At 35.3% G+C, this 72,089-nt stretch overlaps 1 protein-coding gene, 3 long non-coding RNA genes and 1 pseudogene across 4 annotated transcripts; 3 read left to right on the top strand and 2 right to left on the bottom strand.

Moving 5' to 3' along the window:
• Positions 1-4,507: 4,507 nt before the first annotated feature.
• Positions 4,508-5,750, top strand: LOC145090861 (uncharacterized). Its single transcript, XR_013701791.1, has 3 exons — positions 4,508-4,980; positions 5,115-5,210; positions 5,386-5,750. It is a non-coding gene; the product is annotated as an uncharacterized LOC145090861 (long non-coding RNA).
• A 40,913-nt stretch (positions 5,751-46,663) lies between these two features.
• On the top strand, positions 46,664-47,009 carry LOC145090163 (stamen-specific protein FIL1-like). The gene is made up of 2 exons (XM_079028492.1): positions 46,664-46,922; positions 47,002-47,009. Exons 1-2 carry the CDS (start codon positions 46,664-46,666, stop codon positions 47,007-47,009), a joined length of 267 nt encoding a protein of 88 aa, XP_078884618.1.
• A 1,427-nt stretch (positions 47,010-48,436) lies between these two features.
• On the bottom strand, positions 48,437-49,585 carry LOC145090860 (uncharacterized). Its single transcript, XR_013701790.1, has 2 exons — positions 48,883-49,585; positions 48,437-48,607 (listed from the first exon to the last, which is right to left on the bottom strand). It is a non-coding gene; the product is annotated as an uncharacterized LOC145090860 (long non-coding RNA).
• A 422-nt stretch (positions 49,586-50,007) lies between these two features.
• Positions 50,008-51,928, bottom strand: LOC145090859 (uncharacterized). Its single transcript, XR_013701789.1, has 3 exons — positions 51,440-51,928; positions 50,475-50,542; positions 50,008-50,366 (listed from the first exon to the last, which is right to left on the bottom strand). It is a non-coding gene; the product is annotated as an uncharacterized LOC145090859 (long non-coding RNA).
• A 14,715-nt stretch (positions 51,929-66,643) lies between these two features.
• LOC145090162 (putative polygalacturonase) lies at positions 66,644-68,236 on the top strand (annotated as a pseudogene).
• Positions 68,237-72,089: the final 3,853 nt, after the last annotated feature.

The raw sequence follows: 72,089 nt of genomic DNA, 5'->3' as shown, positions 1-72,089 counted from the left end.
AAAATCCTTCTAATTCATGTTTAATTATTTAGGTCACATCGAATGAAGAAGTAGTTGTGTAAAAATAAAGATCAATGGGCAACCAAGTAGCAAGTGCCTAAAGCCTTGATTCAGAAATCAAAGATGATGTTTCATGATTTATCCCAATATCCATAAAGTGCACAAAAAATGATGTTGATAAGTAAGAGGTTTTCCATAAGGTGAAAAATCATATCATTAAATCGCAATATCATTTTCATTTTCATTTTCTTATTCATGCATTTTACATAGAAAACCCACCCATTTATAACATTGTACTTTTACGTTTTTGGTAATTAGCACAATATACTTTAACTAGCAGTAAAAGATATACCCAAATTGCCCTTCGTGGGTCGTCCTTAGACATCACAAATCTTTTTTTTTTTTTTACTTTATATTATGAATTTTCGCAGCTTTTTCTTTATTTTCGCTGAAATTTTTTTTGAAAAAAAAACCATAAAAAAAATCGGTTATTTATTTTTCTTTTCAGTGATTTTTGTAAATAAACCTGCGATTTTTAGGTAAAAAATATCAAAAAAATATTTGTGATCTCTAAGTATTTTTTATGTATTTTTATGATTTGTAGGGTTTATATATATATATATATATATATATATATATATATATATATATATATATATAATCCCTGATAAATAAAAATAGTTTTATCATTTGTCATCTTCTAATACATTATGTCATATGACTTTTTCTTATTATTTTCATTTTTTTCTACATGTCATTTTATGTTTTCTTTTATTTTATTAAATTCCACATAGTATTTAATGTAATAAATAATAATAAATACTTTTCAATTTCATTAATGAACTTTCTTTCTAATTTCAAAATTAATAAATTAAAGTCTCATTAGTTTCATTTGTTTATTTATCTAAACTAGTTGTGAGACCCATGTACTACATGAGTTAATTTAAAATATATATATATATATATATATATATATATATATATATATATATATATATATATATATATATATAAAGGTCCAAATATTTGAGAACTTTGAATTTATAAGAAAATAAGCAAAAAGGGAAAACCTTAGAAATCCAATGTATTTTCACGAAATGCTTAAAAAAACGACTATATTATTTTTTAGTACACTAAAACCCTTACATTTTCTAAAATTCGTATTTAAGGTTTTCTGAGCTTAGAAAAACCTATTCTATTTTCATGAAAGGATTAAAAAAACCATTATATTATTTTTTTTAGTGCATTTAAACACTCATATATATATATATATATATATATATATATATATATATATATATATATATATATATATAAGGGATATATGCAGTAAAGTCCCAATATTTTCATCGATTTGACAAGAAAGTCCTAAACTTTATTTTTTTGACAGTAAAGTTCAAATTACCGGCAGTTTTTGACACTTTTACCCTTTTTCCCCGGTTAGCCAGTAATTAAGACTTTTTTTGTCAATAAAATAAAGTTCAGGACTTTCTTGTCAAATCGTCAATTAGGACTTTACTGTCCAAAAAATAAAGTTTAGGAGTTTTTTTTGTCAAATTGTTGAAAATATTGGGACTTTAGTGTATATATAATTTTTCTTTGTTATAAATTTAATGGTATGATACTCTTTAAGCATAAGAGTTATTGAAACCTTCTCTAATCAGCTAGATCCTATTGAAATCATTTACGTTTTGCTTCTTGTTAAATCGTTTTTTAATCTCAACAAACCGACATTGAAAAAAAATGAGATAATCAAGAAAGAAAGAAAGAACCAGGGTTGTGTTTACTTTTTGCAGTCTCAAAAATGGAGAAATAAGAAACAGAAAAAAACAAAATTGCCCTTCTTTCCCTTATCCACATTCACACCCTTTTTACTAGGCATGTGTTGTTTGTGTTTGTATAAAGTCAGGGCAATTTCGTTTTTTTAGGTTTCTAATTTCTCCATTTTTGAGACTGCAAAAAGCCAACACTACACTGGTTTTTTCTTTCTTTCTTGATTATCTCAATTTTTTTCAATGTCGGTTTGTTTAGATTTAAAAAACGATTTAACAAGAAGCACACGTAAAGGATTTCAATAGGATCTAACTTATTAGAGAATGTTTCAATAAATCTTATGCTTAAAGTGTATCATACCATTAAATTTCTAACCAAAAAAATTATATGTACACTAAAGTCCCAATATTTTCAACGATCTGACAAAAAAGTCCTAAACTTTATTTTTTGGACATTAAAGTCCTAATTGACGATTTGACAAGAAAGTCCTAAACTTTATTTTTTTCACAAAAAAAATCCTAATTACCGGTAAACCGGGAAAAAATGGTAAAAGTGTCAAAAACTACCGGTAATTTGGGCTTTACTGTAAAAAAACTAAAAGTTTAGGACTTTCTTGTTAAATCGATGAAAATATTGGAACTTTATTGTATATATCCCTTTTTTTAATCTAATGAATTGTAACAATAGAAACGTTGGGAATCGAGTACCTAACATTTTTTACTATCTAGGATTTACCGAGCTCAATGCCTTAAATGATACATTTTAAAAAGTATAAGGGTTTTAACGTACAAAAAAATAATATAGTGGCTTTTTTAAGACTTTAATGAATAATTATAATGAAAATATTTTTTATCTTTTAAATTTAAACAAATAATTGAAATAAATAAAAGAAACTAATAAGATTTAATTTTGAGAATTTTGAAATTAAAAGGTAAGTTCATTAATAAAATTGATATTCATTTATTACTACATTTATTATAATTATTATATTAAAGTATCAAGTTGAATTTAATAAAATAGAAAAACTCATAAAATGACATGTGAAAAAAAATTATTTCAAAATAACCACAAAATTACATTTGGCAAATTGAATAAAAGTGTGACAAGTGACAAAAAAACTTTCATTATTTGAGAAGATTATTTTTTAAGTAAATTACATGAATGGTCCCTATGGCGTGGGGTAATATACGCGTTTGGTCTCTAACTTATTTTTGAACTCGAAAGTTCCCTACTGTTTGTTTTTGTTCCGCGCTTGGTCCCTGTCTTATCTAAAACATATATTTTCCTTTGCTTTTTTAATTTATTTAGATAAACAACCCCAACCTCACCCCCACCTCACCTTATGTTACCTAAAAATATTATTTTAATTTATTAAAATAAGGACATAATAGTCCTTTTAGGTAAGATAGTGACCAAACACGTAACAAAAACAAACAGTATGAACATTTCGAGTTAAAAAATAAATTAGGGCTAAACGCGCAAATTACTCCAAACCATAGGGACCATTCATGTAATTTCTCTTCTTCTTATTATTTTTTTTAATTTAAAAGAGAAAAAATACTTTAATTTTAATAATTCAATAACTTTTTTACTTTTCTTATAAATTCAAACTTTTCATGTCATTAAAATTTAATATTTAAGTTTTCTTTTAAATAAACTCATGTAATACATGGTTTCACACCTAATATATATATATATATATATATATATATATATATATATATATATATATATATATATATATATATATATATATATATATATATCCCTACCTAATAAAAGAGTAGCACATTTGCCACGTGTCAATCAATTAGAGCTTCACATTAATTATTTGCCACTTGTCATTCTAAGGTTTTTCCTCATTAATTAAATTTCCACTAATTCACTCATCCATTTTACACATATCAAACATGTCAACAAAAAATTTATTTGTAATATATATTTTCTAATTTATTAAATTATTAATTTTTTTTATCATTGCTCAATAATTACCTTATAAATTAATTAAAATTATTTTTACCTTTCTAGTCCGTGGTGCCCACGGGTTATAAACTAGTATATATATATATATATATATATATATATATATATATATATATATATATATATATATATATATATATATATATATGGGAAAAGTGAATATACCCTTAAGGGTATATAAGCTTAGGTACCCGAACACACCATAATACGTCGTTTTGTTTGATATATTCATTATAATGTTCATAAACTTCAATCTTAAGTTGATTTACTTTCAAGATATTCGAAATTTCCGTATAATCTTTCTCTTACATCACATCTTTTTGCCGAACACTTATTAGACTATATATTGTAGATGAAAATGAAAATTATGTAAGAGAAAGATAAATGTGTAATTTATAAAAATCTTGGAAGTAAATCAAATTAGAAGTTAAATTATAAGAACATTAGACAATTAAAATGTATTATATGATACAAAACAACGTATTATGATGAGTTTGGGTACCTAAGCTTATATACCCTTAAGGGTATATTCACTTTTCCATATATATATATATATATATATATATATATATATATATATATATATATATATATATATATATATATATAAACCGTATGTACTAAAAATGGAGGAAAATGGGTCTTGAGATTTAATAGCGATTTTTTGGATGATTTATGCTGGAATTATGGTGATTTTTTTTTGGAGTTTTACCTCAGCATCAAGACAAAAGTGGATCCTTGTTCATTCGGGTCTTCGGTTACACGTTCCACCATGCCATTCTCCATGATACGATGGCAGCTTCTTGGAATCTACCGCAAACTATGTTGTCTTCCCAAGACCAGGCTTCTTCCCCCAGATATGTCACTACCAATTTCTCACATCTCCATTAAGTTAATCCACCACCGCTATCATATCTCTCTTTTTCATAGCACACAACGATTTCTTGCCTGCTTCAACCTCCCCTCATCCCTAACTCAGAGTGAAGTAAGACTAAGTTCCAACAAACGTAGTTGTTCACCGGCTGAGAGGTAGCTGTCTGCTTGCTTCCGGTCATCCTGACCTCATGCTGAAGCAGAAAACTTGATGATCGGTTTTCCTTCTTGTCGTCGGGGTTTCCCCCAAAGCTCCACTCTTGCATACCGCTGGAAACTATCGTCTGCTTCTCCTTCGGTTCCACCTTCTCATGATTTTTCTTGTGTATTTATCTCATCCCTAAAAAAAAGGTATCGAGTTCATCAAACACGAATGTTTTGAGCGGTTTTCTTCTCCTCTATTTTCTGTTATTTGTTGTAGATTCTGGATATTGTTCTTGTTTGGTAATGCGATCATTTTGGCTTGAATTTTCAATTACCAACAGGAATATTCTGGGTTTTTGGTGATTTGTAGAAATTGCTTCATGAATTGAAAGGGGTAGATTTCCTTATCGTAAGACCTGAAGCTGCTGAATCATCAGGTAACTATTTAGTATCTATAAGGCCTGCAACCCTCTCTTATTATTATTTTTTTCTCTACGCAAGTTAATGGGTTTCTTCTACGTTTAGGCACTAACAACTCAAGTTAGTTGTAAATTTAAATAGTGAAAGGCTCAAACTTTGATGATAATGTTAAATTTTTGGTTGATTTTGTAGATGGGTTTTCTTATGGCGTGGTCCAATGGTGATAACAAATATGTGAAGGAAGATTGATTTGAGGAAGTTAACGTATCAGTTACAGGTGTTGGATGAAAAGCTTTGATGTGTTTGTCCAGATGTTCCCTCTACAAGGTTCTTAAATTTTTATAACACCCTAATATCAAAAAAAGAAAATAATAAATAAAGAACACAGTTTGAAGCTTTTGAGGCATTTTACTTGACCCTGGTGAAATGGAGAAGAAAGTGTTGCTCACTTTGATTATTTTGATTTTGGGTGTTTCAAGTTTGTCTATGGTGAAAACATTGGATCCGAATAAGCTCTTTACTTGGACTGTTATGGAACTCTTTCTCTTCTTCGTGTCCCTCATCAGGTTCTTATTTATTTAAAACTCCAAATGTTTCTTACTTTTGATTTTTAGTTTCAACTAGCTTAAAATTAATTCTTAATCAATGGTCAAGTTCATGGTTCTAAGCTTGATAATGTCACAAATGACAATATTATCTTTTGTTAAACTTGGGAACGAGGCGTAAGGTTCTTGATAGAGGAGAGGCAAAGGCAATAGCTGGTGTCTTTTGGTCTTCTGCAAGAAAACTAAGCAAAATGCACATAATGGGCCATGTCATTTTTAAATTGTTCAGGTTTTCCCTTTAATGGGTGTGGATGCCTTGTCATATGATAAAAAATGGACATCTTCAAATGCACAACAATTTGTTTTCTGCACTAAATGAACTATTTGAAGGATCACTTTACCCTATATTTGGAGTACTACAATATCATAATTAAAAAACTAAAAATTGATTTAGTAACAAAAACTGCAAATCTTAGAAATACTTATTTCATACAGAAGGATAGAAAGAGCAGAACAAGGGCCACCTGTGAGATAAAAAATATGAGAGATAGTACTTTTACATGTAATAGATATGCAGGGGAAAACATACATCATGTTTAACCACGGAGAATAAGAAGACAAACCATCGATTATCCGAAGCTTGTAGATTTGTTTACAATACTGCTAAATATTTGATGAAAGAGATATAAATGACATATTCTTGCCTTTTTCCATAGTCAAATGTTAGGATTGTTTTTATAATTTACTCTTTTTTTGTTATGTAAACTTCTTGGTGCTATAAGCATTTGCTAACATGTTACACTAAAATGTCATTTGAAGAACTTTCAGTTCATTTTCTCATATTTTCATGATTTGTACTTGAATTTGCTTGCTTTTTGAGCATTAATTAAAGAAAACAAATAATTGCTTCCAATACAATCTTTTGCTATATTTTTAATGGCTGAAGCAATCGTGCAGACAATTCTTTCATGTACAATGCAAGTGAAACATTACAAAACAAAAGAAAATATGTAACAAATCATTGTTTTGTCCTTTTTAATGTACATATGGTTTAATAAAAGTTCCACTAAAGACCATTATAAATCTACATGTTCTTGCATAATCCTTTTCCATGGGTAGAATACATTCTGTAGTTTATGATTTTAATTACTCAAAAAACAGATTTAACTAAACAAGCTCCAACACTTCTTATCACCTTCATTTCCTCCTCCATCGCATCTGGGATTCCATACCCTCTCCTACGTCACTGGAGCATCTCACTAGGTTGCATTCTATCACTCATTGTCGGCGCCGCCAAAGGGGTCGCTAACGTGCTCGGTTTCTTCAAATTAGACGACGCCTCCGCCAAAGACGCCGTCTCTAAAATTATTGGCGTCATCGTTACAGCTCTCGTTCTTTGTCTTTGTAATGTCTTGTGTTTCCGCATCGATAGATCCATGAAACTGGGGCAAACACGAGGAATTTAAATAAGTACTCTATTTTACATGTCTTCCTTAGCTTCTTCAGTGTCGAGTTTCTCATCTCCGACCATCCAATCATAGTGATGGTTTCAAATTAAGGTTCCATTTCCAATTTGTCTTTTATGATTCATGTCTGTTGTTTCAAATTAGGGTTCCATTTCCAGAATTTGTGTATTTATTCACTTTTTCCTCTTTGTTGTGTTGTGATATAAAAGCCTAAATTTTTAACCTGTAATCGAAAAAAACCTAATATTTTTTTTTATTATTGCTATGGCCACAACTTTTTCAAAGAATTATTACTCTAGCCCACTTAACGAATTTTATGGTTAACTTGGTTACATTTTTTGCAAAATCAGTCCTAAAATGTTCAAATTTAGTCCCTGAGGTTTGTAAAAAATTACACCACATTGCTTTTTAACTTTATTTTTTGTTTTTTGTATATATTATTTATTTTCGGTTTTTTTTATAAATATATATACATTTTTTATTTTTTTCTTTTTTGTTTATATACTTTATTTATTTTTATTTTTTAACTTTATTTTTCATCAATTTGATTTTTTTACCTTTTATACCTTTTGTTTTCTATTATATAGTGTATATATATAGAGTATATTAGAGTTTTTTTTGGTTTTTTTCATATTTCTTTTCGTATTATATTTTATTTTTTTCATCTTTTTATTTTTTTCTTATTTGTTTTCCAATTATTTCTTTTTATTTTTTGTATTTCAAAACACGGATATATCATTGCAATGTAGATTCACCAGACAATGTTAGCTTGGATATCTTGGAAGAAAATAGTTGGAGTTGTGCTTTAATAATTTCAAAGGTGCTACTTGCTTTGAGATCAATCTTCACCAACCCTAACCCTTGTATGTATTTCATTCTTTTTGTTATAGTTTAATCCTTAAATTCCCTATTTGAATTGTTATATTATAATCTTTTAGCATCTTTAAAAATCTGAAATTTGGATAAAGTTGATAATTTTGTTTTTCAATTGTTGCAGATAAACCTCAAGTTCTAGGAATTGCTCATTTGTACTTGGTAGACCGAAGTAAACATGATGCATTAGCTGCATAATGCACTCAACGATTTGCAAAGTAAAAATTGAGCATTTAGGAAACCAAATAGTCATGTGTGTTTTTTCATATATTATGTAGGAATTATATTATATATTTCATATATAAGTATCGGTTTTTCTTGTATATTACATTGTAAAATGGCTTAGGAAGTGCATGCTTTTTAAATTTAGAAGATTTTCAAAATACTCGGTCCATATAAGTTAAAAATACAAAAATAATAATAATGATAATAATAACAAATAATTGGAAAACAAATAAGAAAAAAATAAAAAGATGAAAATATAAAATATAATACGAAAAGAAATATGAAAAAAACCAAAAAAAAACTCTAATATATTCTATATATACACTATAAAATAGAAAACAAAAGGTATAAAAGGTAAAAAAAATCAAATTGATGAAAAATAAAGTTAAAAAATGAAAATAAATAAAGTATATACAAAAAAGAAAATAAAAAATGTATATATATTTATAAAAAAAAAACCGAAAATAAATAAAGTATACAAAAAACGAAAAATAAAGTTAAAAAGCAATGTGGTGTAATTTTTTACAAACCTCAGGGACTAAATTTGAACATTTTAGGACTGATTTTGCAAAAAATTTAACCAAGTTAACCATAAAATTCGTTAAGTAGGCTAGAGTAATAATTCTGTGAAAAAGTTGTGGGCATAGCAATAATAAAAAAAATATTAGGGCTTTTTCCAATTACGGGTTAAAAATTTAGGATTTTTATAATATTAACCCTTAATATTTTTCTAATTCTTTCTATAAGAAAATCCAGAAACTATTGACATTTGTGAGTCAAGCACACCATCTCTCAAAATGCAAGGTACACTTGTGCCTTCAATGGGTGCGTTAATTTTCGATGTATTGTTAAAGCATTCGGATGTGGATGTTAAAGTTTTAGTAGCATCATGTAGCAAGAATAATTACACCAGAACCACCTTACAAGGATGAAATTATGAATGTACTACAAGAATCAAATCCTTTAAAAATTCGATATATCTAAATATTTTGTATCTCCATAACTATTTGTTACACAGGATATCTTCTAGCTAAATGTGATGGCTTTTGGGGAGCAACTTTTAAATGTTACGGGTCACAATTATTACAAATCCATTCGCATTCTTTAATTCGTTGCTAAATTCAAATCATGCTTGTTGATGTTGGTCCTTCAGTGTGATGCTTTGATCCTTGAGATGTTTGAGCAATTTTTAAGTAGAATTACATGAGAGCTTCTATTCCTCATTGTGAATCTTAATTCAAGTTAATATGATTATCACAATAAAGATAAGAACTCTGTTCTACATGTCTTTTTTGGTTTCTTCAAGTTAATATGATTAATGTCTGTTGTTTGGGGTATGGATGTACTTATGGTATGAATGTTAATATTAGGTTGAACATATGAAAGGTTTTGATATCAATAGTTTTAGATGTAAAATCTTGTTATTATATTCAAAACCAATGGTACGTACATATACAGTGAATAAGAGAAATAAGATAAATAACAGGAGAAAAATAATGCTCTACAACAAACTCTAATTGACCCATTATAACAATTTGAATTTAAATACAACAATTAATTTAGCGGTATCACTTAACATTCCCCCGCAAGATGGACGAGCGGGAAGCAAGACCAATCTTGGAGTTTAGCAACTGAAAGCGAGGTTTTAATAATGGTTTTGTAAGTACGTCCGCTAATTGATCGTCACCAGAAACATGTGTAACCTGCAGAGAACCAAGCTGCACTTTTTCACGTACGAAATGAAAGTCTAAAGCTAGATGTTTCATTCGAGAGTGAAAAACTGGATTTGCGGAGTATGTGGTAGCACTTAAATTATCACAATAGATGGTGGGAGCTGTAGATAGATGATAACGAAGCTCTTGAAGAAGATTTGCAAGCCATTGAACCTCGGTTGTGGCAGATGCGACCGCTCGAAATTCAGCCTCTGTTGTGCTTCGGGCTAAAGTACTTTGGCGCTTTGAGCTCCATGCTATAGGATTAGAACCAAGAAAAACTATATAACCAGTGGTGCTTCGATAAGTGTTTTTGTCACCCGCCCAGTCAGCGTCTGTGAAGGCATGCAGATTAAGAGCCGAACCTTTCTGTAGTAGAAGTCCCTTAGAGTTGGTACCTTGGAGGTACCGAAGTAAGCGTTTAAGAGCCGACCAGTGCTGAAAGGTAGGAGCATGCATGAATTGAGAGAGCTTGTTCACTGTAAAGGCAATATCCGGCCTAGTAAATGAGAGATACTGCAGAGCTCCAACAATGGCGCGATAATCCTTGGGAGAGGGATATGCAGGGGCGCCATTAAGAGTGAGATGTTCATAGCAGGTAATAGGAGTGGAAATAGGTCGACAATCACTCATTTGTGCCTTTTTGAGAACATCAGTTATATATTTTTGTTGAGAGAGAAGAAGACCATGAGAATGTGGAATGCATTCAACACCAAGAAAGTATGAAAGAGGACCTAGGTCTTTGAGAGAAAATTTTGTGGATAAAAGACTAATAAAACGTGTGATTAAAGGAGTAGAGGGACCGGTAACGATGATATCATCAACATAGACTAGGATGTAGATTGGGGAGGAACCAACCGTAAGGGTGAAAAGAGAGGAGTCGGAAATAGTAAGTTTGAAACCATGAGATAATAGATAAGTTTTTAGCTCGTCATACCAAGCTCGAGAAGCTTGTTTCAGACCATAAATGGCCTTATTTAATTTACAGACGTGGGAAGGGAAGGCAGGGTCAATGAAGCCGGGTGGTTGGGCCATATACACGTCATCATTAAGAGTGCCTTGCAAGAAGGCGTTGTTGATATCAAGTTGATGAAGAATCCAGTTCTGGGAAATAGCAAGAGTGAGGATTAAACGAAGAGTTGCCGGTTTGAGAACGGGACTGAAAGTTTCACAATAGTCAATGCCGAGGCGTTGGGTGAAGCCCTTAGCAACAAGGCGAGCTTTTAAACGATCGACTGAACCGTCGGGATTATACTTGGTTCGATATACCCATTTGCAACCGACAAGATTAGGAGCATGTGTGGAGGGAACTAGTGTCCATGTTTGGTTGTGTTGAAGTGCATCGAACTCAAGTTGCATGGCAGCACGCCAAGAGGGGTGTTTAAGAGCATGAGCAATGGTAGGAGGTTCAGTAGATGGATTTAAAGAGAGTGTAAAGTTTGTAATAAGAATTATGATATTTAGAGTTGGGTTTTGGATTTTGAGCGTGTGTTTGGTTTGGGTGGTGGAGTGGAGGTTCGTGAAGTGGTGGATGTAGGTGAGGTAGGTGAGGTATTTGATGATGGAGTAGGAGACATAGGTATTGTGAAATCAGTAGGAGTAGAATTAGATGTTGAGGAGATAGGTGGGGTCACGGCTGAGTTAGAGGGAGAGTTTGAGGAGTAATTGAAACAAAAAAAGGGGCCCAAACTTCTAAGTTTGGAGGTTCGGTTTCGTGTGTGGATTTTGTCATTTTAGAGAAAGGAAAAATATTTTCAATGAAGGTAACATGCCGAGAAGTGTATATTTTGTAAGAAGTGAGATCAAATGAGTAATAGGCACTTTGAGTGGGAGAATAACCAACGAAAATGCAAGGTGTGGAACGTTGATGGAGTTTGTGAGGAGAGTATGGTCGTAACCAAGGGTAGCATAGGCAGCCAAAAGAACGGAGTTTCCGATAGTTTGGATGTGTTTGAAATAAGGTGAAATAAGGAGATTGGTTGTTTAAGGTTGGGGTAGGAAGCCGGTTGATAAGATAGGCAGCGGTGGTGAATGCTAGCGGCCAAAATGTGAGTGGAAGTGTGGCATGAGAAAGCAAGGAAAGGCCGGTTTCAACAATATGTCGATGTCGTCTTTCGGCATAACCATTGTGTTGAGGAGTGTGAGGTGGACTAGTGAGATGAGAAATCCCACAAGAAGTGAAATGAGAGGCGAGTTTGAGAAATTCACCACCATTATCGGAGAAGAAACGTTTAATTTTGGTGTTGAAGAAATTTTCAACAAGCTTTTGGAATTTGATAAAGACATTGAAGGAGTCGGATTTATTTTTGAGAGGGTAAAGCCATATATATTTGGTGTGATGATCAACGAATATTATATAATATTTGTAGTTGTCAAAAGATGTTATAGGTGAACACCAAACATCTGAAAATATTAAGTCAAGAGGAGAAGTAGACGTAAGAGATGAATGTGCAAAAGGGAGTTGATGACTTTTATTAATATAGCATGCATTACAATAAAGAGGGCAACTGGAACTAAAAGAAATATGAGAAGATAAAAGCTTGAAAACTTTATTATGTGGGTGTCCAAGCCGATGGTGCCATGTAGTGGAATCGGATTTATGCATGGTATAGATTGTAGGTGAGGCTGGTGAGGATGGTACACGTCTTGAGCGAAGCTCATACATGCCCTTGGTTGCTGTTCCTTGGAGAAGTTTGAGTTTGGTTGCTCGATCCTTAAGAACAAAAACAGAAGAGTAGAATTTCATGAGAAGATTGTTATCAAGACAAAGACGTGAAATAGAGATTATATTTTTGGATAAGGAAGGAACACACAAAACATTTTTAAGAATAATAGATGTGTGTGTGGTGTGAAGTAAAAGACAACCAATATGAGTGATTTGAAGACCTGATCCGTCACCTATTACGAGCTCTTCCGTTCCATCATACGGTGCGTGAAAAGAGAGGTTGTTAAGGTCGGTGGTGACATGATGTGATGCGCCGCTGTCAAAGATCCAACTAGCCTGATCTGGAGCAAAAGCTAGTCCCATGGTGTTGACTTGAGCATGTTTTGTTTGTATGTTACGCTCATATGGTGGAGGAATGATCTTGGGATGCATCTTCTTGAACGATTAACAGTGTGTGAGAGAGTGCCCTTTTTGATGGCACCATTGGCACTTGCCAAGGAACGGTTTTGAACCTGCATTAGAATGGCCATTAGAATTCGGAGTGGGCAATATGCCTTGTCCATGATGAGGAGAACTGTTGTAATGGGCAGAAGACACATTTTGGTTCTTTGGCGGCCAAGAACGATGGCCGGAACCTTGCCGATGGTTCTGTTGCATGTGAAACACAGCTGCTGGTTGGTGAAGTCCAGTGACCTGAGTTTGTTGGGCCAGAGAAAGCTCGTGATTAATTAGTTTCTCATGTAATTCGTTGAATGAGATCAGGGTATCTCTAGCATGAATTGCATCAAGTATGGGTTTGTATTGAGATTGATCGAGACCATCAAGAATGATGTCAATGATTTCTTCATTATCCATCTTCTTTCCTAGGATTGCCAATTCATCAGTTATAGTTTTGATCTGTCGCATGTAGTCAGAAACATATTGGGTTGGAAGTTTTGTAGTTTGTTTCAGTCGATGTTTTAGCTGTTTTATGTGACCACGACTAGGAGAAGCATAGGTTTTCTCCAAGATTTCCCAAGCATCACGAGAAGAATCAGCACCTTGGATTATTGGGACTATCGCTTCAGAGAGACTGCCAACAAGAGCACCAAAAATCAGCCTGTCTTGCCGGAACCATTGTGGATAGTCGTCATGAGGAACTTGTTTTCCATCGGTAATAATAGTTGGTGACGGCTTAGGGTGAGAGCCATCGAGAAATTTAAAGAGATCAAGACCGTAGAGCAGCGCCTGAACTTGAGTTTTCCAGGCCAGGAAATTGGATGGGTTTAGTTTTAGGGTTGCAGGGAATGTTACAACTGTAAGGTTTTTCATGGATGGGTTAACCAAGAAAGACGAGTGGTCTGCCATTTTGATCGGAGATTTTGGATGAACTGGGGATGAAGACTGAGAAGAACTTGGCGAAGAAGGATTTGAGCCGAGCTCTGATACCATATGAAAGGTTTTGATATCAATAGTTTTAGATGTAAAATCTTGTTATTCTATTCAAAACCAATGGTACGTACATATACAGTGAATAAGAGAAATAACAGGAGAAAAATAATGCTCTACAACAAACTCTAATTGACCCAGTATAACAATTTGAATTTAAATACAACAATTAATTTGGCAGTATCACTTAACAGAACATTCCTCATTCAATCTGTCTTTTATTTTTATTTGCTTTCCTTCTGGTTTTAACAAATGGTAACTTTACTTTCTACGTTTATATCGTAAAAGAAAAGACATTTTTATTTGCTAGCTTTTATTTGCATACGTAGATTTGTTTGTGCATAATAAAAAGAAATTAAAACTCTATTATTTTGATGTTGTAGCATCATATGATACATTCCGGGCAGCTTCGGCATTTTACCATTTTACCGTTTTCATTTAATATTCATTCTTTAGTATTGTATTGTGAAAATTACACTTTTATCCCTACTTACATTTTCCTTTTTTAAAAAAAAAATGGTACAATATTCAGCAAAGTTGTTGAAGAAGCCAGATCAGTGTAAGGTTGTTTATGCTTATTCACATCTGTTTTGGGTTGATAATCAAGACAAAATCAAGGACGGGGACGAGTATGGTCCAACTTTTAGAAAATTTGTTTTTAACGTAATTTGAATGGTTTTAACAAATGCTAACTTTTATTTGCATTGCTATTGGTTTTAACAAATGCTTACTTTCTTATGTATATACTATATACATATACATATGTATATGCATATGTAGATTTGTCTATGCATATGATGTATACAGATGCATATGGTGTGTGTGTATATATATATATATATATATATATATATATATATATATATATATATATATATATATATATATATATTGATGCGACATCGACCCCCGGCGAGTTTTCTGGTCTTCTGCTGCGGCGGAGATCTGGACATCACAGAGCAAATTTGTTAGAGCTGACCCAGAGACTGTGCCCCGAGAGCGGACTCCGACGATCAAGTTAGATCATCTGGTAGATCTGAGATGGTTCTCCATAGCCGGAGAGAACCATCTTGGTGCTGGTGGTGGTGTATGGTGTCTGACAGCGACGGGTGGCGGCTGAGCCATGGGGAGAGGTCTAGAGGCGGCTGAGCCACTTGGGGAAGAGTCCCCTGGAAAGGTTCCCCATCATGGAGGAGGCACTATTCTATCTATAGTGGACAATTAGGTCAAAGGGAATTAGGTTAGGCCTTTGGGCCAGCCCAATTCTGACCCAACTAGCAAGCAGATGGGCAAGGCTGCCCAGAGGCGTCGAGCGGGGCTGGCGGGCACACCCTAGACAAGGCTGGCAGGCGCGCACCAGGAAAGGATGGCAGGGGAGCGCCAAGCCGGGCCGGTAGGAGAGTCCCCAACATGGCTGGAAAGGGAACGCCAGGCAAGGGTGGCAGGGGAAGGCCAGGCAGGGCTAGCAGGAGCGCGCCAGGCCAGGATGGCTCTCTAGATCAGTCTAGGCCATGCTAATGGACCATATATCATCAAGTCCCTTGCCCGCTGGATGGGAACTTTGAGTGACTGGTCAGCGGTGCACACTTCACAAGTCCCTTGTAAATGCTTTACAGACCGAGTTCTACTCCGCAATTTTGTTGTTGGAGCATTCCGAGTGTCGCGGCACCGGAGCGATCATCTGAAAGGACAACAACATCGATTTTGTGAGTTAGTATATTTTCTTTAAATCACAAGCTAATTGATTTTTTGTCGGGGTTCTGTTGAAATGCTTCACAAGTAGCAGTAGTAACGTACTACTCTTCTCCCTCCTTTTTTTTTTTGAAAATGTCGTGAGATTTCGGGTCGCAACTCATTCCGTTGAGCAGAGCTTGAGGCACATGAGCGCTAAATGGTTGATTTTGGTCTTGTAAAATTGGATCATCTTTGTATTGCGGAATAGTAATTTATATGAAGCCCAAATTGCTACAGCCCCAAAATCGCTATTATTTTTTTGTTAGAGTGTGATAACAGTCAATTTCTGGTCAAGTCAAAGTCAAATAAAGTCAACAAGTCAAATCGGTCAACTCATCTAACCCTAGTATACTAGGCTTTACGTTATGTAATTAATGTTCAAATTGCTATTTTAATAAGAAGCCATCGCTTGGAAAGTTCGTATGTTTAGGATTCTTAAACCCTAATCGGGGTAAGTGATGTAGCAAAACGATAAAACACTATTGCATACCCTTCGGGGTGTGTAAGATCCTTAAACATGGCTTAATGAGGTTTACAAACCTTGCATTTCGAAGTTAAACACTTACAAAGGTCACAAACTAAGTCTCTCTCGATCTCTCTCGCTCTATCTCTATCTATCTTAAATCTTTCCTAAATCTCTCCAAGTATGTGAAATCTCTCCCAAATCTCTTCAAGTACGTGCAATCTCTCCCAAATCTCTTCAAGTATGTGAAATCTCTCCCGAATCTCTCTAAGCATGTGAAATCTCTCCAAGTATGTGAAATCTCTCCCAAATCTCTCTCAAAATCTCTCTCAAACTTTTTATAATCACTCGGGGCATCCCGACCCTTAACTTGGTCAAAAATCACTCAAAAGGGGTACATTACAAAGTGTCGGGTTTATACAAAAAGGGGTACATTACAAAGTGTCGGGTTTTTCATTCAACTAAATGAGTTTATGTCGATTTGAACTTGCATGATTTATTTTAAGCATGGAAAATACTTGTACATTCTGGTTTTTGACATTTAAGACTACACATCACTTTTGTAAGGAAAATATTGGATTTTTCTTGGTAACACACAACTCATTACAAAGATCGGTTTTCAAACTCTTCATCTAAGAAGCTTATGAACTCACCAACTTAATTGTTGACACTTTTTCAAAATTACTTGTATTCTCAGGAAATCTACGAAATCAAGTAACCACAAGCTTTTGAGGATGGGACGCTACAATGTTGAACAACTATTTTTATATCATGTTGTAATCAATCATTGAAATATGTAACACTTGAAACCATGTAATTCTTTTTCGATTATATTTATGATTGGTTGTATTGCTTTGATCACTATTATACTTGTTGTTATGATTCTATACATGAAGTCCGCCACCCCCCGGACCTTTCCCCCATCCTTGGTTTGGGGGTGTGATAGATTGATATCAGAGCATTGTTTATTGTGAACTAAGTACATCGAACCACATAACATATACAAACTACAAATGCATTGGGACTAAAGTCTCTGATTTAAACATTTTCAAATAACTATACTTTTAGAAATGAAATAGTTTCTTGATTAGAAGTATGAGTACATGCATACATACTAGTATAGTATCATAGCTAGGACAATACAAAAGTAAAATGAGGAGTTGGAGACTACGAGTAGACCTTGGGATATGTAATCAGACTTGGGATGAATATAGCATGATCAACTATATTCATCCAAGGTGTGACTATTGTATGCCGGGGCATGGTCGTAGTGAGCAACAAGCCTAAAAACTTCCCATACAAGAAAGTTACTAAGAACCAAACATAACATTTAAAATACTATAGGAGTATTTTGTAAATATTATAACTTATGTGAAAACTAAACAGATCCTTAATAATAGGTCTATAGTCACTAAATGGATACTCTAAAATTATATATAACTTAGAGATCATAGACTTAGAATTTGTGGTCATTGTCTTACCTATTTTCCTTGTTTGGATATGGACCTAGGGTAGGATCTGTGACAACCCGAAATTTCCATTCTGTACAAACAATATCACTTCAATAGAAGTTATAACAGTCTCAGTAAATTTTCAGACTTTTTCGTGTAAGTTTGAGTAATTCAGGGTTTACACTTCAGGAGATATCAGGAGAGTGGATGTACTAGGGTTTAGTGCAACTCTGTTATTCCAACACTCTATTATATTAGAGATCATTTTGGGAATAAAATATTTTCTGCCAAAAATCTCAGGACTATAAATAGAATTCTGAAATAATTTCATTCATTATTTACATTTACAACTAGAGAAAAGTCATTTTCTCTCTCACAGATCTTCGGGTTTTCATCCCAAATCGTGAGTACCTCTCTCTAGTAGTGTTATATAGCTTATAATGTGTTAATAACATAGATTACATAGCTAAACAACTAGATTTAGGAGTTTACTCCCCAAGGTGTTCTTGGGCGGTAAACTCCCGAAACAATGCCTAGCCTTTCCCCATGATATGTTACTACCTTAGGCTTGTATATAGGTGTAATTGGGACAAAAAAACAACAAAGAAACACCAAAGTTTGGGTGTTCACGGCCCAAGAAGATCTTGGACCGTGAACTCCAAAAACTTGGACCAAAGTGTGTTTTTAAGGCACCTAAAGCCTTGGACATTTACTTAGAAATGTTTCCACTCAAATCAAGGACTTTAACACTTCAAAAACACTTCCCAAAGTGATTTTACGGTCCTAATAAGGTTCTTGGGTCGTGAACATCAAACTAAGGCACCAAAGTGTGCCTAAGGCCTTCATTTGCTTTAGGTAAAAGTCTAGAACCTATCCTACATGTGTATGAGACTTGAAAGCATCAAAAACACCCTTCCAGGTGAGTTTATGGCAGTAAACTCCAAAGGAATTGGCCTTGGGGCCGTAAACTCCTCAAAGGAGTGTATCTATGCCCTAAACCCTTCCAATAATTAATCCACCAAGTTGGAATACTTCTAGGAATCATTTAGAACTTCAAAACACAAAATGTCACCAAGATTGAGAGTTCACGGCCGTAAACTCAAGGGTTTACAACCGTGAACTCCTTGTGTGATGGCCATGGGAGAGTAAACTCATGTATAGGGTCCCTTGGAACCCTAAACCTAAGTGCCTTGTCCCACAATAACTTGGATGCAATCCATAGGGCTTATAACACTTATATAAAGTGTTTATTATGTTCTTGGATGTCTTAACATTATCAATTAGTAATTTAAGACTAATTGAGTGCATATATGTGTGATTATATGTTCATTAGGATCGTAGTGTGTGTACAAGTCCTCACTTGACACCTAACAATCCTACACCGTCCAGTTCATCCAAACCACCATCTACAGGTGAGTTCATATCCCTAAATCAATGTTTTAAATGAATTAAATGCTTTAATGGGGGGGGGGGGAATACAAGTAGAAAACAGTACGTTATTAAATCATTCATATGTATTTTATAACTGTGTTTTCATTCAACAAATTTCACATGCTACAAAATGTGATGCATGAAATGGTTTTAAATCTTAAAAATACTTTGTTATCAAATGTATTACTTTTGAAATGTTTATTAAAATGACATCAAGTCATTGTTAATTATTGTTCAAAACTCTTAGATGTCTTACAAAACCATTTTTACATTCTTGAACTAAACTATACATATACACTTATATTCTTATATATGTATTGATGTTATAGTTTTCATCTTTCATTTAGTTTCCCTCACTCTTGTGTAGTAAGAGTGTATAAACCTACTTGATCAACCAATTACCTTTCAGTTAACTATCATAGGGATAGTTAGAAGATATCAAACATTATTCCTATTACAAGGAATCACACAAGAGTCAGTTCATTCATGAGTCTATATCAGTTCATTATCTGATACATGGGTACGTTTACATATGCTTACATGATACATGAATACTTTACATGAGTACCTTTACGTAGATACATTTACCTGTGTATACTTACATGAATACTTGTATCTCGATTTGCGAGGATGATTTATTAGTACCTTCTGTGTAAATTATCCTGCCTATCCCCAGTACCTCGGGATATCTAGACGGGACTAACCATTCTGAATCCCAGTTGATTAGCACCAGTGGTTGATGAACATCTACGGATGCCTAAGGTTATTACTTATACTAGGAGTACCTTTACGGGACTTACCCTTCCTCCGCCCTGCTGCAGCTACAGAGGACAATTGGACAATCTTTGGATGTTCATTAGGTTATATATGTTGTGTTAGCCCTAGTACCTCGGGATAACCCTTACATATGTCGTGTTAGCCCCAGTACCTCGGGATAACACTTACTTTAGTACATTTTCCTATTTACTTTATTTTGTGATAGGTTATACATTTCGCTTATCGTGATGTCGTGTTAGCCCCCAGTACCTCGGGATAACACTTACATTAGTACATTTTCCTATTTACTTTATTTTGTGATACATTCACATAAACGAGGAGTTAGACTAAGTACTTTTAGTACTAGTCAATAGAAAGGAAAAACTATCATTTTACTTACAAAACATTCGGGTCTTGGTTGAAGACTACATTTTATACTAATAGAAAATAAGGGATTTTCTAGGGCTTTTCATACTTATATCAACATTTTCATTTAAAGGTTTACATAGCATTCATAACAGCTTTTCAAGGCAAAGCAATGACACTTAAATACTTATGAATTCACCAGCTTTAAAGCTGATACTCTCTTTCAAAATAACTTGTATTCTCAGGTCACCAGTAGACAGGTACGATGGCCAGGTTTTGAGAAGACGGAGCAGACAAGACTCGTCTTTTATTTTGATTATATATTTTTGGTGTCTTATTACAATGAAAGAACACACATGTATTAAAACCTTACTTATAATGCAATGGATGATGTTATTGCTTGTTTACTATTTTACACTGTTGTGATATTGTACATGACGTCCTCCACCTTGAAACATTTCCGCCGTTCTTGGTTTTTGGGTGTGACAGGATCACATATTCGAAGGTCTATCATATCTTGTTATATATAATTAGTATGCACTATGTCATGATAGAAGTAGCTAATAAGGATCAAACCCTATAAGTATTTCTCGGAATACGACTAATATATGCTTCTTACCCCTTCTATTCTCGCACGTATAACATGGAAAGATTCCACCTACTAGGCGACCCCTACTTTCCCAAGCAGGGAAATGGTGGATGGTAGGAGAAGATCCCAATGAAGAACCCGAGAAAAACAAGGAAGAAGAATATGAAGATGAGGAAATCGAAATAATGACGAGTGAAGATGAAGACGAGGAAGAGTCAGAAGAGGAACCGGAGGTGATCAACCCTCCATACATAGCCAGGGTTCCCGCAAATCGTTTTGACTACATCGGACCTGTGCCCCATTGGGCAACCGTGATCGAGGGTTGTAGTCGACAGCAATGACATCGATCACCACTTGGAGACCAACAAGGTTGCTATGACCTCAACCACGGGGGACTGACTGATAGAGCCCTCACGGAAAAGACCCGACAGATCGCGAACATCGGGGATCAAAACAAGGAGACTGTGAATCAAGTCTGGGAACTGCGTGCTACTACAGACACTACCATCTCACGTACCCGAGACTCGGAAGGAGACTGCTACTTCAGAGACCAACTTCATAAGGACCTTATCGCCGTTCAGGCAAAGGCAAAAGAGTAACAGGGTAGACATACGATACTCAAAGAGAGAATGGTTGTAGCCAAGCGTCGATTGGCAAAGCTGCAGGGTGCATCGACTTTGTCTCAGGCATCACAAGGGACAAATCGTCATGAGTAGAATTCATACTGCTCACAAGACCTTTTAAATTAGGTTCATGAGTATGCAATGGTGCTACTCTATTCTATGTGTGAGCTCAACCCTGCGATTTAAGTGGTTATACTAATTGGGGGATTTAATTGCTGTCAAAATTTTTCCTTACAATAATCTGGTGTAGATCTGCGTCGAGATCAAAATTTTCTATGAAACCAAAATTTCTAGAATCACATTAGCAAAATGCGCTTACGGCAGGCCCATTAGATTTGAGAGTCTATTAAGTTTTACTCATGCAACTAGGCAAACTTCAAGCGGTCGTAGGAAGGACCTAGCTTGGATCAAATTACAAGGTTTCACTTGGATACAGAACTACTAAAATACATGGGTTTATTATGGACTCTCAGTAGGAATTGTTTTCAGAACACCATAAAAATCGAAATACAATACACTTATAACTAAGATAAACTTAGTTAGATAACTCACGACGCATAGCCCTTCTAACGACTCATTATCGTTTCACCTTTAAACATTTTGGTTGAAAGGTGCCTCCTTTGTAGACCTATAGGGTGCGATCATACCAACACTAATACACCGGATCCCATCAGAACCCCTCAGCTAAGTGTGTTTAGGCAAAGATAGTAACTGTTAGGTTTTATACAAACAATCCTATGTGTGCATGCAACCCTAGTTGGATCTATGTTTTCACTATAAGACATACAACTTTATGAACACAAAATAAAACCCTGGCATGCTTCTATAATTTTCGAAAATTACATAGAAGTGTAGTAAACATACCTTTGTTGTTATATAGCAATAACAACTAGTTTCCTTGATCTCTTGAACTCTCTTGAACTCTTGAAAGCAAGCACCACAATTGTAGTGTCTCTAATGGCTCACAAACACCTTGAAGCAAGAAGGCAACAAAGAGAGAGAAGGGAATGATGCTAATTTCGGCCCTAGGGTTTCCTTGGAATCAAGTGGCCTTAAATTGAAGCATAGGGCATGTATTTATACTATAGGGTGCTAGGGTTTTAGTCAAAACCCTAATGGACAGCTTAGCCACCAAGCAGCCCAAGGAACCTTATGGAATGAGGCCTTTGGACGAAAATATGATGATCCTTCATCATAATTTCATTCCCCCTTAGTCCATTAGGTTTCCTAGCCCAAAACTCAACTATCACACATTTGACAGTTTATACCCTTTTATTTAATTAATCTCTTTTAGTCACCAAATTAATTCCTAATTAATTTATGACTAATACTAATTAAATAAATATGATTTCTCCTTTAATATATTATTCTTATAATATATTAATAAATCATAATATCTCCTCTCTCATATCAAATTACCTTGTCAAGTTGCTTTGGTGAAGGCAACCCAAAAGGACCATGCACACTCGGGTCAAGTATATACCAAATATGGTTACTGACTTAGACACTAATCCAACAGTCTCCCACTTGGATAAGTCTAGTAACTATATCTCACGTATAACTTCCGTACCCGATAGCAATCGTAGCTTTCAATAGCCGCTGTCAACTCTGACCAATAATCTGTCCTTCAGATAAGGGATCGTATAATCCTCTGTTCTAGATATCATGCTAACAATACTTATTGTCTAGCATTCTATTTCTTGATTTCTGATTTGTTCGACATAGAACTCAGTTGAACACATCAACTTTATCCTGACCGGGCCCGGCACATAAGTCAAACCAAATCATCAAGTGGCCGAGATATCGCTTTTATCCTCATAGAATAAAAGGAACAGAAAACGTTGACTAATATGCTTTTATCATTTACTAGTTAAACCATACACAATAATACGTTTTATAACATCAAGTTACTGATGCGTTTTCGCATTATCAATGTATAATCAACTAGTAAACAATAACCATATCTCTAGGTTTAAAGATTATATGATATTATCATCTTGCGATCACTTGTGATAACATTCATGAAGTAATACCAGCAAGTGTGGGTCTATTTCAATGCTCAATACAAATTTCATAAGCACTCATAAACTTTGCAGCAAACCTTTGCTATGTCTAAAACTTTTCAGACAATCTACAAACAAATTTATGACAATCTTCCTTCATATCTACTTCCAACATATGAGCGATTGTGAACTGTTCGAATAATCTTATTATTCAGGAAGTCAAAACATGCAAAATCGACACAATAGATAAATAATCAACACAAGATAGAAACTTTCTTATAAATAACACACCTTTATTTAATCATCATTTGTTGAATATGACATTATCTATTACAAGTTTTCTACCTATCTAATCTAAACTAATATCGTCCTTCAGCCCTACGCTCCTAGCGTGCTGCAAATGCTTGACCCTACTCAGTCCCTTTGTAAGGGGATCTGCTGGGTTATCTTCTGACGATACCCTCTTCACAACGAGGAGTCCCTCTTCTACCCGATGTCTAATAAAGTGGTATTTCCTGTCGATATGTCGAGATCTGCCATGATCCCTTGGTTCCTTGGTTAAGGCAACCGCTCCTTCATTATCACAGAAAATTTCCACGGGCTCTTTTATGGATGGCACAACTCCAAGGTCTCCAATGAAGTTCTTCAACCATATAGCCTCCTTTGACGCTTCGCTCGCCGCAATATACTCTGATTCGCACGTTGAATCAGCTACGGTCTCTTGCTTGGAACTTTTCCAAGTCACTGCTCCTCCATTTAGGGTAAAGACCCAGCCTGACTGCGATCGGAAGTTATCCCGATCCGTCTGAAAAACTAGCATCACTGTACCCTCGTACCCTTAAGTCATCACTCCCACCGAGGACTAGAAACCATCCCTTGGTCCTCCGAAGGTACTTAAGAATATTCTTAACCGCAATCCAATGTGCCCTACCAGGATTCCCTTGATATCTGCTGACCATGCTTAAAGCGAAGGCCACATCAGGGCGAGTACAAGTCATAGCGTACATGATAGAGCCTACTGCGGAAGCGTAAGGTACTCGGTTCATATCAGCTATCTCTGTCTCTGTACTCGGGCTCTGAGTCTTACTCAGCTTGGTATTGCTTTGGATTGGCAACTCCCCTTTCTTGGAATTTTCCATACTAAAACGCTTTAGTACCTTTTCCAAGTATGTATCCTGACTGAGTCCTATCAGTCTCTTTTCCCTGTTTCTTACTATTCTTATTCCCAGAATATAAGCGGCTTCTCCGAGGTCCTTCATAGCGAAGCATTTCCCAAGCCAGGACTTGACTTCCTGCAAGGTTGGGACATCGTTTCCTATGAGTAGTATGTCGTCGACATACAATACGAGGAAGCTTACTATACTCCCACTGGCTTTGACATACACACAAGATTCATCTTCGCTTCGCAGAAAGCCAAACTCTTTAACCTTCTCGTCAAAACAAAGATTCCATCTGCGAGATGCTTGTTTCAATCCATAAATAGATTTCTCAAGCTTGCATACTCTATTCGGATGCTTCACATCGACAAAACCTTCTGGCTGATTCATATAGACATCCTCAGCCAACTTTCCATTAAGGAAAGCGGTTTTCACGTCCATCTGCCATATTTCATAATCATGAAACGCAGCTATGGCAAGCATCACCCTAATAGACTTTATCTTCGCAACTGGTGAGAAGGTCTCATCATAGTCAACTCCGGGAGTTTGAGTAAAGCCCTTCGCAACCAATCGTGCTTTATAAGTATGCACTTTCCCATCCATGTCCGTCTTCTTCTTGAAGATCCACTTGCACCCGACTGTCTTACGACCCGGTACATTATCAACCAAATTCCAAACTTGGTTGTCGTACATGGACTGAATCTCGCTGTCCATAGCCTCTTTCCATTTTGCAGACTCCGGGCCTACCATGGCTTCCTTATAGCTGCTAGGTTCATCCAAATTTACTAGTGTACTATCACTAATAAATGTATCCCCTTCAGTAGTAATATGAAAACCATAAAACTGGGGTGGAACGCTAGCCCTAGTGGAACGTCGAAGAGGTAGGGACTCGTCAATAGGTTCAACAGGAGTTTCCTCCTCAAGTTGAGTGCCAGTGTCCGAGGTTCCTTCATCGCTTTGATCTTGAATTTCTTCAAGTTCAATTTGCCTCCCACTGTGTTCTTGGCTTATTAATTCCCTTTCTCGGAAAACCCCTCTTCTAGCAACGAAGACAACATTGTCACTCGGTCTATAGAAAAGGTAGCCAAAAGATTTCTGCGGATAGCCGATGAAATAACACTTCTCACTGCGAGGTTCTAGTTTGTCGTGAGTCTCTCGTCTTACGAAAGCCTCACAACCCCAAACCTTGATATGTGCCAACGAGGGAGCCTTCCCTGTCCACATCTCGTGAGGAGTCTTGGAAACCTTCTTAGTGGGAACTAAGTTAAGTATATGGGCGGCAGTCTCTAAGGCATACCCCCAGAAAGCTATTGGTAGCGAAGTCCGACTCATCATAGAACGAACCATGTCCAACAAGGTCCGATTACGTCTCTCAGCCACACCATTCAATTGTGGCGTTCTCGGAGGCGTCAATTGCGAAACGATTCCACATTCTTTTAGATAGTCGTGAAACTCAAGACTTAGGTACTCTCCTCCTCGGTCTGACCGAAGCATCTTGATTTTCTTGCCCAGCTGATTCTCCACTTCATTCTTAAACTCTTTGAACTTTTCAAAGGTTTCCGACTTTTGCTTGATCAAGTAGATATATCCATATCTGCTATAATCATCTGTAAAAGTCACGTAGAAGCGGCAAGCATCCCTTGTGGTGGATCTAAAGGGCCCACACACATCGGTGTGTATGAGATCCAATAAACCCTCACCCCTTTCACAAGTGCCAGTAAAGGGTGACTTGATCATCTTCCCAAGTAAACAAGACTCACACGTGTCATCGTCCCTAAGGTCGGATGACTCCAACACTCCATCCTTTTGGAGTTGGGCTATGCGTTTCTTGTTGACATGGCCAAGACGACAATGCCACAAGCATGCTTTGTCTAGACTAGTAGACGAATCAATATTCAAAACATTATTTCCAAAATCATCAACAATCATCACTGATTCATAAATCCCATTACAAGGTAATGCATTGAAATAAAAGACACCATTCAAATAAACATTAATAGAACCATTACTATTATCAAAAGAATATCTGAAACCTTGTCTAAACAACCCATGAAAAGAAATAATGTTTCTTGCCATATCTGGCGAATAACAGCAATTCTCTAAATCTATTCCTAACCCATTACTTAACACTAAAGAATAAACACCGACTTTGGTCACAGGCGACGATCTTCTGTTTCCCATAATCAGGTTCATCTTCCCATGCTCCATCTCCCTACTTCTTTTTAGGCCCTGCAAATCAGAACAAATGTGGTAACCACATCCTGTATCAAGAACCCATGAAGTAGCAAATGATGAGTTATTAGATTTAATAGAATACATACCTGCAAATGTGGGCTTGATCTTCCCATCTCTTATGTCCTGCAGATATTGTGGGCAGCTTCGCTTCCAGTGGCCCTTTTGGTGGCAATAGAAGCACTCTGCTTCTTTAGGATCGGAAGAGGGTTTAATGGGGCCTGCTTTGGTCCCACTTGATGACGAACCATCACGGGGTTTCCCCTTATGGTGGCTCTTACATGGTGCCTTCCTCTTTTTACCCTTTCCTTGACTTATCGCCATCACGGGAGCGGCCACAGCAGGCGACGGTGCAACGGATTTGTCTTTGAGGTTGCTCTCAGCAGTCCTCAAGAGTCCTTGGAGCTTGCTCAAGGAGACCTCCTCTTTGTTCATATGGTAGGTCATCCTAAACTGATTGTAGCAGGAGGGCAAGGAGTGGAGGATTATGTCAATAGCCAAATCCTCATCAAACTTAACATTAAGTTTGAGAAGACGATCAACATACCTCTGCATTTTCTGCAAATGAGAGGTTAGGGATTCTCCACTCCCCATCTTAGCGGTGATCATGCTAGTAATGATCTCATAGCGCTCTTGCCTCGCGCTCTGGTGATACCTGTCCAGCAAATCCTGATGCATTTCATATGGATACATGTCCTCATAGGACTTTTGGAGTTCGAGGTTCATGGTGGCCAGCATGATGCAGTGAACTTTCGTGGCATCACGCTCGTGGGCCTCAAAGGCGGCCAGTTCCTCAGGAGTAGCAACATCTGGGATGATCTTCTCAAGCTTTTCATCGAGGACATATTCTTTGTCCTCGTAGCGTGTGATCATGCGAATGTATCTCATCCACTCGTTGAAGTTTGAACCATCAAATGTCACTTTCTGACACAAGTTCATCAATGAGAATGACCCAGAAGCGTTGTTGTTGTTGTTGTTAGCAGACATCTGAAAAAGAAAGGGACAAAGCTTGATTAGAAATGAATCCCTAATTAAACACCCAAATGAGAAATTAGGGCTAGGATCCAACAACATTATTTACAACTTAGAAAGGGATGCCGTACTCTAAAAGTAAATAACTTGAAGGTAAGTGAATGACGATTCACTAATTCTCACCATGAAAAACGAAAAAGCAATTTAGGTTTTAAATGTATTGAAAACTCCTAGATCTTTGAGATTCATTGAACTTTTCAATGGCATGTTTAAATCTCGATATGCATTTCACATTTGCGACTGGGATGCCGAGGATCGCAAACAAATTTGTGAATAACCATGCGAATTAAAGTGGTGCACTCAACGTCACTATCACCTAATCAATGTGCCGGTAAACCACACACGCTCCATTGATCTATGACAAACATCGAGTCACCCTTCGCTACCTATGCCATCCCCAAATTGATGTGCCGGTTAACCACACGCGCTCCATCAACGTTTGACAAGGGTACGAAGTGTAATTCCATGGATTAGCATCATTTTCACATTTTACCCTAAAGTAACTAAGAGTGGGAATTTGTAAAACAATGTAGTTACTTTAATATTTCCATTATACTTTTAATGAGGAATTAAGTGCCCTATCCTATCCGTTCGGCTAACGACCCTCCACCAGTCAAGCAAGCGGTAGATGTGAGTGTACATCCATTAAGCGCCATTTTATAGGCAGCAACCTTATACCCACCTTATAGACCGGCTTCGTGAATGAGGCCTACTAGCGATAAGACTAGCTTATTCTTATACATATATAATAATTAATCTTATAATATCATAATTGTATAAGGGTGTATTTTAAAGCATTTCAAAATACTAGTATCTTAATGTGTATTTAAAATTTTCGAATATTAAGGCTATTTAATTTAAAAATTTTAAACACCAAGAAAACTTTGATTTAATAATTATCAAAATTAAACAATTAATTTGAACTATTAAATCTTTAAGGTTTATCATAAAATTAAATTATTAATTTAATTAATCCTTTTATCCCCTAGATTTTTAAATATATGGAAAGGATAATACAAGATCTTCAATTATCTAGTTTAAACAATTAAATGGATAATCATAAAGATAGCAATATCCAAATCCCTAAAATCTTGGGATCTTATCTAGGGGGCAAGGGATTTTCGAAATCCCTAGGGTTTCTTAACCCTAATTTTCGAAATATGGAGGCTAGGCAAAAGAGTTTTAAGAACCCTATCAAAAATCGCCAACTAGGGTTTTGCAACCCTAATTTGCGAAAATCACCAAGCCTTAGGGTTTACTTGCCATAAACCCTAATTTGTCAAATTCATAATATGTATCAAATCCAATTGAAAACAAAAAAACCAATGGCTCTGATACCACTGTTAGGTTTTATACAAACAATCCTATGTGTGCATGCAACCCTAGTTGGATCTATGTTTTCACTATAAGACATACAACTTTATGAACACAAAATAAAACCCTGGCATGCTTCTATAATTTTCGAAAATTACATAGAAGTGTAGTAAACATACCTTTGTTGTTATATAGCAATAATAACTAGTTTCCTTGATCTCTTGAACTCTCTTGAACTCTTGAAAGCAAGCACCACAATTGTAGTGCCTCTAATGGCTCACAAACACCTTGAAGCAAGAAGGCAACAAAGAGAGAGAAGGGAATGATGCTAATTTCGGCCCTAGGGTTTCCTTGGAATCAAGTGGCCTTAAATTGAAGCATAGGGCATGTATTTATACTATAGGGTGCTAGGGTTTTAGTCAAAACCCTAATGGACAGCTTAGCCACCAAGCAGCCCAAGGAACCTTATGGAATGAGGCCTTTGGACGAAAATATGATGATCCTTCATCATAATTTCGTTCCCCCTTAGTCCATTAGGTTTCCTAGCCCAAAACTCAACTATCACACATTTGACAGTTTATACCCTTTTATTTAATTAATCTCTTTTAGTCACCAAATTAATTCCTAATTAATTTATGACTAATACTAATTAAATAAATATGATTTCTCCTTTAATATATTATTCTTATAATATATTAATAAATCATAATATCTCCTCTCTCATATCAAATTACCTTGTCAAGTTGCTTTGGTGAAGGCAACCCAAAAGGACCATGCACACTCGGGTCAAGTATATACCAAATATGGTTACTGACTTAGACACTAATCCAACAGTAACTAGGATGGGTGAACTTAACATTCGTACAAAACCTACTTCTACCCATTTTCGTAACGCCATTTCAGGAGTGTTTAGCAGAAACACTAAGAATAGTACAGTAATGTGTGAAATTTATACATGAGAATATGAATTGTAAGAATGCACTTGAGGTAATCATCCCCACTCACGAAGTCGTTTTTCATCATGAAACAAAATTATGTCTTCACCAAGAGGTAACCAACCAACTAGCAAGGCGCCAACCCTGCAAATAGACTCTGCTACTTTTCAAGCTGCAGTCACGGCAGCTGTGGCATCCGTCATGGCGTAACTCAATGCTAAGCCCGTCAACAGGGACGGAGATGGTGCCGAAAATACTAACCGCAATAACAATCAAGAACACCAGCGGGCGTCTACCAACGAAAATAACTCAGACCACAAACCTAAGAGCAAGAAACGGAAGTATTGGAACAAAAAAAAGTGCAACCTATCCCAAAAACTTGCTAAAAGACAGCAATTCGTGGCTGCCCCTACAATTATGACAACAGTCAAAACACATGCCTCGACATCAGCCATAACATTTTTCACTCAAGCACCAGACATGCAATACATGGGAATACTTCCAAAGTGTAACAAGTGTAACTACCATCACACAACAGCTTGACGGACTCCACACTGTATCAACTACAACAGGAAAGGACATACCGTTCACTCCTGCAGGACCCTGACTCAGCACATCACTTCAAACACCAATACCAATGTAAGTCCAGCGTGCCACCTATGCGGTGAAATGAGACACTTCAAGAGAGACTGTCCAACTAAGAAGAATGACGGGGGAGTAGGAGGAGTGTGACAAACAAACCGACAGGAGCAACAAGGAACCTTATTAGAACTTTTGTAGTGTTTCCAATAACGAAAATGTTTAAGTACCATATGTTTGTAATGAATTTGGTGCGTTCGCTAAAAATTACCATCTTTCAAAAAGTAGTTAAAATACCCTCTCGTTAAATCAAGTCAGAGACACTCATATGTGGCCTTAGGATCATTACCGGTGAGCGGTGATGAATTGATGTATACATCAGGATTAATTATAATCAAAATACTACAAAATTAAAGCGAATAATTCCGTCCTAACTCCTGTTCCATGTCTAGTGGTGGTATTAAGATAGAGGCATTCACCCATCGATTTCATCAATATCAAATGACGTACGACTTGCATATACCGATCGATCATGGAATGATCGGCCGGGGATCACAATATAAAGTATCATTACTAGCTATCAGAACACACTTACTACCAGCACTAGCTACTGTGGTATAAATCATTTTCAGTAACAATAACATTGATCAAAATAGAAAACACTAAAAAGAAACACAGGATGCACTATCACTCTAACGAATACATATTACGTATACGACTCAATACATGGTCATCAGGAAAATCTGGTGTCGTCATTCGATATGGATTGGTTGGGATCATCACTTTATTAATTGCATATGTTATAAGAAGACCCTCCACCTAACCAGCTGAATATCGAAACACTCGTCTCTCATAACCCTAAATCTGACTCCGAATCTCTGGTCATCCTTCATTGCGAAACCCCAAAGCACTCTCCGGAGGTGTGTTATACATTCTGTAACCTTTCCAAATTATTCCTAGTAAACCCTTCGAGAATATCACTCATATAATAGGTCAAAATCAAGCATGGACGCTTGGGACGAATACGGTTAGTCTATCACTGCTAAGTGTATATGCGAGGATAATATATAATTAAGATTCTACGGATATGGGATGTGTGCTTCCGCCCTGTTTTCTGTTCCTTGTCTGGTTATGGACTTGGGGCAGAGTCACCCATCCGAACTGTCTTGCCAACCCTAATTACATACAACCTTCATGCACAAGTTAGAGATAGATGGACCAGGTACGAGTCCTACCAGGAACATCGAGATAAAACTACCTAGGAGTGCGAATGAACGTTCTACCATCTGCATAAGTCTACTCGCGTAAACCAAACCCATATGCTTCCTACCGAACTAATCAATCAAGGAACACTACAGCAGTGCCCTATGCAGCGCTCCGAGGAGAAGTTATTACTTATGACTTAAGATAGTTGAAGACATACGAGGTCGGCTAGGTCACGCATGACCTAGAACTAGGACCAGTAGTATTCTCCCTAGAGATCTAGATGCACTATCTCCACAACACGAAGTGTACAATCTTCACCGATCATAAGAACCTAGAAGGAAAGGGCGGCAAGACATGTTATCCTATGAACCGGATCTGGACACCGAAGTTGATGGAATCAGAAATGACGTCATGAACAAAGCACACAAAAATTCGCCACTCAGTTCACCTAGGTCCAGACAAGATGTGTCTGGACCTTAAAGAAACATTATTGGTGGCCGAAAATGAAAGCCAACATCGCTACATATGGGGATAAATATCTGACTTATGCCAAGGACAATGTAGAATAACGGAAGCCTTCACATTTCCTACAACAACTAGTGATACCCGAAAGGAAGTGGGAGCGGCTAACCATGGACTTCATAACCAAACTACCAAAGACAATGGATGGTCTCGATACCATTTGGGTAATCGTTGACGGACTGGCCGTATCCGCACACTCCCTACTAATCAAAGAAACCGACAAGATGGAGGAATTGACTAGAACGTACATCAAAGAGATTACGCAACTACATGGTGTGTTAATATCCATTATCTCTGACAGAGATAGTACATTCATTTCGTGATTCTGGCAACCCTTACAGGGACTAGACTAGGCTTGAGTAAGGCCTACCACCAGCAAACCGACAGGCAGAGCACCACTGCGCTGGGCTGAAGTGGGAGATACACAGCTAGCGAAGGAGCAATCCCCTAACAACACCCTCGATGGCCCTAAAATCACAAGGGAGACAACGGAAAAGATCGTGTAAATTCGAGAAGGACTGAAAACGTCTCGAGATTGACAATAGAACTATGCAGATAAGCGACTCAAACCCTTGGAATTCCAGTTTGGTGACCGTATACTACTGAAGGTCTCACCGTGGAAAAGAGCGATATGTTTTGGTAAACATGGGAAACTAAATTCAAGATACATCGGACCACTTGAAACCCTTGCTAGGATTGGCCCAGTAGCATGCAAACTTCGACCGCCTCAGGAACTTAATAACTTACATCTTACCTTCCACGTATCTAACTTAAAAGAAATGACTATCCGACGAGACCCTCGTGATACCACTCAACGAAATCAAAATCAACGAGAGTCTCCACATCATAAGGGAAACAGGTTAAAATCATGGATCGGGAAATCAAGAGAGCAAAACAAAGTCGCATCCCTGTTGTGAAGGTCCATTGGAACGTAAAATGAGGACCCGATTTCACCTGGGAACATGAGGACCTAATGAAACAAAAGTACCCGCATCTCTTCCCAAATTCTTGAAGTCCCAGTAAAAACGCTAATTTCGGGACGAAATTCCTTCTAACGGGGGGATGATGTGACAACTGTCAATTTCTGGTCAAGTCAAAGTCAAATAAAGTCAACAAGTTAAACTGGTCAACTCATCTAACCCGAGTATACTAGGGTTTACGTTATGTAATTATTGTTCAACTCGCTATTTTAATAAGAAGCCATCGCTTGGAAAGTTTGTATGTTTAGGATTCTTAAACCCTAATCGGGGTAAGCGATGTAGCAAAACGATAAAACACTATTGCATACCCTTCGGGGGTGTGTAAGATCCTTAAACATGGCTTAATGAGGTTTACAAACCTTGCATTTCGAAGTTAAACACTCACAAAGGTCACAAACTAAGTCTCTCTCTATCTCTCTCGCTCTATCTCTCTCGCTCTATCTCTCTCTATCTTAAATCTCTCCCAAATCTCTCCAAGTATGTGAAATCTCTCCCATATTTCTTCAAGTATGTGAAATCTCTCCCAAATCTCTTCAAGTATGTGAAATCTCTCCAAGTATGTGAATTCTCTGCCAAATCTCTCTCAAACTTTTTTATAATCACTCGGGGCATCCCGACCCTTAACTTGGTCAAAAATCACTCAAAACGGGAAGAAATCACGAAAAACAGCCTCTTAGAGCCAGAACCCTCTTAGGGAGCCGAAACCTCTTAGTGCCGAAACCCAAGAGGACCGAAACCTCCCTCTGAACCGAGCCTTCTAATAGAACCGAAAGCCTTATTCTTGGACCGAACCTCGCAGACAGCAGCCGAGACCGAGACTCGCCTTCGGTTCCCCCTCTTGCACTTTCGGTCCCTCCTCGCACCTTCGGTTACCTCTTCGCACCTTCGGTTCTCAGCACTTCCAAGAACCGAACCTCGCAGGTTCGGTCCATATTGTTCGGTTTTCGACTACTTTCGTCTCCTAAGCCCGTTTTTGACGTTTTTTACAGGGATTTTTCACCAAATTCATATTTTAACCATTTTAAACCCCCAAAACTCATATTTTATTATATAAGACCCTAAATATTCATAATTTAAATACATATTTAGGGAAATCTATATCTAAGAATAGAATCTAATTGATAAGTTTTTGAGGTGGAGTGTTGACTTTTCCATAAATCTATGACACAAGCAACCTCCCACACCCACTCCATGGCCATACCCAGCCACTATTCATCACTATTCAGTCAATCATTGTCCTTTTTACAATCACTTTTCCAGCCATACTCTTGAACAAAAGCTGGAAATCCTCATCTCTCCTCCCATTTCACTCATACTTCACCAAAAAGCAAGACCCATTTCTCTCTCACTTCTCTCTCTAAAATTCAAAGATTCAAGGGCTGATCCCAAGTTCTTCATCTACTCCTAGTAAGTAATATCACTCCTCACATGATTATTTCACTTTCTTTCAACTAAAATCGTGGATGTCTTATACAAACATCATCATATTCGTGTTAGATCTTCGAATCTTCAAGGCATCTTCTAAGTGTTCTTGAGTTGAACACTTCCCTTCTTCAACATACATCCACTGAATCACACAAGGTGAGTTCATACCCCCTATCTTCTCATGTTTTTCTTAAGTTTTAATGGGGGGGGGGGATACAAGTTAAAACACCAAGAACACAACTAAACTCAAACATCAGCTTTCAACAGAAAAATTAATGTTCATTCACGGACTGTTTTGGTAAACTTAAACATTCTAGTTTTAAAAAATGTATTAGGTGCAAGTATTTCAGGTTCGTACCTTTAAAAAGACTACTTGCACATCCCCATATGATTTTTCTACAATTTATGGTGATTTTTACAAAACTGCCTATCACTGTAGCTACGAATTCGGACCAGTCTGTGAATATGAACGTTTTCACACCAGTTCTAGACTTCTAAAAATCATGAGAAAAAATTTGAACAAACTAGACATAATTTATAAACTCTCAGAATTTACGGAATCAGTTTTTGACTCCGTATGAATTTTCTATATTTATTCCAAGAACAGGAACAGAAAGGATAAAACTAGCAAATTGTTATAAATTCATTTGCACCTTGTAACTTGTTGAGCAAGGTGTGCATCAATATGTGAATATGTGTTGTTATATTACAAGTCATTTTACCTTGGAAATAGGTATTACATAGAAAACAAAATGATTTCTAACCTTACAAACATTTGATAAACTGTCATAGGCATAGTTATGTTCACTACATTACAAAGATTTTATAAACTATAGTAGGTATAGTTTATGATTCATTTACTTTTCGAACTCATTACAAAAAGTTTTTATACTAAATAGGTACATTAAAAAGTACCGGGTTTCCCATAAAAGGGTTATTCATTAAGTGGGGTACAACTATAAAGTGTCGGGTTATTCATTAAGTGGGGTACAACTATAAAGTGTCGGGTTATTCATTAAGTGAATACTACTATAAAGTGTCGGGTTATTCATCAAGTAGGGTACAACTATAAAGTGTCGGGTTATTCATCAAGTGGGGTACAACTATAAAGTGTCGGGTTATTCATTAACTGGGCTACAACTATAAAGTTCCGAGTTATTCATTAAGTGGGGGACAACTATAAAGTGTCGGGTTATTCATATAAATGTGATACGAATACAAAGTACCGGGTTTATACAAAAAGGGGTACATTACAAAGTACCGAGTTTTTCTTTCAACTAAATGAGTTTATGTCGATTTGAACTTGCATGATTTATTTTAAGCATGGAAAATACTTGTACATTCTGGTTTTTGACATTTAAGACTACACATCACTTTTGTAAGGAAAATATTGGATTTTTCTCAGTAACACACAACTCATTACAAAGATCGGTTTTCAAACTCTTCATCTAAGAAGCTTATGAACTCACCATCTTAATTGTTGACACTTTTTCAAAATAACTTGTATTCTCAAGCGATCAACAAAATCAAGTAACCACAAACTTTTGGGATGGGACGCTACGACGTTGAACAACTATTTTTATATCATGTTGTAATCAATCATTGAAATATGTAACACTTGAAACCATTTAATTCTTTTTCGATTATATTTATGATTGGTTGTATTTCTTTGATCACTATTATACTTGTTGTTATGATACTATACATGAAGTCCGCCACCCCCGGACGTTTCCGCCATCCTTGGTTTGCGGGTGTGACATAGAGTCTGCGAATGATTAGCCCATATTCATATTCTCTTCTTCTTCTTCTTCTTCTTCTTCTTCTTTTGAAAATATCTCTGGGCCGCAATGCATTTTCTGGTGAGTGGTGCTTGTAGCGAGCTACCATTGAGTTGCTTATTGGTGGAATTTGTCTTGTAAAGTTATAATATTTTGTTTTGTTGGAGCGGCTCAAAATCGTGAAGGAATAAACTTGAAAGGTATCCAAAATAAATATGAGTCCAAGTTATCAGCCCATTTGTGAATTGGAAGGAGCCCACATCGCGAGCCTTGTGTATCGTAGTTATAAGCCCAAATGCCAATTTCAGCCAATTTCACTAATTTTATTTTTATTTTTGAGAACACACTACTGAAAGCCATCCATGTGTTGGCCCACCATCTCTAAATATTATTAAAAGATAACCCTTAATTCACTAATGAAGCAATCAAGACCCTTGATTGTATTTCAATCATATGATTTTAACCATTAGATTAAATTGATGACATCATCTTCTCAAAATAGAATTCAAACATTTAATTATAGAATCTTTAAATTTACCAATTACATTTCAAACACAATTACATTAAATTATAGAATCTTTAATTATATAATCTATTCATATTTAATTATAGAATCTATTCATACTTTCAAAAATATATTTCACAATTCGGGCATAATTACATTTAATTATAGAATCTTTAAAATCGGCAATTATTTTATCAATTAAAGCATATCATTCTATTTATATATGAGACATCAGTTTCTCCATAAATCTGGCCAAAAACATGAATAACCGTCCCCATCTTTCTCCTCTACTTTTTCTCTTAAACCAGAATTCCCCAATCCTCTTCTTCCTTATGTCAATGGTTGTGCTTCAATTGATATTTGTGTGTTCATAACAGAATGTAGCACCATAAGGTGGTTCATTTTTCTCATGTATTCTTAGAATTTGCGTATTGCCTCTTCCTTGCATCTCCAATTATCACACCTCTGCTTTGGCTTCACACAAATCTCTACAAACTGAAGCAAGCATCTCCTTCAAGAGATCTTTTGACGATCTATGTCATCATTAACCCTAATTAATATTGTTCATAATTTAATTCAATTATTTATAGCTTTTGGCTTCAAAATTTAAACCTGATTAGTTTTTTCTTTTTAAAAAAACTCATTAAATAAGCATATCAATAATTATGTTATCTTTAATATATATTAAAACAAAAGTCTTATGATATCATCTGAAACAATCTGGGTAATTGACTGCATTTCAATCTTATGTTTTCCACCCTTAGATCAAATTGGTGACATTATTTTCCCTAAATGGAATGTATTTAATTCTAATAAATGCTTTCCAATTGTCAAAGAGAATTAACTTAAATCCATTGAAATAGAATGTATTTAATTTTAATAAAATTTCCCCTATTTTAAATCTTGAATTTCACGTTATAAAGATTTTAAAATAGTCAACTTTAAAAGCATATTACTGAAAACCATTTCAATTAAGGCATTAAATATCAACCATTAATATAAATACGTTTATATTAGCAAACCATTAATATAAAATCCATTTTTATTAGGAAACCATTAATACCAAAAAATCAGATTCAAATTATCATATACATATATGATTCATCCTTGAATTTGCGGCTCACATTTATTTTCGATCGTTACTTTTCTTCAAACCTTCTCCTACAACATCATTCTTATTGTTTATCACTTCCATCATCATTATCTGCTTCAAACCTTCATTGTTGTGCACTAGAAGATCAGTACATTTTTTCGCTTTTTTTATAATTTTTTTGATTATTTTTTGTTCCCGTATCAAATATACGTATTCATATATATTTTGATATTCTTTGTCACAGCTTACATGAAATCGATTAACATCATTCAGTCTAGATTAAGTCAAACAAAACAAAAATGTATAATTTTTCATATTAAATTCTTAACCTATTAACTTGGACTTGATACTCAACAACCTCTACAAACTGCAATAGCTATGTAATTTTTTTTACAATTTATAGCAACATACTTACCATGAAAAAAGAACTTTTAATTTAAACTACAACTTAGTTTTTTATCGGTAACAACAATATACAACACTTAATATCAACATCATTTCCTACCGGTTTCTCTAAATATTAACATATGAACCATATCAAAAGTAGGCTAAGAAGTTAGAATCTAAACTAGGAATGATCTTATTTCTTTGAATATCATATTTACGTTATTATAGAATTTTTTTTATTTGATTGTAGAATCAAATTGCATAATTACAATTAACATTGTTTTTATTAAACTTTGTATGTAGGTATGAAACAACAATAAGTATATTTTTGAATGAACATTGTTCAAAATAATTTGTATAATCTAAATACATGTTAATTTAGTTCATTTCTATACTTTCCTGTAACATTGGATTTTTTTTTCATGTTACATTCAAAATATGGGTTATTAGAACAGATACCTTTGGATTTTTTTTCATATAACATTCAAAATATGAGAAACCTGTAACATTGGATTTTTTTTCTCAAAGAATCTGACACAAGTTCTCTACGCTCACCTCACAACCATTTATAAATTTTGGTTTTTTTTTTCTAGATTTTTAGCATCATGTGTTTTTTATGTTTGCAACTTTGTAGTGTTACATGTTTTTTTTGTCTCATCCTCATGTTTTTCTATCTCTGGTAGGGTTTCATTTTTTATATTTATTGTAAACTATCGATTCAATCTATGTCACTTTGTTATGACTTTTATCAGCGTGATAAGATTCTAATAAATTGTTCATTTCTTGATCTTTTAGAAAAAGATGTTCTAACTGGATTATCATTTACGACCGTGGTATTCTATTTTGTTGATGAAGCGATCTATGATTTGGCCATGATGGTTTTTACGGATCATGTTTGGACTGATAATTGTTCTTGTCATAAAAAAAATACGTCCAACAAAAAGTGAAAGATAATTTTTTAAATTAATACCATCATTTAACTTTAAAAGATTTTTTTCAACTTTGATGGCATGTAATAGAGTTTTGGCTGAAAATTTCAATTTTGTCGGAATATAACAGGTTATGACTTAAATAATAATATTAGGTATTTGGGCAATCAGGTTTTCTTCGGTTCTTAAATTATTTTGCAGAGAGTGGTCCAATTTGGTATTATTGATCTCACAAAAGGCAAGTCTCATGTCTCTTTTAGCATATCCATTGAGTTTAATAGTGTATTGTTCATATTTGTTTTTAATAAAATGTTAAATCTTGTTTTAATGAATGCAAGTCAGTAGGAAGTAAAGGTGCAAGAAGAGAAAAATATTAAATATGGGATGATCATGGTTATTTCAAGCCAAAATAAAATTCTAAAGTAACAAATGCTAAATTTAAAAGATAAACACTTGTAATGCAGAATACATATTATACTTCCCAAATAAGTAACCAAAACTAACCTCATCCCCAAATAAATTACATATTAACTAACATCAATAAATTATGATTATAGTGTCTTGATTTTTAATTATACATTATAGAGAGTCGGTTAATATGTAGTCATTATTTTTATATTTGTATTGGTTTTGAACTACAAAAACTATATTCAAATAATAAAAATGAAATGTAACATATACAATGGTGATAATGCAAAAATAACCTTCAAATTTGGTTTGATACAAAAAAATAGTCTAAAACTTATTTCTAAAAGCAACTAGAAATAACAACGAGCTTTCAAAAAGAAATGAGAAATTGCAACGAACTTTTAAAAACTATCAAAAATGTATAATATAGGATGATAATAATGCTTAAAAACACCGAGTTTGGTCTGATGCGAAAAAAGTAACTTTATATAAAAGTAGGATTGCAGTAATACTAAAAGAACCTATATGTTTTTTATCTGATGCAAAAGTGGTCGAAACATACTTCTAAAACGGCAAGAAATAGCAATGAACTTTTAATTCATCCTGAATAACCATTTAATAGTTATATGTGAAAGAATCATTGTCATAAAATAAAAATAAAAAATCATCATTTGTTTAAATTGTTTAATTCGTCTCATAATAACAAGTAAGTTGTGTGTCAATTATGTATTTTGACATTTTCAATGAGTAATGGGCAATATCTAAATCGAGCAAGCATAAATGTTTTTATATTTCTTTGTTAGAGTTTTTTTATATTTAATATTGTATGTGTGTGTGTGGAGGGGGGGGGGGGGTATGTGGTTCATTTCAAATAAACATAAATATATTTTTTAAAATAAACAATTTTAGTTTGCAATATAACCATAAAATAACAATGTTTTTTTAAAGTACATTGTCAAACGTTGGATTATACTTACGTATAGCCGTTTTTACGCATAGTTAGTTTCCGGTGTCACAAATAAAAAAATGTTAGAAGATACTTTGTGGCAATGAATTTCGTTCAACTAATAAAACAAAAAATGTTGTCTGCAAAGAGGTCCTTCAACGACTATATATATTTACCAACCTCAGTGTATTTTATACACATTTCAATAACCCTGATTTTTTTTTTATAATTATTCTGCAATATTTATATATATTTATATTTTATTTATGTTTTCCCTGCGTTTAACACAGGGTCATGGTCATAATCTAGTTAATTTTATTTTTAGGTTTGAGAAGTGTAGAGCTGTCATCGGGGCAGTCGACGAATGGGATTCGCGAGAAAGGCATCTTGGTTGTTCTTCATCGGAGCCTGATAGCATAGAGACTGCGAGTTCGCCGGCGGCGTCTGATAGTTGGGCCTCAGTTGAAGATGTCAGACTGGAGGCTTGGTTACTCGTCTGGAATTCGTCGCCTGGAGGCTAGATCGGTTGGATTTGTTGTGCAGTGTGGCTTCGTTAGCGGTGCCGATCAATCGCGTCGCCTGGTTGGTGAATCTGCAGTTGTCAATTTGGAGGTCGTCCGATGGGTTTGGAGTTCACTGCGGTGAGGGAGGGTACAACAGTCGGTGAATGGGATTAGCGGGTAGCATAGTGGTGATTGGCGTCGAGCTGCTCCGTTGGGGAAGTAATGTGGCGTCAGGCAGTCAGGATCAACCGGTCATGGTATGGTTTCGTCCACAAGTTGCTGACTAATGGCACTTTGGGTTTTGTTTCGGTCCCCGATGAACTACTTAGTCAGAGTTGAAGGTTGCTGGTGATGCTTGAGTTCTGTCAATCCACTGGGTCAATTGGTGTTAAAGGTGGTTGAGATGCATGTCCGATGGTGACAATGGGTGTTTTGGAGATGGTTGGCTAGCTGTGGAAATGAACGTCGATTCTCGGGGATGCTGTCGATGATGGGTTGTTGCTCATGCATTCGACTTCAAAGGGAGAGCTGGATCAAGGTGGGTCCCATTGTGGCCTTATTCTTTTCTGCCAACTGTTGAGTCTTATATGTACTATATGGGGCTCTACTATCTCCCCTCTTTATTTTCCCTTTTATCTGTCGGCTAGATAGGGACAAACTCTTCCCAAAAACATACTTTTTAAGATACAATTTGTTGAGATAGAGAGTTGTAAACTGTGACTGTGAAAATGGTAGTGTTTGTGAAATTTTTAGGCATATTCGGCTGTATTTTGGTGAAAGGGATAAACGGGTTTTGTTGTTGTGACTATGAGTGATACAGTTCTGGTGTCATACCTAAGGCCGTCTCCATGGCCAGATCCTTTAGAGACTAGAACAAGCCCTTGTGACACTCTTTGGCGACAGTCAGGTGTTATTTGTTTTGGAAGTGGTTAAATGTCTTTTGCCTTTTTCCAAGTTTGCGGAAGAAGACGTGCACTTACGAAACGTCTACCCGCCAGAAGGGAAAAATGCTCAAAAAGTATTTTTTGTAGAAAAACAAACGAGGCCTTACTATCTGCAACTAATACCTTTGCATGGAAACACCCACGTTGCTGCCATGTTGCCTACGAATTCCATGTCCCTTATTATTAGTATTTCTTGCATTTTATTTACTTATTGTATTTATTTATTTTCTAGCAAAAGTAGATTATCGGTTACACCCATGTTGCTCATTTCCTAGTTTTTAGCCATTTGCATTGTTATTTATATAGATATAATTGTTTTGTTGTGAATAGAGAAGAATTTGATGAAACTAGTACCTCTTTCACGTCTTATTTCTTTAGGAGATTAGCCATCTCAAATTGGCCCTATCTTGGAGATTGACCATCTCGAATCGGTCTCTATCAATGAGCTATTTGGTTTTGTTTCTATCTCTTTTTACAGTCACTTTTCGTGCTGAACTTCTCTCTCTCTCTCTCTCTCTCTCTCTCTCTCTCTCTCTCTCTCTCTCTCTCTCTCTCTCTCTCTCTCTCTCTCTCTCTCTCTCTCTCTCTCTCTCTCTCTCTCTCTCTCTCTCTCAGCAGCAAATTTTGAGAAAGGCAGGGTAAATCTTTAAGGTAAAAATACTATGTGATGGGTTTTGGAATGTACAAGTAACACATGTGTGTTCACAACTTGAACAAATTTGTACACATAAACCCATTTTTGAAATGAACTTCATATTATATGAATAGAAAAATGGATGGCAAAAACTCATAAAAACCTCTTTCCTCTCTTCTTTTTTTCATATATATTCTCAGAAGTTGAAGAAAACACTAAATAAACAATTTGATAAAATGTACAAGCATCCAGCCATGGTTACAAATAAATGTTCCAGAGATTAAAGTTCTATGCAGAAAATCTCAACAAAATTCGATTTTTTGATAACATATGAACTTAAGATGGGATAAAAAGCTTCTTTTTTCTTGAAACATACTAAACAAACCCCAAAACATTAGCAAAACAGGCCTGAGAAGGTCTTGTTCATAGAAAACAATGAACTAAAAAATTTTCTTGCTAACATTAACTAAAAAGAGAATAGAAGCTTATAAAAGCTTATTTTTCCCTCATCTTGCTCAATAAATCATCAAGATAAGCTGGAATAAGGTAAAACTCATAAAAACTTATGTTCTTTTTCCATACTTCTACCCAATAAACAACAAAAATTTCTTTTCTTTTCAGACTTGCTGAAAAAACACCAAAACATAAACAAAAATGAATCTAAAAGGATTTTTTTCTCATAAACGTTCTTTCCTTCTTCAGCTTGCTCAACAAGCTATCAAGATGTGAGCAAGAACAAATCTGGAAAAATTTTGTTTTCCTTCTTTAAGCTTTGAAGGAAACATTAAATAAACAACTTCAACATAGTATCAGAAACCAAAAACGATTTCTTTTAGGAAAACAACTTAAGATGAGGTAAAACACCATGAAAACTTCATTCATTCTCAAATTTCTTGAAAAAACACCAAAATAAAAACGAAAATGGGTTAAGAACTCATAAGAAATTCTTTCTTTACTACTTGTTGAAGAACCCATCAAAATATAGATGAAAATTGTATCTGAGAAAGTGTTTTGAAACTTGAGAGTTGCTTAAATGAACTAAAACAAAACATATCTAAATATCCGATCAAAAAATGAGGCAGATCTGAAGATCTGAGCGAGAAAACTCAACAGATCAAGAGATTGAATGATGGAGAAACAGGTCTGAATAGATCTTATCAATAACTAACACATCTGAATAGATCTTGGCATGAGCCAAACAGATCTGAACAAATGATGGGTAGAAATGAATAGATCTGAGCAAACCTGATGTAAAATCCAACAGATCTGGAAAGATCTAGGAGAAAAGACGAGCTTGAAAACAACGGAGGCTTTTGCTACTTGCTCGAATCCGGGATGGCACCAAATGATGCGACATCGACCCCCGGCGAGTTTTCTGGTCTTCTGCTGCGGCAGAGATCTGGACATCACAGAGCAAACTCGTTAGAGCCGCCCCAGGGAATATGCCCCGGGAGCGGACTTCGACGATCAAGTTAGATAATTTGGTAGATCTGAGCTGGTTCTCTATAGCTGGAGAGAACCATCTTGGTGCTGGTGGTGTTGTACGGTGGCAGACAGTGGCGGGTGGCGGCTGAGCCAGCAGACCGGAGTATAGTGTGGCGGATGAGCCATGGGGAGAGGTCTAGTGGTGGCTGAACCACTTAGGGAAAAGTCCCTTGGAAAGGTCCCCCTTCATGGAGGAGGCACTATTCTATTTATAGTAGACAATTAGGTCAAAGGGAATTAGGTCAGGGCTTTGGGCCAGCCCAATTCAGGCCCAACTAGCAAGGAGCTAGGCAAGGTCGCTCGGAGGCGCCGAGCGGGGCTGACGGGCGCTCCCTAGGCAAGGCTGGAAGGCGCGAACCAGGAAAGGATGGCAGGGGAGTGCCATGTCAGGCCGGTAAGAGAGTCCCCAGCACAGCTGGCAAGGGAACGTCAGGCAAGGGTGACAGGGGAACGCCAGACAGTACAAGCAGGAGAGCGCCAGGCCAGTCTGGCCCTCTAGATCAGTCTAGGCGATGCTAATGAACCATATATCATCAAATACCCTCCCCCCCCCCCCCCAGTATGATGTTATTGGTACACGGCCAATGACATCGGACTGGACTTAGTCATATAAACCGTTCATCGTCATATATATATATATATATATATATATATATATATATATATATATATGTATGTAGATTTGTCTATGCATATGATGTATATGCATATACATATTAATATGCGTATATAAATATAAATAAAAACATGTGCTATTATTATGCATATCTAATTCATATGCATCTACTTATTATTATGCATATGCATATGCATATACTTATGAATCTGCATATAATTATTCATATGCATATTTAATATATTTTTTATTATGCATATGCATATACATAATCATAATCATATGTATGTAATTGTTATATATATATATATATATATATATATATATATATATATGTTTTCTCTTATGCATATAGAGACATAAAAATCTTTTTTAAAAATATAAATATGCATATGATATATTTTTTAAAAATATGCATATATACAAAAAAATATATGAAGAAGCATAAATAATACATTTTTTATGAAAAAAACTTTTTTCAAATACTAATTTCGAAATGTAAGGAACATTTTCGCTGATTTAAAAAAAATTAATTAAAAAAAAAACTAAAAAAAATTAAAATTTTTAAAAAAAAAATATTTAAAAAAAAATTGAATATATGAAAATATACCTTATATTTCGAAAATAAGATTTAAAAAAAATCAGAAAAATGTATTCTTAGTACATATTTATATTTTTTATGCATATATACATTTTCAAAAAAATATGCATATATACATGCATATAATTTTTTTTCTAGTTTTTTTTTGCAATTCTTTTAGATATATGTATGTATATGCACATGTAAAATTTGGTAACTAAATTCATTGTAGATAAAAAGTTTGTTGATTCTTTTCCTCAATTGAGTTCTCCATTGATCTTATATATATATATATATATATATATATATATATATATATATATATATATATATATATAAGGAAGGGTTATATAGAAAGAAACTCTAACAAAATCATAAAAATACATAAAAAATACTTAGAGATCACAAAACTTTTTTTTGACTTTATATATCAAAAAACCGCAGCTTCTTTAAAAATTTGCTGAACAAAAATTAAAAAATCGAACTTTTTTTTTTGTTTTTTTTTTCAAAAAAAAAAATTCAACAAAGTTATATAAAAAGTTATGAATTTTAAGAATATAAAGTTAAAAAAATTATGGTGTCTAAGTATTTTTTTATGCATTTTTAAGGTTTTTGTTTTCCATAAAAGTTATATATATATATATATATATATATATATATATATATATATATATATATATATATATATATATATATATATATATATATATATATATATGAGAGAGAGAGTACGAAATAAATGAGCTCCAAACTCCACAATTAGGTGACTCATGCAAATATGTTCCACTAGTCCGGATTAACTTCTGCTATAAATTAATCAAGAAAGACCTTTTAAAATAGAAATATATATATATTTTTTAACATATACTGCATCAATTCGTTAATTAACGGGGGGGCTTGGAGAAAGAGCAGTAGACACTGTAGTATATTAATTAGGATTAATGGCTGCCATGGATGGTTCCAAAATCAATCAAGCAACACTGGTTTTGTTGGTACTAGCACTTGTGGTTGGAACTTATGGCCAAACATGTCCCAACCAGCTAGCAAATCTGAATGTGTGTGCACCCTTTGTGGTTCCTGGCTCGACAGACTTGATGCCGAACTCAGACTGCTGTGGAGCTCTTCAATCCATCGATCGTGACTGCCTTTGCAGCACTATCCAAGTCGCAACCCGTCTCCCTACCCAGTGCAACCTCCCTGTTACTTGCAGTACGTAATTGATTGCATGCAATAAGCTTACGTTAGGTTCTCAAAGGAAATAACTTCTTTTTTGATGGATTGATTGCAGGAAACTAAATTAAAGTGATCAAGGAGGAGGCAGGTGTTGAACAAGTTCACTCTTTCTTTTAATGAGGTTTTATGGTGTTTTAGAATTAAGTTGTTGAGGAAAGTGTATAATGGCTGCAAGGTCAGCTTATCAACTTTAAATAAAAAATACTTCATGTTTTACCATGTTTTTGTTTAGTCAAAACTAAAATCCCGATAGATCACGTATATTGCAGGTTGATAACAAATTTGTTTGCAATTTTGTGGGGTTAATAAAATTTCGACGCTTAATTAACACTAGTACAAAAATGACCTACGGTGACACTTTTCGAAAAATGGTCTGTCATACTTTTTATTAAAAATGTCACTAAAAAAATTTAGAGATTGTCTTTGGATACATTTAAATTAGTTTATGTGTCCATTATATAGATAATAAAAACTTTAACCACACTTAATTATATAAAATGTGACAATTATTAGCCACACTCGAACATTGTGGCCATATTTCACTATCAGCCACATTTATAGATTAACATTATGATACTTTTTATATAATAGACAATACATATATATCTGGTAACATGAGTCAATTGTATATGTTTCTGTCATGAAATCCATTGTAGATAACAGGGGATACATATGACCACATTAAATATTTATGTGTCCATAGGGTAGCGTTTAGCAGTGACTAAGTAAAAGCTTGAAAACAAGTTAATTTTAGTAGTTTATGGTTATGTGCCTTTTATAATGTGTGTCAAAATATGATAAATTGAGTGTGAAAAAGAAAACAAATATTGTAAGTGTAAGTTGCATTTTGTTATCTTTACAATTGTTATGTGTGTCTATAAGTAAATTTAGTTAGAATAAATATAATGTCTGATCAGTATAATTATAGTATTGTCATTGAATGTATGACTATAATTATGTAATAGTCTTTCTTTTTGTCCTAGTTTGTGTATAAATTTAAAGAAGAGTCTTCATCAAAATATCATTTGTTGAATAGTCAACCATGTGACTTATATAGAGCCATTGACTCAAACCCAAACTGTATAACTTATTATTAGAGCTTGGGACAGTTTTTGCAAAAAAAAATGTAATAATTTTCATTTGAAGACTATTGGAATTACCTACATCAAATGATTTTGGTTATAAATCACTTTGACTTTTGGGACCCATTTTAGTTATATAACAATTGGAGTGATGTCAACATGTACAAAATAAATGGTTAAAGTTGTATCTAAATGGCTCGTGTAAGTCGACCAAAATACCCTCTAAAAGGGGACATAAATTGTTACTACGGCCTGTACCAATTTTTGCATCTAGAACCGCAAAAAATGTAAAAGACCATATTGCCCTTTTGTAGTAAAATACTCCCAATTTTCTTATTATATTCCATTTTAGAGCTGAAAAACCAAATCAAAACAACTCCCCATAGAGAATACCTGTAACACCGTAAATTTTAAAACAAATTTTCACATTTTAAAAACATATTTCATTCATTAATATTATAAAATCTCATTGTTCACATATCAATTCGTAAGTACAACCCAAGATCGTAAAGTACAAAATCTCTTCCTTGTGTGTGTGTAATGATCATGCCGGCGCATTCCCGCGATCCTCACTGGTACCTGAAACACATAACACAACAACTGTAAGCATAAATGCTAGTGAGTTCCCCAAAATGTCACATGCAACACATATTAGCCACTCGAGGCTATAACTCTGTGGGCCCTCTGGTCCTAACTCTGTGGACCTTCCGGTCCTAACTCTGTAAACTCTGGTATACACACAGCATAATCACATGGTAATAATGCAGTGCAACATATCACATACATAGCATACAAGATATACAGTCACATAACTCTAGTTACTACTCAAGGTAAAGTATAGTGAGAAGACTCACCTCGGATACTCGGTGAACCTCGAACTCTGAAATACAGCACTAGCCTCCGCCTAATCATATAAATAATTACCCTAATTAATACAACTTCTAAAGGCTAGGCTAACCCCTCTCTATAAGTTCTCTAAGAAGGGTAAAAGACCATTCTACCCCTCTAATGGCTCATAAGTCCAAACATTGACTAAACCCTAAAAGTCAACAAAGTCAACAGTCAAACTTTGACCAAACTCTTCGAGTGCACTTAGGCGACGCGGCGAGTCCACACTTGTCCTCTGAAGTCTTCTAAGCCTCGCTTGGCACGACGAGTTCCCTCTCCACTCACCGGGTTACTCAGCAACGAATCACGGGGCAACCCCGAGGTGAGTTGCTCCCATGACAACACTGAAATGACCTTCTGAGGTCAGATCCGTTTCCCTAAGCTATAGATCTGGCTTCCCCACGACCAATAACCACGTAAAGGTCGAAACTTGACCCACATGCAACATGTACAAGGCTATCTTTGGCTAAAAGGCTTCTATAATGGAATTCTAGGCTCTTTTCTTCCTTAAGCCAACATAAAGTAGATTGGGGAAGGCTATCTAGACCTCTATGGGTCCAGTTCGGATGTCCAACACCACAAGGGACCAAGAAATCAACATAACAAGCTAAAAAGGGGTATAGAAAACCCTAGATCATAGATCTTAACCCAAAACAGCAAGGAACTCGATTTGGTACCTCAAATAGTGTAGATCTGTGCTTGAAAACTCTGGATCCACAGTTCCCTTGACCTCCTCTTGCTTCGAACAACTTGTCCTTTGCTAGAACACACTAAAATCGATTAATATGGCCTCATCTCTCTATCAACTCGCTCAAGCTCTTATGGGGTACTCTCTCTAGACAGGTAGCCGCACAAGAGGGCTATAAGGTCCTTTAAATAGGATTCAGGCCCGAGGAATTAGGGTTTCATTTTACAGTGCGGACTCGTCGAGTCCCTTCATTAATCCAATCATCACTCGCAACCCTACTCGACGAGTCTATGCGTCAACTCGTCGAGTCCACCCTTTAAACTCAAAAATAAAAGATAAATATAATACATGGATATCCGGATGTTACAATACCAATAATAGCATTTAAATTTAAAATGCTCCTTTTTGACTTCTGATCACACAATTAAAAAAAACAATGAAAAATTGAATGACTAAGTAGATAAATTATATTAAATATGAATTGGCAGCATTGTGCTAGAAACAGTACAATTAAAAGGATGGAAACATATACTAAAATATTATCATTATATCTAAACACCAACTTTTTAAACTAAGAAAAATAATAAGGGTAATATTGTCAATTTGGGGCTGAAACACCATACGGAGTAGTTACTAGCATGCATACTAACGCAAAGTTCCAAACAAACTGCCAAGCAACATTTCTTATCTTTTATGGAAGTAACTATACTTTTTTGAACACTCGAGAGTGAAACACAAAGTATTGCATGCATCTGTCAAGACCTGCATCAAAATGGTTTATCTTTACCATAACATACTAAAAGAGTAAAAAAAATACTTTAAAATAACCATAATGGTGAAGGAGGTTATATGTTTGTGGGTTGAAATTACCTTCAAATAAGATACTACTTAGAATCCTTTCACGAAAAACACTAGGATCAAGGTATGGCCTTTACCTTCTACAAACAAAAGTAAAGATTATATTAGTGCACCAGAAAAATCCAAGGGTAAAATGGTCAAGATATATGAACACACTCCTAATAGCAATCTCAACATCAAACAACAACCAGAAGCAAACTAACCAAAAATATGAAGTTTATATGAAATTTGAAATTCTCAAGGCACCAACAAAGCAACACACAATGAACGCCATGTAGGGGTAAAATGGTCCAGGTATAGAAAAACACTCACATCAATGACATTAACATTGTAAAAAATAAGATGAGACAGTGTAATCTGCTTGAAGTTGTAGTAAATGTGTAGGAAATTTAGTATTCATCATAAATCTAAAATTAAGAATGAGACAGTGTAAATGTTTAAGAATAAGAAATCGGAATGCATCAGAAATCAGAATAATGGGATGACGACATCATATTTGAAAAAAAAAAATTCAAATTTAACAGTCTACGAAATCAAAATTGTGTTACATTGTAAAAGAACGGAATTTGCATCAAAGTAAGAAACAGAATTTAACAATCAAGAAGATTTAAACTTAGATAGATTAAGAAACCATGTGGGCGATGTGGGCGGTTCGATGATTTATGTCTTTCAGTTATCAAATTCTCAAACTTCAGACTTTCATAAATCAAAGGTGATTTCAGAAACAAGAATCAACTGAGAAATAAAAATGCATCTTTGAAATGTCAGATTCGTCTACTACGATATCTAATTTCTGAAATAAGAATTGTTGATGTAATCGGTGCAATGGTTAAGGGGTCGATTAGAGGGGAAGTAAAGAAATCGTGGCAATGTGGGATAATGGGGTTCAAAAGTTAAAAAATAATAATAGAATAATAAGAATTAAGAAATCATGAATTTTCATGTAATGAACACAAAAGATGAAACAAATGGCAGACCTCGGTTTTTTTCATTCCCTGTAATATTGTAAAAGAGAGTGAGTTTCAGTCTTCTTCCTCATCAGTCTTCCTCAGTCGTCGTATGTAGGTTTTGTTGAGCTTTGTCTTACTAAGTCCATCCTAGCGAGGCGGAGTGGGCGGTGGAGCTGCAACTGACAAATAGGGGTGGTGGAGCGGTACCAACGATTTAAAAGGGGTTTATGGGTTTCAAAGGGATTTCACGGTGTTGGGTTCTCACATATTTAGAAGATATGAAATTAGGGTTGAAGCCATACAATAATACTATCGGTAAGCACGTGATCGAACATGGGGCGATGGAGTAGCGGTGGTGGACAATTGACCTAAAGGGTGGGAGAACGAGAAAGGTTTCCTAATACCCTTTTTCTTTCAACCAGAGCTTCGATCCTTGGAAATAAAAAGAAGAGGAAAAGAAGAAACAACGGGAAAGATTATGTGTGGGGAGGGAACTGAAATTTCAATTTAAGGTAGACGAGGGAGAACAATGTCGACAACATGGGAAAAGGGGGTATCTGTAAAAAAACGGTCAAAAGAGTGAATCTCGGTTAAAATGGGCAAAATTGGAAAAATTCGGTCGATCAATATCGAAATAAATTGTAATAAATTTGTAACTACAAATTTATAATTCTATTGGTAATATAATACTAAATCATTTCATTAGTTATGGAGTAAATTATAAATAGTCCATTAGTTGGTAAAAATTTGTACTTCCAACCCTTAAAAATAATGATTGAGCATAAAGTATAGGTTGTTATTTTCGTTCCTTATACAAAATGTGTTTTCCCTACGAGAGATAGGAATGTTGGTGGCCTTTTTTTTTTTTTTTTTTTTTTGGGGGGGGGGGGGGGGGGGGGGGGGAACACTAACAAATAAGGTACTTTCTAGGGGATTAGTAGAATCAAAATGAAAATTACTCTGAGGAAAATTGGGAGAAACAAAGTTGAAGGACCAGAAAAACTCCATATTAGTGTTAGTTGGCCAACAAATATACTCAACATTATCTTTGAGATTGTGGCTTATGCCATATGGTTTATGGATTATGAATTATGACTTATGGTTTATGTTATAAGGCTTATAGGTTATGGCCTGTGACTTATCATTTATTTTATGTTATAAGGCTTATAGGTTATGGCTTGTGACTTATCATTTATTTCTTAATACAAAAGGCTTATGGCTTAAGAGTTAAGGTTTAGGGCATGTGTCTTATAACTTGTGATTTAGGTTAGCCCAGGGCAGACCTAATGGCTAAAGAGTTATGACTTATGACTTAAGGATTAAGGCGTTATAGCTTAGGTATTGTGGCTTATGCCTTAGGTATTAGGGCTTATGGATTATAGCTTAGGGATTAAAGCTTATGACTTATAGCTTAAGGCTTATGGCTTGGATATTAGGGCTTATAAATTAAGGATTAAAGTCTTATAACATGATGATTATGATTGGATCATATGACTTAAGGCTTATGCCTTATGGCTTAGCCTTATGGTTTATGTCTTCCAACTTAAGTAAAAAGGCTTGAGTCTCAAGATATAAGGCTCAGGGCATATGGCTTGTGACATAAAGCATAAGGCATACTTATGGTTTAGGCTTATAAGCAAAGGTCCACTTCCACCTCAACTACCTTCACACCCCATACCCCACACCTACCCACCCATCTACCAAACTTTATCCCCACCCACACCCACACCCACACCCATACCACCCACCCACCTCACCCCACATCCACAACAACATTCTCACACCCACCCATCCTCACCATATATAACCTACATCGCGAATCACACATAAACCTATCACATACCTACCTATACCTATACTTATGTGCCTATTCCCATAAGCCCACGTCGTAGCCTACCAGCTCACCCCACCTCCAACTCACCTACAAATCCATACCATACACCCTACACATCCTATCACCAAACCAACCACTTATAACCTTTTTTACTCATATTTAACCCTTCAAAATTGAGTGTACATATTTTGAGTTTATTCCAATTTTAAGTTTATTTAACTATTTATGCATTTTAAATGTGCTATTTGTTCAGGTATATTTAAAATTTCACCACCAACTCATCCACTTACTCCACGCGAACACACATACTCCTACCCACTTCACCCATATACCACCCAACCTAAAATGCACACCCCCTAAACATGGGACAAAAGTCAAAATACCTTACCAACTAATCAAAAATACCACCATTAGGTCCCCATGTTATAGAATTATCAAATACGAGTTAAACAAAACGGGAAAATTATGATATATTTAGTCTTGTCCTACCTTAATAGGGGTGAGGTTGTTAGTATTAAATGGTTTGATCCCAATACCCGTAAAGTGGATGGTTTAATCTCAATATTGTTGGATTAGTGTCTAAGTCCATAACTATAATTGGTATGTACTTGACCCGACTCGGCATGGTCTATTTGAGTTGCATGGCATGAGAACATTTGGATAGAGCGTTTGTGAGAAGAAGACATTTGTGATATATTAATATATTATAAGTTCTAATATATTAATATGAAATCATGTTATTTAATTAGTATTGATCAAGAATTAATTTGGACTTAATTTAGTGATCAAAAGAGACTAATTAAATATATGGGGATTGATTGTGTAAATCATTCATTCTTATATATGTGGGTTTATGATCCATGATTCCTTATGTTGGGTTTAACCCATGTGGTGATCCATGGATACTCCATGGAGGTTAAAATTCATTGAGCATAAGGAATGGGTAAAGTCATGGGTTACATGGTGTAACCCTAATGTGCAGACTATATAAAGACCCCATTGGTTGGAGAAATTGGCACTAGTGGAAAATATGGAGAGGCAAGCCGAATTCCAAGTCTCATGTCTTCTTCTCATGGTTATTCCAAGTGTTGACGATGTTGTGTGAACCATTTGAGGTGTCACACGTGGGGCACTATGCTCTCGAGCTTCATGGAGTCAAGCTACATCAACGAGGTATGTATTCTATCTATTTTATTACCCAAGTATCAAAGATTGTATGCTAGTTAGGGTAATACCTTGGAATATTCATATTTGCATGTATAATAGAGAAAACATAGATCCAAGGTATTTAGGGTTGCATGTACACCATAGGAGAGTTAGAATGCTCAAAACCCAATAGTGGTATCAGAGCCTAGGATTCTTTTCTCTTTATACTTGCTTAAATTGCTGAAAAATCGAAGATTTGTGCTGTCTGGACAAGGGACTCGACGAGTCCAAGTACAAACTCATCCAACTCGCCGAGTTGGTTCTTGCACTCGACGAGTTGGACCCCCTGACAACATATCTTCAAGTTTTAAAGTTGGAATTGGTCTAGAATCATTACCTTAAGCTGCTTTGGACTTATAAAACCTGGTTTTAAAGTGGTAATGATTATAGTAAACCAATTTCAAGGTTAAAATCAAAATTTCAAGATTTATGTATGTTGATGTAAGTTTTTGAAATTGTTGATATGGATTGTTCATGCTTATGAGTTTTGGTAGATCATAGGAATTATTTACAAAAGTGTTTGTTAGTTAATTCTTGATCTAAATGTATTTTAATGGACTCCATAATTTGTCCTCAAGTTATGGATTACCAAAAGTTTTTTGTGTTACCTTGTTTTATGAGTTATTTTAGATTAATGAAAAATATGTGTTAGTTGTTTTCAATCCAAATTAATCTAAAAATTGTTCATAAAATGTGTTTTTGTAACTTGTCCTCAAGTTATATGAAAAGTCACATTTATAAATCTTAAAACTCATAAAATGTCTTAGGTTACAAAAATGAAGAGTCTTTTTCTTATAAATAGTTTTTATGGCTCCATAACTTGTCCTCAAGTTATGGATGTTCAAGAGTCTCTTCATTAAAAGTTTTAAAACTTTAATTAAACTCATAAGTTATGAAAAACCAAGAGTTTTGAATAGTTTCAAAACTTGCCCTCAAGTTTTGGAATTTGTAAAGTTTTCCCCATGAATACTTTAATTCCATGTTAAGCTCTTAGAATTTTAAAAGTTAAAATTTAACCCTTATACTTTATAATATTATAAGTTAATAATATTTATATATAAGAGCAAGTTGTCTTACCATTAGTAGGCCTCATTCACGAAGCCGGTCTATAAGGGGGGGGGGGGGGTATAAGGTTACTGCCTATAAAATGGCAGTTTAATGGGTGTCCACTCTCACCCACCGCTTCCTTGACTGGTGGAGGGTCGTTAGCCGAACGGGTAGGACAAGGACTATAATTCTCCCTTCAATAAAAGTATTAATGAAAAATACTAAGTAACTAAACTCTTATTAATACCCAATCTTAGTTACTTAGGAAAATATGAAAGTGGTGCTAACCCATGAAATTACACTTTGCACTTTGCTTAAGTCGGTTAGTGGAGCGCATGTGGGTAACCGGCACACTAGCTTGATTTAACAAGTTAGGCGAAGGGTAACTTAATATTTATCATAGTATCGGTGGAACGCGTGTGGTTAACCGGCACATCGATTAAGGGGTAAATATTATGGTTACCAAGTATATTTGCATGGTTATTCACACCTTGTTTTGTGATCCTCGGCATCCTAGTCATAAAACTTGAGAGGGCACAATCGAGATTGAAACATGCCATTGAAAAGTTCAATGAATCTCAAAAGATCTAGGAGTTTCAAATCCAATTAAAACCTAATAAACTATTTCGTTTTTCATGGTGGAAATTGGTGAATTATCTTTCACCTACCTTCAAATATTTTATAGCTTGGATTACGGCATCCCTCTTCCAAGTTAAAAAATATTGTGTTGGGTCCTAGCCTTAATATTTCATAATGGGTGTTATATTAAGGACTTAAGTCAACAAACTTGAATTTCTCCCATTAGATGTCTAGTTTAGACATCTATGATCATTCCTAAATCCCTTGGAACAAGCTTCCTAATGAAGATGACTTCCTGAGTTTGGCTCATGGAAATCATTCTTCACTTCCTCCACCTCATCCAATTAATTCTTCCTAACCCACAAGTTCAAGGTCACTCAAGCCCTACTGGCAAGCTGTAACATCCTGAATTTCAGAAGTATGACTTAAGGGTTTAAAGTGTAATTTAGAAGAAGGGAATAGACGAGTAGGTATGCTTACCCGCCGAGTCGGAGCGGGTTTGGGTCGCGAATTAAGTGACCAACTCGCCGAGTCCGAAGTTGGGCTCGACGAGTTGGTGCTGGAAGGAGAAAAACCCTAATCTTAGGGTTTGCACCCTATTTAAGGACTTTATGTCCTTCTCCCAGCCTCCTATTCCCCCAGAGAGTTCCAGAAAACCCTAATTTCGTGTGAGACTTCATTTTTGAGGAAATTGGAGCTTAGAAGAGGAATTTGGTGAAAGGAGCTTGAGAAATTAGAGGCTAGCATCAAGGGGATTGTGTAGATCTGGGATCTACATCAGTTTGGGCACATTTCAGAGGTAAGAAGCCATAATCTTAAGCTATTTCCTTTTTGGTTCATCTTTGGTGGTTGATTTGGAGTTCCTTAGCTTGTTTGAGATCTATTTCGGGTTTGGAGTTTAGATGTGAGGTTGCTACTCCAGATCTAGGCTTGTGATGGTCCAAAATGTCATAAAGCTTCTATTTAAAAGTTATTGGTGAAGCCCCCTAGTCTTTAACCCTCGCCTTAGTGTGTTTGGGCCTATATCTCCTTGGTTTCACGTAAAGTTTGCAACTTTATGTGAGGGTTAGATTGTAGAAGAGTGGATCTATGGATTGGAGCCCCTGCATGGCTCGAAAAGCCTCTGAGTGGACTGGGAACTGGAGAGACTCGGTGAGTCACATGGGTGTACTCGACGAGTTGTATGAACATGTGCATGGACTCGGCGAGTTGGAAGAACAACTCGGCGAGTCTGTTGAAGATTGCCTTGGACTCGACGAGTCTATTCTTGGACTCGGTGAGTTAGGTCGCAGAACCCCAACCTCTTTTGATTAAAGCCTTGGATTAAGTGAGTCGGTTGGCGACTTACTGAGTTGGACAGGATGGGACTCAAAGATCGTTGGACTCGGCGAGTCTTAGGGCGACTCACCGAGTTAAGTTGTGCTATGAGAGTTTTCTGGGTATGGGAACTCGGCGAGTCGACGGGTTGACTCGGCGAGTAGAGTTAACCAGGAAGGTTGACTTTGACTGAGGACTTTACTTTGACCAAGAGTTGACCAGTTTGACTTCCAAGGGTACTTTGGTAATATTGGTATTTATGGAATTGGTTCTTTGGTAGTGTTCTGTGGTGAAGATCGTGTTGGTGGTCGGAGCAGCTTGGTCTTATCTTTTCAGTCGGCAATTGTAGGTGAGTTACCCTTACTATATCAATAGGGTCTAAGGCACCAAGGTCGGCCCTTTTAGTTGTTATCTTGGTTACAGTGTGCTACATGTGGTTATGATCTGTTAGATTGGTATCAGAATAGACAGTATGTTGTTATGCTAATATGATTCGTTAGGATTGGTATGTTAGTGACCTGGCTAGGTCGATGCTTTGGTCATGAGAGATTGCTATGATCGATGATCTGTGAGATAGTTATATCTGATATCTGTACTTGTACTGTTGATGTGCTTATTGATCTGTTAGATCGACGTCCTGGTAATTAGGACAGTATTATGTCAGTGACCTGGTTTAGGTCGGTATCCTGGTATATAGGATGATGCTATGTTAGTGACCTGGTTTAGGTCGGTATCCTGGTATATAGGATGATGCTATGTTAGTGACTGGTTAGGTCGGTATCCTGGTTAGGATGATGCTATGCTTTATGATCTGCTAGATCAATTTGTTTACCTACGGACTGTTATGTGATTACCTATTATATGTACACATGGTTATTTGCTTGATGTTTGGTTGAGGCGGTCCTGCTTTGTGTTGAAGGCCAACATACCCTACGAGCGGTCCAGATAGATTGTAGGCCCGTATGGCGGTCCAGTCATACCGAAGGCTTGGATAGATCCAGATAGACTGAAGGCCCGGTGCGGGCGGTCCAGTCATACTACAGACTCAGAGAGTGGACCAAGTGGACTGAAGGCCTGTTGATGGTGGACCAGTCACACTGCAGACTTGAGAGGCATGGTTGTTCTATATTATGATATGATATGATATGATTATGGTTGTATGTGGTTGGTATTTTGGGGGTAACTCACAAAGCTTTCGGGCTTACAGTTCAGTGTATTGTTTCAGGTACTTCAGGAGATTATGGCAAGGCGAAGGCGTGATTGTACCGCTCCTCATGTTTTATGATTTATGTAATATGGTTCTGGGGGATACTCTGATGTTTAAACTATTTTGAAAACAAGATGTATGAACTTAATGGTTTTTGAATGAAATAAAATGTTTTAAATTGGCTCAAATTTTATGGGTGTTACACGAGTAAGGTCGATGTGTGATCGCATCTTGGAGATGAAGTCACATATCGACAAGCCAGGAGAGTTGGGCGTCAAATTCATGAGAAAGTTGGATGTTCAATCACTTTCTATGTCACATAGTGAGTTCCTTTGGGACTACTATGGAACAGACTATGACATGACCCTTAATGATCTTATCTATTTGCTTGGTGCTTCTAAATCATCAATATTAGGAGGACTAGTAAAGCAAATTTGATTAGAAGATCAACTTCCCAAACTTCCATGGACATTGACAATTGTACATGGTAAGGGGATTGGTTGCAAAGCTGCCACATTTACCTGAAAGATCATAAGGATGGTAAAGTCAAATAAGTTTGACTCTACTTCAGGTAAAGTCCACTTTCTAACTCTGTTACGTTTCTATTCTGAGATTCTTATTACATGATGTGACCGGGTCACATGTTGATGTTTTAAGAATCAAAAGAAAAGTGAAGAAACTTAAAGGAAGTGTATGTTGATTCTGATCGTGAAGATGGATTTCGATCGCATGGTTCGTTGATCAGAATTTTGAGCTGTTACTTAGGAGTTATGATATATATTTCTTAGAAATAGATAACAACAAGTTTTCATATGCATTTTCAATGTAAGGATAAGTTTTTCCACGAAGTTTTAAAATAAAAGAAAAAGAAAGGTTTTGATTTTATTTATTTTAAATATCCTTACAATGGCATTTGTGGAAAAAATGGTTGTTTATATGATTCCATTGATAGCAATATTGGAAAATGGATTTGATTCTTTCATTTGCGGTAGTATCTAAGTTTACCAAATAAGGAAAGATTCTTATCACCCAAGTTTCAATTGGACCAAAACTTGGAATCATGCAAGTTGTATAGTATGATGAGTGAGAATTTTCATCTTTGGAAAATTAAGACTAATTCCTTGGTCACATGAATATGTGAGTCAAGTGAAGGACTAAAAGGATCGAGTACACATTCTTGTGCACTGGTCAAGTCCACCACACAAGACCGATAAGACTGTTCGTCATGATTTACTAAAGTTTAGTAAATATGGTTATACTTACAGGCTTAAGTATAATTCCGAAACATAGAAAAAGTTTCAATGTATGGCTGAACGAATGAGAAGAATCAAATTAGGCGGGAAGATAAAAGTTTCTCAAATCTGAAAAGATGGGAGAGTACTTTAGCATCATGTTTTGTGATCATCTTAATGATTTAGAAATCATGTCACAATTAGTCCTCTAAGAACATCTTAGTGCATTCTTATGACTAAGAAGAGGAATATTGAATTGTTGAAATAATTAAATCAAGAAGATGAGTCATACTTCATTCCAAAAAAAATCTTAGAGTCATACTCCAAGATTGTAATTTGAGTGACATATCTTAAAGAAAGGTTTATAACACTTGTCAAATGTAAGAGTAAAAGTGTCCTACTCTTGTACATTTGGAATTGGTAAGCTGTGATGTTTTGGATAAAATAAAGACCAACTTAGGCCAATTGTGTGAAGTGTTTGTCTTGATAAAGAATCCGCACTATCTCTTGAATATTTGGCAAGAGAGTCTTATATGTCAAGAGGACAATGGGAGTCTTAAAGGTATTGAAAGTCTCAAGAACTAATCACGAACAAAACCTGTATTTCATCACTAGCACACGACTAGAGGTTTATAACCTATCATGTTGACATTTATGTGCCCCATTCCAGTTAAAGTTGGCTATACATTTGAGGTCTACATGTTCTCAATTGTTTGCATAACTACTTGGAAGCAATGGCAGCCCTTGTGCTACCAGGTGGCAAGAAGTTAAGATTGCACAAGTTCAGTCCATATGAATTTGGATTTGTCACTAACCTAGTCTTGTGATTATGGTTTTGAAAAATTCGCATGGATAAGAACACATACACCATAAAATCTAAGGGTCATAAGGTTTCTCTCGGATTCATGAAAATGATGGTGAGGAAACACTTCCACCAAGTAGATTTTAAGAAAGATAGCAATTGTGATCTTTGCATTCTCAAAGTCATTAGTGGAGCATGCGTGGTTAACCGACACACTAACATGGACTTGTGAGAAATGGAAAAGGTCTAAACATTTGAGACTATGATTACGACATCCCTTTTCATAGTTCTAAAATTGTTTAGGCACACCTGTGAGCTATCTAAGATAAGGTGTATGATTTTGATAAAGTCTTATGAAAACAATCTCGTATCAGAAATTTGAACTTTGGTAAGAAAGTCAATAAAGTATTGACTTCTAGAAGTCCAACTGTTTTTTGGATACATGTCTAAGCTAGTGGGAGCATAAGTGTTACGCTAATAATTATCATGTTAGTGGGAGCATGATAATTATGATAAGTATTGCAAGTTAGCAATGTTAATTATAGAAAACAAAAGTTTCAATTCGTGAGGTTGCAGGGGTTGAAAAAGTTGTTTTGCTATAATTAAGGGAGAGGAAATTATACTTCGTTTCAATTCTAAAAGCTTAGATTGAGGTTTTAATCATCTTTAGTCAAGGATATATATATATATATATATATATATATATATATATATATATATATATATATATATATATATTGTTAGGTGCATTTCACGTACCCATTTTGTAGCTTTATTTCATAAAAGTACATTGCATATAAGCTTAAACTCATGCATTTTGCATGTTTTTTTCAAGATTTTTCATGAGGAAATTTCATTCACATGCTTTTGTGATATTTCAGGGACTTTTGGAGGTAGGATCTTTTTGGAGGAGGTAAATAAGAGTTGCAAACAAAATTTTGGGACTTGCGGAGCACCGAGGAGCAAGATATAAAAGAAATGAAGCTTTTGGCTTTACAGAGATTTACACAGCCGTGTAAATGCAAGCTTTGCGTTTACGCAGGCCGTGTAAACATAGATTTCTACGAAGTATATTTTTGTGTTTATGCGGGTCGTGTAAATGACAGTGTTAATTTACACGGGCCGTGTAAACGTAAACGTGGGTTTTAAAGTAGTTTTTCATCTTTCTTAAAGGGGGGTCGACTTTGGGAGCAGAGAAAGTGATTTACTTGAGGATTTGGAAGTTGATTAACACTTGGGAACATTTGATTTCGTTTTGTAAGAAATTTAATTTCATTTTCTAGATTTGTGATTTTGTTCTAGCCATGATTGGCTAGAACCCTAGTTTCTCCAACTTTATGTCTTGACATTTGGATGTGATTTCAATCATATGACTTGATATTTGCTTTCAATTTTCTATCTAGTGAATTTGATTTTGTCTTAATCGAATGTTTGATTCTAATTGTGATTCTTATTGGCCATTTGAATTAGGGTTAGATCATTCAAGTTATCTAATTGCAAAATCTGTAATTGTTTTGTAAATTAGACTAGGTAACATGCACTAATTTGATTTCTATTGAATGAATTTAGTGTAAATCTCTTCACACACTTTTACACTCCCAAGCTTGTGAGGAGTATTGAGTGTTGTTGGGAACATTCACATAAAGTTTAAAGAAACCTTTCAATCTAGTTCTAAGAGATTGTTTAGATTAGGTTGGTAAGGTTAGGATTAATCAAAGAGCTTTTGTTGGTTAATTATTGTGGTGAATGGGAAGTGTTAGAGCTTGTTAACACTTCAAGTACCAACTTATATAGAACTAAACAAATATCTTGTCATCCATGGAATCACATTGCTAATTTGTCTTGCATAGAGTTGGAGTACTTACAAATCTTGAATTTATTTCATTTAATCAATTGCTTACTCATTAAATTAGCTCTTATTTGAATCATTGCATTTAAATCCCCCTCTTTTGTGATCATATTGTACCTTGCGCAAAAAGATATAAGCATTTGTCCCGTGTCTTTGTGGATCGAACCTGCTTACCTTGTATTACGTTTTTAGTGCAAAGTAACAGTGTTTTTGGACTCATTTGTACCCCTTTATTTGTTGGGTTTGACACGCCTAACACACACACACACACACATATATATATATATATATATATATATATATATATATATATATATATATATATATATATATATATGTGAATTTTATGTTAGAATGGCTCAACACAAGGAAATTCTATATATGAGTACATTATTTGCGTTCTAAAATTCGATTATGATTACGACATCCCTTTTCATAATCTGAATTATGAGAACTTGGCAATAGAAATAAAACATATCGTAGCAAAAGATTGGTCTAGAATCATGTCTTTATGTGAGACATCATTAATCGTGTCCCATTTGCGTTGGGTACAGGATCGATTGCATATGCTATAATATTTATCCTTTCTAAATTTTCCAAATGCATGGGGCATTAAGAAAGGGGAAAAGGTCTAGAGTTGGATATATGATTAAGCAATTGTGGAGGACAATCTAAGGTTTACCAAAGATTGGTTGCTCAGGGACAGTTGGAAGTATAGTGATGTGTGTAAAATGCACTTGTTTTATTCCTACTTTTAATTAATAAATTTAGCACACAAAGGCAGTGAACCTATCTTTTAGTGGTATAGTTGGATAAGTAGGGTGTCAAACTCAGGGAACAGAAATTAACCTAATAACTAATTTTAACTAAGCAAATAATGAAAGTAAAAGGGTTTTTCTCTAGTTTTGCAAGACTAGAAACTTAAACAACAACTTAAACACTTAATTAACTAAATAACTAAAGCAAGTAACTAATTCACCAAATTTGATAAAGATGTTTCTGTTCAGGTTCAACCAATTCACTCCTATGGTTATTTTGAATTTATGATAAATTAATTGCTATTGGCTACCAACTATAGTGGTTAGGTTCATGTTCATTACTAGTAACCCTTAGACAATCAATTAATTCAAGCGGTGATCAAGTGTTTAAACTATTTAATTCCCTAGATTAATGATTTGGATTAAATAAGATTTGTAGTTGGTTAATCAAATTGGTGGTTCAATTAACCTCTTGTTTGTTGGTTTCTCAAACAACCTCACACATTAATTTACCCATTATCTTGTTAATCTTAGTTTCATATTGATTATTCCTAAGCATATGATTAAGTGTTCACATAGACATATGAGGTTAACAACTAAGAGATGTTCATGCAACTTAATTGTCTTCCAATTAACAGAAAATAGTTGTGATTAACGCATAAGGTTCTTTAACAAACTTAATTTAATAAATCACCAATAAACAATCAATCAAAAACTATGAATTAAACCATAGGAGTTACTTGGTATTCCCCAAACAGAAACAAAAACGTATTTAGTTCGTAGTTGCAGTAAAAACAAACATAAAAACAGATTCAACTAAGCTAAACATACTTAATTCCTAAAGCTAAGTGGAATGATTAACCTAATTGCCTTGATTCTTCAAGGGATTGAAGATTAGGGTTCCTTAGCTCCTCCAAGGGTTCTTCAATCGCAGATGAAGCTCCAAAAAACGTTATAATTCCTTCCAATCGGATAATAGTTTGGTATTTATAATTATCACAAAACAGGGTGTACTCGGCGAGTAGCAGACCCAACTCGCCGAGTAAATGGTAGTTATCCGTCTCATACCAGGAGTCTTGACTTATCTTCTGGAATATTCTAATGGACTCACCGAGTAGGCTCGTGCACTCGCCGAGTAGGAAGGATTTTGTCCCTCATTCTTCCTTCTTTGGTCTCTAATTGCTTCCCCTCATTCCCTTTCACTCCCAAGCATGTCTTTTGGGCTGAAAACAAAATTTAAACATTATTAAGTACCTTTTGTCCACATTAATCACATAATTAGTTAAAAATGAATAAAAATGTATGCTAAATAATTAACTAATTATGCACATATCAAAATACCCCACACTTGACTTTTGCTTGCCCCCAAGCAAAACTGAATTTTAACATATTAGAACCACATATGACAACTCAAATCTAACCCAACCATTATGCCAAGACCGCAACACATGCATTTGTGTTTAAAATTTTCCTAAATACCCCCCATACTCCAAATACTCACAATCCTCATAAACATTCGCCCACTCACCCCGAACTATGCTCATTTTATGCATCCCTCCGAATCCATCCCCAGAAAACCTCTTAACCTCAAGGTATTTTTGTTTGAGCAACCCAAGCATACATAATCTAGATAATTACAATTTATGATACCACATTGGAGCTCTTTGGAATTCTTCTCTTCTTTGAGTTTTGGTATCTTCAACTTTTTGAATTTCTTTGGATTTTTTGATCTTCTAATTTCATATTTGACTTTGATGCTCCAAAAATTCTTCAAACTTTTCTTGTAATTTCTCTCTCTTTTCTATTTTTTTACATGTTCCTCACTTTTTTTTCACTCAAAGCCCTACATGCTTAAGCAGGGGCGCTCAACTTCAACCTTTATTGGCTAAAATAACAATTTTCCTGGATACATTTCAAGTACACGATGCTAAACATATTGCATCTCTCGGGCTAAGCAAGGTCGTGTTTTTGTCCCATTATTTCACTAGAATAAGGGAGGCCACAAATGCATTATAACGTATATAGGCTCAACTAAACATTTGGGTCTTAATGTAATTATCCATACAATTCTAACACGAAATCCTAATTATTATTTTTACCAAAATTTTCTAAATTAATTCCTAATTCATATTCTTGGTATGCAAAATAAATTTTAAAAAAAATCAGCCTAAATTAAGATATTAAGATTCTAGATTTACTAATATGTGACCAACCCCTACCCCACACTTATTTTATGCAATGCCCTCATTGCATATCATGCAAAAATAAAAATGCAAACTACAGAGAGAATTGGAACAAACTCCCCTAGGGTAGCAGTCGATAGGTTGATAACTCTTCTTTTCAGCTCCATCTTCATTTGACTTTAGACATGGGAACAGCTCATCCATGTCTTGGGTGTCATTCGTCTCGTGTGGTTGACAGCTCGAAAATATCACGGAACAAGCTTCTTAGAAAATCCCCAGTAACAACTCTTCATGAAAAGTGGATAAATGTTGCAGTGAAAGTGCTCAAAACAGCTTTGGAACTCGAAAATTTCAAGTCTACTCGGCGAGTATAGTCGATTACTCGGCGAGTAGCTCTTAACTTGGAACTATATCGTGTAATATCCCATGTACTCACTGAGTAGAATTTGTGCACTCGGCGAGTAGGCACTGTATTGCCAAAACTGATCCAGCTCGTGTTCCTTTTGACTCAGGTTTTGAAATTGGAAATTTCACTGACCCTTTCTCTAAACCCTTTAGCAGCAACACCCTCCATTATTCTTGACTCTAACGGACTCAATCCTAAGGACAAGACTTCGTACTTTTTCTTGAACATCTCTCATTCCTTACTTGACCCTCAACACTTTATTATGATTCCTAACCTTCCATCCCTGAAAAATAAGCAACTAAAAGTGAAAGCAATAAAAATCCTAAAAAAAACAAAAATCATCCAAGTTTTAACAATTGTTCAAAACAAAACACCATAAAAACACAAAACATAAAAATAAAGTCCTCAATCTTCTTCTTCCATATCGGCTCCTCCAGCTCCGCTTCCTCCTTCTTCATGTCCTCTTCTCATCCTTTCTTCCCAACTCATGATGTAAGGGTAACCGGGCCCAGGTCTTGGTGCAATGTTCATTTGTTGAAAGAGGTATTCAAATGATTGATTGTTATAGTTTACTCCTCTTCCAATATTGTCCAAATAGCATCGGTACTCCACTTGATTCCACCCATCGATGTCCTCCTCCACCGGAATAACCGGTGGGTCTTCTCGTACCCGCTCGCTACGTTGCCTTACCTGCCTTCCCGGCTCCTCGGGGATTGCCGGCTCATCCGCATGTGGAATGGAAAAAGAATCACCAATTTTTTCCACAATCCGAGCCCTCCTATAAAATGCGGTGTTGAACGGAGGAGGATAAATGACTGTGAGCGCCCTTGACTCTTGCAAATCTAACACCCCAAACGACCTCGCCAACCTCGTCACAAACATCCCTCCATTGATCTTGGAGTTGATCTTCTCCTTAACAGCCCTTCCTTTCGCAGCCGCATTAGTGTTCCTGCAATGCTCCTGCTCGGCAGCTGGATTGGTTACTTGTTCTGGAATTGTGCCGGTGGCATACCGGAGCGATAAGTTCTCAATAACTGATTTTGGTGATGTCGGAGATGGTAGAACATTGAATATGAAAGCGTTCAGGGAGGCGATTTACCGGATTGAGCATTTGAAGAGGAGAGGAGGGATGCTTCTTTACATTCCTCCTGGTGTTTATCTAAGTGTTTATCTAACAGAGAACTTCAATCTTACTAGTCGAATGACTCTGTATCTAGCTAAAGGTGTTGTTATCTAAGCTACACAGGTACTCAGATCCATTTTAACTTTTTGCTCTCAGTTAATTGCAAAAATCTCATAAATCTACACATAGATTTCGTACCTTAAAACAAGTTTCAGTAGTTGGAATACTTCAAATTAGAAGTCATTTCAATAAATTTTCTATATTGTCTTTTCATTGATTTTAATGTACAATTTTTGAAATGGGTTGTGGAATTTGTCAAGTTATGGTGTAGTTTATTGACTTTTGAGCTAACAGACTTAATTTGCTACAAAACAAAAGGAAAACAACAATCTCAGCATATTTGAAAAACACTTACTTAATGTTCTTCCAATTGTAGTTTCACAGTGCATCCACAAGTCCATAAACAATTTGTATTTATTTTGCATTGTTGCTATTTGGAGACCAGACTATTAAATATAGTTCCCAAAAGCGGTTTGTACTTATTTTTCATTGTTGCTAATTGAAGCAATGTTGTGTTTTGAGAATAATAGTATAATACTTTGGCCATTATGATGAGTTAATGATTTCTTAAAGGAGAAAAATGTTTAAATTATTAGGAACCACAAAGCATCAACATAAGCAAAACTTATTTCAGAAAACATCTGGGCTTATGGTAAGTTTAGTGGGTTCCTATGTGCAAAATCAATATTGACAACTATATTGAAGACATACTTTATTATATTTATAAACAATTCATCTGTAAAGTTATTTATTTAGCAAATAGTACAACATAATATGATTGTAATTAACTTTATTATCCTTTTGTGATTATGTTCAGGACACAACCAACTAACCTCTTATTACTCCATTGCCTTCATATGGAAGAGGAAGAGAACATCCAGGTGAAAGGTACATGAGCTTCATCCATGGAGATGGTCTCCATGATGTCATTATTAATGGTATGTATAATGTATAATATATAAATTCTTGCTCTTGAAATTGCTTTATATATTTTCATATTATTTTGATGAATTGATCATTATTTTTAGGTGATAATGGGACAATATATGGGCAAGGTGATGTGTGGTGGAACATGTGGAGACAGAGAACCTTGTAGAGTTGCAGTTCACTAGACCAAATCTTATTGAGTTCAAGGATTCTAGAAGCATCATTATTTCTAATGTCATATTCAAGAATTCACATTTCTAGAACATTCATGTTGTATATTGCAGGAATTATTAATATCTAAACCCATTTTTTACAAAAATAGTTACAAACTCCCATGTTAAATTTCTAACGTATACCTTTTTTGTTTTTTTGTCTATACATAGTAATGTTGTTATTGAAGGGTTTTGAGCATTCTAACAATGCTAAAGTGTACATGCAACCCTAAATACATTGGATCTATGTTTTCTCTATTATACATGCAAATATCAATTTCCAAGGTATTGTTCTAACTAGCATTATATGAAGTACATAAAATATAACTTCTAGTAGAATTACATACCTCTTTGTTGCAGCTTGATTCCATGGAGATTAAGATCCTAGTGCCTCAAATGTGACACCTCAAATGGTTCACACAACATCACCAACATCTTGGAATAACTTGAGAGAAAAGGTTTCTATGCTCATATTGGCTAGCCCTCATGTGTACATACACTAGTACCAATTTCTTGAGCCATGGGGTCCTTATATATTGTGGCTATTGGGGTTACACCATGTAACTCATGTCTTTCCATATTCTTCATGCTCCATGGTTTAAAACCTCCATGGAGTATCCATGGGTTACTCCATGGGTTTAGCCCAACATGAAGAACTATGGATCATAAGCCCACAAATATAAGAATGAATGATTTATACAATCAATCCTCATGTACTTAATTAGTCTCCTTTTGATCACAAAGTTAATTCCAAATTAATTCTAGATCAATACTAATTAAATAATATGATTTCATATTAATATATTAGAACTTATAATATATTAACAAATCATTAATATCCTTTTCTCACAAAAGTCTATCCAAATTGTTCCGATGCCATTCAACCCAAATGGACCATGCAGAGTCGGGTCGAATACATACCAATAATAATTTGGGCTTAGACATCTAATCCAACAATCTCCCACTTGGATAAGTCTAAAACTATTATTACGTATGATTCCAAAACCCGACTAGCAATCGTAACTCTTAAAAGTTGTTGTCGAACTCTGAACAAATCAATGACACATCCATTAGATAAGGGATCATATATTCCTCCATTCTAGATAACATATGGACTGAGACATGGATTATAATCATTCTCTCCGTCCATCTGTTGTTTCCCGATTTCCGATTTGTGACGACCGGGTAATTGAACAAATCAAATCAGTCTAGGCTTGGCCAAGCACTTCGGGGTGTCATCACTAAATCATCGAGGGGCCCACAGATATCACTTTTATCCCTTTAAGGGTAAAAGGAATGGATAAAATTCGACTCATATGCTTTTTCTACTACTTTTTGAATCATATACAAAGGCGTTTTTTATAACATCGAATTACCAATGCGTTTTCGTACAATCAATGTGTAACCACCTCATAGGCAACAACTCATATCTCTAGGTTTGAAGAATATAAAATATTATCGTCTCATGATCACTCGTGATAAAATCCATGAAGTGAGTCAAATGAGCGTGGGTTGAATCCAATACTCAGAACTTATGAGCACTCATGAATGTTGTAGCAACTCTTGCTATGTCCAATACCTTGGACATCTACAAACCAGCTTCATGACAGTCTTGCCTTAATACCTACTTCTAACGTATTATTGATTGCGGATGGTTTGAATAACTTAGTCATTCAGGAAGAATGACCTAGTTATTCTGGAAGTCAAACATGCAAAGTGAAACACAAGAATAATCGAATCCAATATGGTCTCAGAACTTAATATAAATAGAACAACTTTTATTTATCACCATATTGATTACACATTATTTATTGCATACTATTTCAAATTATCAACTTTATACTTGAATTAAAACAGTAGTTGTCCCATGCTCCAAGCATGTACACTATGTTTTTTTTTTCCTGAACATAGTCATGTCATACACCAAGTATGCACACTATGTTTGCCTATGATCTTTACTTTGTGAAATAGATCGATTGAACATAAATCCAATGATTCTCATTTCACAATCCCAAATCCTTTCCGCAAATACAAGAATTCCACATTCCTGTCATTTACAGAAATCAGTTAGATTTTAAACTTATATGCACTGATCCTCTTGTAATGATTATGCACAAAGTTACAAAAACTTGTCAACAGTCATTACAGAGTATTCCAGTGGAGATCAACTCCATGGAAACGAAGTCACATATTTAAAGTACATTGCTTTAAACATCCTTCTTGCATTCAGTTTTCTAATCTTACACAGATTGAGTAACTTCCACCTATGGAGACATTTCCATATTCTCATTTTGACTATCACTTCTGAACAAGAGTTGCCTCCTTTCAGAATAAGTCAATGTGGTCCTTCCAAAATTAATACTATACTTCCAACTGTCCCTGAGCAACCAATCTTTGGTAAAACTTAGATTGTCTTCGACAATTGCTTAATCAAATTAGTCATATATAGTTCTAGTACTTTTCCCTCTTAATGCTCTAGGCATTTTGAAAAATTTAGAACAAATGAATATTATAGCACATGCAATCAATCATATATCCAAAGCATATGGGACACGATTCATGATGTCTCACATAAAGACATGATACTAGACCATTCTTTTTCTAAAATATTCCTATTTCTATTTTCCATGTTCTCATAATTCAGATTATGAAAAGGGATGTCGTAATCATAATCGAATTTTAAAATGCAAATAGTGTACCCATATATAGAATTTCCTTATGTTGAGCCATTCCAACATAAAATTCATATATATATATATATATATATATATATATATATATATATATATATATATATATATATATATAGGAATGAGTTCTATGGAAAACAAATAACTAGGGCAACATCTACCGGAACCAATAATCAAATGACACGTGTCCATTTCTTTCTTCACAAGTAATGTATTGTGGAAGTTATTATAGAAGTGATGTGTTGTCATGTTTTCATTGGTTCAAATATGTGTTGTCCTAATCATTCATTTTCCATATAACTCTTCCCTATATATATATATATATATATATATATATATATATATCCTTGACTAAAGATGATTAAAACCTCAATCTAAGCTTTTAGAGTTGAAATGAAGTATAATTGCCTCTCCCTTAATTATAGCAAAATAACTTTTCCCAATTGAAACTTTTCTTTTCTATAATTAACATTGCTAACTTGCAACACTTATCATAATCATCATGCTCCCACTAACATGATAATTGTTAGCATAACACTTATGCTCCCACTAGTTTTGACATGTATCCAGAAATCAGTTGGACTTCTAGACATCAATACTTTATTTACTTTATTTCCAAAGTTCAAATTTCTGATATGAGATGCTTTGATAAAACTTTATCAAAAGCATACACCTTTCCTTAGATAGCAAATATGTGTGTCTAAAAAATTTCAAAACTATGAAAAGGGATGTCGTAATCATAGTCTCAATTGTTTAGACCTTTGCCATTCCTCACAAGTCCATGTTAGTGTGTCTGTTAAGCACACATGCTCCACTAACGAATTTCAGAATGTAAATATCATAATTGCTATCTACTTAAACCCTACTTAGTGAAAGCGTTTCCTCACCATCATTTTCATGAATCAGAGAGAAACCATATGACACTTAGATTTTATGGTGTATGTGTTCCTATCCATGTGAATTTGTCAAAACCATAATCACAAGATAAGGTTAGTGACAAATCCAAACTCATATGAACCAAACTCATGCAACCTTAACTTCTTGTCAGCTGGCATCACAAGGGCCTGTCATTGCTTCCAAGTAGTTATGCAAACAACTGAGAACTTGTAGAACTCAGATGCATAGCCAACTTTAACTGGAATGGGCACATAAATAAGAATATGTCAACACGATAGGATATAAACCTCAAGTCGTGTGCTAGTGATAAACTATATGTTTTGTTCTTGATTAGTTCTTAAAACTGTT

Source organism: Lactuca serriola, chromosome 2 (genome assembly GCF_051521515.1).
Source record: "Lactuca serriola cultivar US96UC23 chromosome 2, Lser_US96UC23_V15, whole genome shotgun sequence".
NCBI lineage: Eukaryota > Viridiplantae > Streptophyta > Magnoliopsida > Asterales > Asteraceae > Lactuca > Lactuca serriola.
The sequence above is the reverse complement of the archived record's forward strand: the minus strand, read 5'-3'. Positions and strand labels throughout refer to the sequence as shown.

Bases quoted from the DNA above. Each gene is read 5' to 3' on its own strand.
- LOC145090163 (XM_079028492.1), top strand. From the start codon at position 46,664: ATGGATGGTTCCAAAATCAATCAAGCAACACTGGTTTTGTTGGTACTA.